At 43.5% G+C, this 71,562-nt stretch overlaps 2 protein-coding genes across 6 annotated transcripts in view; both read right to left on the bottom strand.

Moving 5' to 3' along the window:
• Positions 1 to 4,810, bottom strand: part of RAB29 (RAB29, member RAS oncogene family) — a 13,763-nt gene extending 8,953 nt beyond the window's left edge. Inside the window, exons 1-2 of one of the 4 annotated variants that reach the window (XM_016430124.2) lie at positions 4,565 to 4,807; positions 4,213 to 4,457 (exon numbers count right to left, since the gene is read on the bottom strand). In XM_016430124.2, the coding sequence (XP_016285610.1) occupies positions 4,213 to 4,336 (124 nt within the window). In that variant the 5' untranslated portion in view covers positions 4,337 to 4,457; positions 4,565 to 4,807. Of the gene's footprint in view, positions 1 to 4,212 lie in introns of all 4 variants that reach the window. The other 3 variants (XM_056815819.1, XM_056815820.1, XM_056815821.1) reach the window with 3 other exon arrangements.
• An 8,415-nt stretch (positions 4,811 to 13,225) lies between these two features.
• Positions 13,226 to 54,339, bottom strand: SLC41A1 (solute carrier family 41 member 1). Of its 2 annotated transcripts, none has more exons than XM_001365619.4 (11): positions 53,955 to 54,339; positions 51,431 to 52,496; positions 35,400 to 35,507; positions 33,553 to 33,624; positions 29,743 to 29,887; positions 29,505 to 29,651; positions 27,477 to 27,624; positions 26,981 to 27,060; positions 25,996 to 26,130; positions 25,284 to 25,432; positions 13,226 to 15,802 (listed from the first exon to the last, which is right to left on the bottom strand). In XM_001365619.4, the coding sequence occupies exons 2-11, from the start codon at positions 51,803 to 51,805 to the stop codon at positions 15,617 to 15,619; spliced, it is 1,545 nt and encodes a 514-aa protein (XP_001365656.1). In that variant the 5' UTR covers positions 51,806 to 52,496; positions 53,955 to 54,339; the 3' UTR covers positions 13,226 to 15,616. The 2 variants fall into 2 exon arrangements, with proteins under 2 accessions (XP_001365656.1, XP_056671794.1); XM_056815816.1 differs by having other exon boundaries at positions 51,500 to 52,496; positions 53,955 to 54,274.
• Positions 54,340 to 71,562: the final 17,223 nt, after the last annotated feature.

Consider the following 71,562-nt stretch of genomic DNA (forward strand, 5'->3'; position numbering starts at 1 on the left):
TAAAACCCTTCATAAAATAGCTCCATCTTCTCCTTACAGACTTATTTTATTCCTTAAGTCAATCTGGCTTCCATGCTGCTTCCTGTCCAGGCCATTTTAATCTCCTGACTTAGTGCCGTGGACCAGCCTGTCCCCCATACTGGAATGCTTTTCTTTCTTTGCTCAACCCCTACAAAAGACATTTCCCAATTCGTCAGTGGTCACTGTTCTCCTCCTCCTAAGCCACCAAAAATTACTTTGTATCTACTGAACGGTGAGCAGAAGCTCCAGGGGGGCAGGACTGTACTTTTTTTTTTTTGTAACTCCAGGACGTAGTAGGTGCCTACTTTGCTTATTGAATAGAATTGCTGAATAAGGGCAATACAGGAGCGTGGAAAGAGAGCCAGATTTGGAGTCAGAAGACCTGGGTTTGAATACCAAACTTCTGTTACCCATGTTTTCTATGCCCTTAGGTAAATTAACCGCTCCTTTCCTGGCCTCAGTTTCCTCATCTGAAAATGAAAGGCTTTGTACTAAATGGCCTCTGAGGTCTCTTCCAGCTCCATTTCCTGATTGAGGAAAAATTGGGAGCAACCCCTAATTATTATTATTATCATCTGTACTCTTCAATCAAGAGCAGGGGCTCTAACTGCAAAGGAAAGCGATCACTAACCATCAACTTTGTCCACTGGTTTGCTTTCTCCTTGCCCTCTCTTTAAAGCAGACACTTCAGATACACATAACTTCTGATTGATCAAAACGAAAATTCTTTTTTCTAACCTTAACATTGTCTTATAGAATTGATATTAAATGTTGGTTCCAAGGCTAAGAGTGGTAAGAGTTAGGCAATTGGGGCTCAGTGACTTGCCCAGGGTCACACAGCTGGGAAGTGTCTGAGGCCAGATTTAAATCCAGGACGTCTCACCTTCAGGCCTGGCTCTCTATCCAATGAGCTGCCCCAAAACTAAAATACTTATGAAATTTGTATTAGAAATATATCATTTGGGAGTTAAGGGTTTAAAAAAGGAAAGGAAAGGTAAAAAATCATTTAAATGAGATTGGCAGAACCAGAATCCTGTACACACTGATGGCAACATATATGGACATGGCATCATGAAATAGGTGACAAAAAGCTTGTCTTCCCTGGCTTCCCTGGCAGGTCAAGTCCTGTTTTTGATACAGACTGGCTCAACCTTTTAGTGCCCCGGGAAACCCTCTGTAAATGACAGGTAAGAATGTCAGCTCTTTGTAAGTAGGGATTATTTCATCTTTTGTAGGGGGGGTCTTGGGAGTAAAAATATCAATAGTTGTTTTATTTGTATTCAGTCTAATTTATTTAACAAAGCATGACAAATTATGGTATATTCTTATAATTAAATAATACTTTAAAATGTGTGTTTATTGGGCGCAGCTGGGTAGCTCAGTGGATTGAGAGCCAGGTCTAGAGAGGGGAGATCCTAGGTTCAAATCTGGCCTCAGACACTTCCCAGCTGTGTGACCCTGGGCAAGTCACTTAACCCCCATTGCCTAGCCCTTACCACTCTAATGACTTGGAGCCAATATGTAGTATTGATTCCAAAATGGAAGGTAAAGGTTTAAAAAATAAAATAAAATAAAAATACTATGAAGCATAATAATATAGAAAGATGTGGAAAGATCAAGAGAATGATGACTGGATATACATTGTCTTTAAAACTCAAGATGAAAATAATTACCAAACATTGGTTAATTGCTAATCCCTGTTCTTCTTTGTAATTGTTAATCCCTTGCTCTTACAAAGAGATTTATTCCTTATTTTGTATATTTTAGCATCTTTCATGGTTAAAATTATAACCAAAAAAGTTTTCTTAAGAATGAGAAAATTGTCTCAGATATGTCCTAGCTGTGTGAACCAGGGCAAGTCACTTAACCCAAATTGCCTAGCCTTTGCCACTTAGAATTGATACTGAGTCAGAATGTAAGCTTTTTTTAAAATGTAAATTTTTTAAGATATATTTTTTATTTTTAAGTCAATATGCAGCCCATAGGCTCAGTTTCTATTTGAGTTTGACATCACTGGTGTAGAGGATAGAGAGCTGGACTCAAATCCAGAAAGATCTGGGTTCAAGTTAATTTCTGACATACAGGCTAGGTCACCTTGGGCAGGTCACTTAACTTCCCAGTGCTCTGGGCAGCTCTAGAGGAGAACAGGCCAGCCAGCATTGGTTGAAGGAGTTTCTCATTTGGAAATTCTCTATCCCAGTGAAATCACAGGTCTGTTTCCCATTTCAAGTAATAATCTGTGGTCACTCCAATTTTACTTGATAACTATCTGTTTATCTTCAGACTGGTATTCTCATCAGTTTAGGGAACTCACAGACACTCTCAATAAGGAAACTCCTTCAATGATGTATGTCACACATTAAGTCAATGTTTAATAAAAAAAGTTAAGGGCAGCTAGATGGTACAGTGGATAGAGTGCTGGGCTTGGAATCAAGAAGACCGATCTGATCTCAGACACTGCCTGGGCAAGCCACTTAACCCTGCTTGTCTCAGTTTCCTAATCTGTAAAATGTGCTGGAGAAGGAAATGGCAAACTGCTCTAGTATTTTTGCCAAGAAAACCCCACAAGGGGTCATGAAAGTTAGCCATGACTGAACAACAAAAACAAAGCTAAGAGGATCTTAAGTAAACTATCTAGAAAGAGGCACACTCAGCATGAATGCAAATGCAAATTTCTTTGCTGCTTGGCCAGTTTCTTTGGTTCTATTATAATAAGCATAAAGGGGTCCACCAAGATTTTAGGTAGAATAATTACATTTATAATTTTTTAAAATTAGGATAAAAATGACACAAGTAAGACCCAGTGGAATTGTGGGTGGGCTGCTGAGGCAGGAGGGAAAGAACATGAATCATGTAACCATGGAAAAATATTCTAAATTAATTAATTAAAAATTTTCAATTCAAAAAATAAAATTAGGATAAAAATAGTCCCTCAACAGGGGCAATTTTCTAAGAAATATACCCCCTCTTTTGCTTGCTGCACCCATACATATTTTCCCATTAAATAAAAAACATCTATAGACAGACATCAGTACCAAAACTCTGGTTGAGTCCATAGACCACGGGAGAGAAAGAAATTAAGTAGTTAAAAACAAACAAACCCTTATTTTCTTCAGTAGTAATAACTCTAAGACAGAAGGACAAGAGCTAGGCAAAGAGGGTTAAATGACTTGCCTAGGATCACACAGCTAGAAAGTATCTGAGGGCAGATCTGAACCCAGGTCCTCCCTACTCCAGGTCTATCTATCTACTCTATCTACTGTGCCACGCAGCTGCCTTGAAATTAATAAACTGTTGGTGAGTGCTCACTCTATTCCTGTCTTCCTACTCCTCTGTATCTCTCTGAAACCTCTTCAAACAAGTCCTATTTTATATCCTGGCAATACTTGGCTAATCCCCACAGGAGTGTTGTCTCTGATAAGCATCCTGACAAACTGTGATGGCAGAGTCAGGAACTTCGTGGGGGGGGGGGGGGGGGAGGGGGAGAGACTGATCCTCATAGCAAAGCCACAAGATTCTCCACCTCTCTGAAAGCCCTTTTAGGCATCACAAACATCCAGCTCCAGCTCCATGATTCACCCAAGTTCTCTAACCCTCCTCGTTTCTGAGAGACTCTCCCTGATGATGCAGGGTCTGACAGCAGCCCCGGCTTGGAAAAGGCATCGTGGGGAAGTGGAAAAAAATAGATTGTCTTTGGAATGAGAGGTTTAATCCCAATTTTGTGGAAACAGACGAGTCATTTGACCGCTGGCTCCCTTGGGTGTAAAATGGGGATAATTAGTATTTGTGTTGCCTCCTTCCCAGACGAGTTATAACGAAAGTGCTATGGAAAAGTCTGCTGCTCTTATTAAGAGTTTGCCTGCGCCCTTCCCAACGCGGCTCAGCTACCCTGGACACTCCCTGCATGGAACGTTAAAAATACGTCCGGCTCTGGACGTCTGAGAGGCCCCCAGGAGGAGGCTTGGGGCTGGAGGCGAAGTCAGAGGGCGACAACGGAGACATTATTCTGGGCCACCTCCCCAGCCTGCCGCAGCCCCTCTCTCCCCTCGGGGATTCATCTTCACCAGCTGGGTCAAATCACTCTATTCCAGTCCGCAGCTCAACCACAGGCTGCCTCGCTCGCCTCCCTCCCGCTCCAAGCCCCCATCCCTTCCCCTCTTCCCCAGCCCGGGGCAGAGGACGGGCTCTCACCTCCCACGGTGGACTTGTAGTGTCTGCTGAAGCTGTCCTGGCAGTACCTCTGGACCAGGGACGTCTTGCCCACGGCGGCGTCTCCCACCACCAGCACCTTGAACAGGTAGTCTCGGCTGCCCATGACGCGGAGTGAGGGAAGTGGACGAGACGGGAAATCGGGAGGGGGGAGGACGTGGAGGGCAAGTCAGCAAGTGACGGTGTCGGCGTTAACTTCTCGGGCGCTTACTTCGGTGGGGCTTAGGCTGATGAGAAAGCAGAAAAGGGAAACTTTGCCGGCGCTTCCTGGGTGGGGCGTGGAGGGCTGACCTCCCTCTCCACACCACCCTCCACTTTTCTTCCCCCTCCCGACCTAGCCTCGTGGGCTAGATGCCGCCTGGCCTCCCGGGGCTTCCCCTGAGTCCCTCGAGTCAAGGACTAAGTTCCGGCTAACTTCGGTCCACCCACGGAGGCCCGGGTGCAGACTTCCCCTCGCACGCCCTGGATCCGAGCGGGGAAGAGCGGTGGCTACAACTCCCAGGAACCCAAGTCCAAGCCCGGGCTCTGCTCAACCCTCTCTCATGCCCAACCCCTGCCATCACGTGTAGGAGAGCTCCCGAAACTACATTTTCCAGCATGCCCGCCCGGTGGCAAAGAAAGCGCAGGGCCCCTGGGAAATGTAGTTACTGTGTTAAAGGCTTCACGGGGCCGCCGGTCGCTAAATTCCTTGACGGCACTTCTTTGGGAACTCCAGCGTTGGTTTTAAACTGAATTCTAAGGGCAGCCAGGTGGCCTAGGGGATGGAGAGCCAGGTGTGGAGATGACAGGTCCTGGGCTCGTATGTGACCTCAGGCACTTCCTAGCTGCGTGGCCCTGGTCAAGTCACTTCATGCCCCTTTATCTAGCCCTTACCACAATTCTTAAACAGTATTGATTCTAAGACGGAAGTATTGGGGGGGTGGGGGGGGAGGAAGTGTGTAATGATACTTGTGCCGTTCACCAGCTGGGCAAGTATTCAGCAAAGTGAATAAAGTGCTGGCCTGGAGACAGGAAGACCTAAGTTCAAACCTGGCCCCAGACGCTTCCTAGCTGTGTCACCCTGGGTAAGTCAGTTGACCCAGCTGCTTAGTCCTTACCACTCTGCTGCCTTGGAAGTGATCATTAGGTATGATTTTAAGACAGAAGGCAAGGGGTGGGTTTAAAAACGAATAAATAAAAAGAGAATACGTTGTAGAGTGTTTGGACTAGAAGGGCCGGGGGGATGGATTTGAAGGCAGAAAGTGAAGGCTTCAAAAGTAGAAAGAGCTATATTGGGGTCCTGTTTGAGCTCTGGGTGAGAAATGAGTCAGTGACCCTGGATAAGTCCCATAACTTCTCTGGGCTCTGTCTAGTAAGAGGCAATTGACTAAGACACATGTTCTTAACTAGGAGGAAACATGATGTCTTCATTTTCTCTGAACTCAACCAAAATGGACCATTTCCTTCCATTATGAACATCAGCCACAGATATTCTGAGAGGGGGTCTCAGCCTTCCTCCCCTGGTCCCTGACGCAGAAATGTGGGAGCCCTTGTCTGAGACTACACATTGCAGGCAGGCCAGCCCTGGTGGAGGGAGTTTCTTCACTTCCAGCCACCCTGTTCTCCAAGTTCTCTATTCTATGGAAACCACAGGTCCGTCTCTTTCTCTGTCTTGGGACTGGAAAGTGCTTGGACAGGCCTTCTCATGGTCAGGACCAGACACACTTCTGCCCATACCAGACATCTGAGAACCTCTTTTTTAAACCCTTACCTTCCATTTTGGAGTCAATACTGTGTATTGGCTCCAAGGCAGAAGAGCAGTAATGGCTAGGAAGTGAGGGTTTAAGTGACTTGCCCAAGGTCACACAGCTGGGAAGTGTCTGAGGCCAGATTTGAACCTAGGACCTCCCATCTCTAGGCCTGGCTCTCAATCCACCGAAGCTACCCAGCTGCCCCCGTGAGACCCTCTTTAACAGACAGCCAGAGTGGGAAAAGCACTGAACCAGGACTGGAAAAGCCCTAGTTGAAGGGTTGGCTGTGCCAATCACCAATCAGGGTCACCTGACCTCCTGAGCCTTGATTTCCTCAGCTCTTAAATGGGACTATGATACTGGTACTAAGAAGCAGTTAGAGAGTCTGTTCTCTTGGCTGGTCCTCAAGTCAGGAAGACCTAGTTGGATGAGTGGCCAAGACAAACTTCTAAACTAAGACTATAAGGTGCAGACAAAAGTCTTCATTGAATTGAATTGTATTCTGCTACCACTCTATTAGGAAGTCTTTAAATTTAATCCCCTGGTGAGGAGGGAGGGGAAGCTTACCCTGGGATCTCAGGGTAAGCTCTTAGCCCTTGAATGGACTAGCCCAGAAGACGCAAGGCATCCCAAGACAGACCAATGGCAGATGGTGTTTGCTCTGTTCTCACTTGGATAATCACTGTTCAATGACACCACTTTCATCTGTCATGTACTTTATTATTTTTATTTTCATATTTTTCAATTTTGTAAGCAAATAATCTTATAAAAAAACCAAAACCTCAACTACCCAAATAAACAAGTGATAAATCACATGCTTTCATCTGCATTCCGACTCCATCAGTTCTTTCTTTAGAGATGGATAGCATTCTTTGTCATAAATCCCTCAGAACTGTCTTGGATCACTGTATTGCTGAGAGTAGCAAAGTCTATCGCATTTGATCGTCCCACAGAATTTCAGTTACTGTGTCCAGGGTTCTCTCGGTTCTGCTTGTTTCACTCTGCATCAGTTCGTGCAGGTCTTTCCAGCTCTTTCTGAAACCCTCCACTTCCTCATTCCTGACAGCATAGTATTCCGTTACCGTCATATACTTCGATTTGTTCAGCCATTCCATAATGGAGGGACATTCCTTTAGTTTCCAATTCTTTGCTACCCCAAAAAGAGATGCTAGAAATATTTTCGTACAAACAAATCCTTTCCCATCTGACCACACCACTTTCTGAAGAAACTCAGATAACCAACATGGATTAAATCATTTGTGTCAGGCACTGTGCTAAGTGCTGGTGGCACAAAGAGAGACAAATAGTCCCTGCCCTTGAAGAGCTCATAGTCTAATGGAAGAAAGAAGATGTACATAACTAGGTCTATGCAAGATAAATACAAAGTAGGTGGAAGGAAATCCACAAACAGGAGGCATCAGAAGCGGGGAGTGGGGTTGTGGTGCCCATACTGGTCATTAATCATGATACTCTACTCTCATTTGCAAGACCAATATATTTCTTTTATCAGCCAACAGAAGCTTGTGACAACCTTTCCCTACTGCCAGGATAGGTATTCATCCATTCCTGTGTCCCCAAAGGAAACCGGACATTTGTTCGGTAGCGTGGGAAATAATCTGTTCTTTTTATGCATTTTCCAGAGGAGAAAAGAGGAGTAGCACCGCCATGGAAACTCTGCGTGGTCTATAAGAAATCTGTCCTTTCTGCTTGTAGACGTGAGCCCCAAAGCCATGGTTATACTAACTCTAAAGATAATCATTGTTTTCTACTGCCTTCTTGGCCTAAATGACTATTTACCCTGGGTAAGTCTGCCCTGAGTCAACTATCTAAATTAGACCATTGATCTCATCCATGCCCCTTCAATGGTTTTTTCAGAGCTCTCATTCCCCTTGACCTTTCCTGGATATTTGATAGGGTAGACCGTCCACCCCTGGAAACCTTTTCCTCTTTCCTTCCATGACATGAATACTGTCTTCATTTTAATTGTTCCCCTTTCTCATTTCCTCTTGCTTTTCCTGCCTCCTAACTCTGGGCATCCCCATAGTCCCATGACCCCAACTTTCTCTCTGCACATTCTTTCCCTTAGTGAACTGATGGTTTCGGTGGTCACCTTTGTGTGAATTGTTTTTGTTGTTGAGTTGCCCTGTGGCCTCGGTGACAGAGTAGTGCCAGGAAGCTTTCGACTCAAATGGAACCCCTGATTTTTGCTATCTACGTGAACATGAACGCGTCTTTTAATCTCTCTGAGTCTCAGACTAGAAACTCTCCAAGACTAAGTTATGAATTGGGTTGTGATCATCAGAGGAAGGAGTTCCCGCAACTGTGGTTCTTGAGATAGTCTTTTTATTATTAAATATAAATCTCCAAGTCCTGTATCTCTTGGATATCTCCATTTGAATATTCTACCATAAGCTTAAACTCAGCACGTTCCCAAACAATTTTATTTTCATCTAACTCTTGTTACTCTGGAGTAGAAATAGGCTTCTTTTAGGTTTGAACAGTTGAGGATCATAAAATATAGGGACAGTAAAATGTAAAGATGGGGTGGTTTCCTTAAAAATCTTATTTTTTCAATTCTTTCAGAACTTACCTTCATTTTTATTTTATTTTATTTTTTTAAACCCTTATCTTCCATCTTGGAGTCAATACTGTGCATTGGCTCCAAGGCGGAAGAGTGGTAAGGGCTAGGCAATGGGGGTCAAGTGACTTGCCCAGGGTCACACAGCTGGGAAGTGTCTGAGGCTAGATTTGAACCTAGGACCTCCCCTCTCTAGGCCTGGCTCTCAATCCACGGAGCTACCCAGCTTCCCCCTTTACCTTTATTTTTAGAAGTGATACCAAGTAACAATTCCAAGTCAGAAGAGTGGTGAGGGCTGGGCAATTGGGGTTAAGTCACTTGCCCAGGGTCACACAGCTAGGAAGTGTCTAAGGTTAAATTTGAACCCGGGACCTCCAGCCTAAATTGAGCCACTTAGCTTCCCCTCTATTAATTTTTTATATGGTAATAATCATATTTGTTAGTGTTTGTCAACTTCAGAACAACTTTTTTTAATTAGTGGGAAAAAGAAATGTTAGTATGATGCCTTCCAAGTAGAAATCAAACTTGTGCATCTGAGGTTTTGAATGGCTCACTTGTATAAGAAAAGGGGGAGAGGGACACTAAACTTGTTTGCTCTTGCCCCATTTATTTATATAAGACTGGACAAGAGTCTGGGAAATGTTCTGGATTGAGCACTATAAGTTAGATGAGTTCCCTCACCAAGTGCACCTAGCTGTGAATCAGAAAGAACTGTCAAGAATATGAGAGGATGTCTAGCTCCTACCCTCTGCCTGGGAGGTGACAAACATCAGAGCTCAAGGGAGCAGAACTGGAAAGTCTTCTTATAATTCTGTACAAAGAATTTCTGGTGGCAAATAGGTGGCCGAGTGGATAGAGCACCAGACCTGGAGATGGGAGGTCCTGAGTTCAGATCTTGGCCCCAGACACTTCCTAGCTATGTGGCCCTGGGCAAGTCATTTAACTCCCATTTACCAACATTTACTGCTCTTCTGTCTTGGAACCATTTTAGTATCAATTCTAAGACAGAAGGTAAGAAGAGTTAAAAAAAATAAATATGAAAAACCCATAAAAAAGAATTTCTGCCCTTTTAAAAAGAATATAATAGCATTCCAGCTGAGCCTGAGGTTGGATGAGTTGGATAATGTAAGATTTAAATTAATATCAATTACTCCAGGTATTATTTTCATAAAGTTTATGAATAATCACTTGAAATAGAAGAAATTTAAAAAATAGAAGTTCAAAGCCTAATTTCTAACTAAAGTATGAGCACGTGTGTAAATTCTCCTGCCTGGCTGAAAGCCACCTTCAGCAGCAGCATTCAGGGAAAGAGAGAGAGCAGGTCAGGGTCACACCAAAACTTTATCCTCTGTACATTCACGCAGCATTCACACACAAATGGAAGGCTGGGCAAACGAGTCCTGGGGAACAAATTTTATCCATACAATCATATAGCTCTCCATCAAAGAGTGAATCTCTGGAATCCAGGGAATCAGTCTACCATTGATGCCACACCATGTAAAGAGACAGCCCAGGAACAGAGAGATCTTTTTGGCTCAGCCCAGCAGCAGACAGACTCATCTTGCAGAGATGCTGTGCCCTGGGAGGAACAGGCTAAGATGAGTCACCTGCCCCTCTCCCGCACCAAGAAAACCCACATCCTTGGACGGGGAGGTCCAGGGTCCAAATCTGGCCTCAGACATGCCCTAGCTGGGCAACTCAGCCCCCATTGCCTAGTCTTTACAGCTTCTTCTACCTTGGAATTGATACACAATATTGATTCTAAGACAGAAATTAAGGATTTTTTTTAAGAGTATGAAAGTATCAAGTGTAACCACACACAGAGTTATCACTGGAACCTGAGTGGTAGCTGCCCTTTTGGAAGCTCATCTTGCAGGGCAAGAGAGGGTTGAAGGAGTGAGTATTGGGTTGGTGTTATTCTTCTGTGAACCCATAATTTAATTAGTGTGAATACACCTTTCACTGGTCCAAAATGAAGTCCTTGGGGCTCCTTGTGCACAAATCTTGCTCTGCCTTTCAGTAAATCCATCAGAGAATGCATTCAATGTGTTGGAGATCTTCCTCTTCTTTTCCTAGAGGCGTCACATGAGGTGGTACATCAGATTGAATGATGGAGTCTTTTGAGACAGAAAGGCCCGAGCTCAAAACCAAGCCAAAATCCTAGCTCTGTAACCCTGGGCAAGTTATCTATTGTGCCAAGGAGGGGAATTGAGGTCTGGGGAACCACAGAAATAGTATGGGGAGAACCATAGGGCAGTCAGTTGAGAGATCCTTTCCAGAACTGATGGTTGGTTGTAATGCTTGGATGATGATTCCTAGAGCAAGAGGTAGAAGAGGGTAAAGGGCAGTTGCACCTGATAGGGCAGATGTCCTGGGCCAATGGGATGGTCAACAGTTAAATCTAAAAATTTAGGTGAATGTGTACTCAATCACCATAGCCAGCTTCTTGCTTGTCTCATTATCTGTCTTGATTCGTCATATCCAGTCCAGATAAATGTTTGGGTAGAGATCTAAACTGAGTGTATTAACCCTCCTAGGGAGTGTAAAATTAAAATTAATATACAATAATTTCAAATATTATATTTGATAAGATTTACTGATAATCACCAGCAGTAACAAAATAAAAAGGTAACAAAATAAAACCATGTACCCAAGGCTAATCTACCTGCTCAAACAGCCCGCTCCACCAATGTCCCCACCCAGGAAGGAAAGGGAGCTACAGGGAAGACCACCCTATTTATTTTCTCTCTACATCAGCACGTAATGATAGGAAGTGAGTGGGCTTCTGGGAAATGTAGTTCAAAGGCACAAGATTTCCAATTGCACCGGAGGAGAGCATAGTTTCAGGAATCTCATACCTTTCACACTCCTTTAATGGAATCCTGAATGCAAAAAACAAACCCTTTTTGAAATGATTGACAAGGAGCCCAGTGGCTCTCCAACAGTTGGCTCTGCAGCTTGGACAGGGGTAGGGGCAATGAGTGGGGGCACTGTCACAGAACCAGGTTGACTCAGGCCCTCCCAGCTGCTGGTACAACGGCTCTGGAACATGTGAGGTTTTTATAAAATTTATTTTGTGGAGGGGAAGGCAGCTTAGGAACGTAATCAGGGGCCTGGTTGAACAACCTTCCTGAGAGGGAGGTTTGCATGATCTCATAGGGCTTTTTGCTAGACGTCTCTCCTGACTAATGTGATGGGAAAACAACAACAACAAAAAACCCCAGGAATGGACTTAGGCCTGTAGTTGAACCTGATAGCCCTTAGGCCAAGGCTAGCCTGTGTACTTTACTGCTGGTGGTCAGTGTGGAGATAGGGTTAGCCTAGTGCAAAACATCCATCACTAAAGAATCACAGCATCTTAGCATGAGGAGGGACGTTACAGGTTGTTTACTCTAGAGCCTTAATATTGTGTGATAAGGGATTACTTTCCTTGGGAGAGTTAAGGTGGAGGTGGCAGAAAAATATCCTGCGTACAAATATGCCTCTGCTTCATCAAGCACATCTTGAGGATGGGGTTTAGGGTACGCAACTTGGCATTCTTACTTCAGGCCCCCAATAAGCCATCTGTGCCTTTGTCTTCTTGTTTGCCCTTTTTCAAAGAGGGCCAATAAGATCACCATGGAGTGATGTCTTCACTTGCTTGTGAATTGGATTTAAGCGAAGCAGAGGTGCTCAAAGTCTCTCTCTTTGTCCAGTCTAAGTCCAATGACGAGACAAAGTCAAGACAACTAGGGAGGGCGGGCCCAGGATGCAGTGGATGACTGTGGCATCTTCAGGGTCTGACCAAACTCCAAGTGCTCCACGGGGCTTGCTTCAGCCACCTTTGTGTCTGCTGGAATGAATGATTCTCATCTACCCTTTCTGTTGGAGGTCCCTATAGGCCACAAATTCACTTGGTTTTAAAATAAGATATTATCTATGTTTTACCATATTTTTGGTTTAGAAAATATTTCCCAATCATATTTTAATCTGGTTTGGCCAGCACTTAGCAGAGTCAGGGGCTGCAGCAGTCTTCACATGCTTGGGGTGGATAATCCAACTCACTGATGAGTTGGAGGCCTGTTGGTCACCCTCAACGTGGTTTAGCCTGTCTACCAAGATGGTTTTACTGGGGTGTGGCCATCGTGCATGCTCCAGCTTCTTGGAGCCCCAGCTGAGAATGGAGCGATAGGTGGACCCCAAAGGTGGATGAGAAGCCCTGAAAATGGCTCTGCACACCCTCCCACCAGAGGCACTGGGACCAGCCTGGCTCCATTTGACTATAGTGGGCCTCACAGACACAGATTTGGGGCTCAGGTTATCTTGTTGGGCACAGTGGATGTCCTGCCTCAATTACATCATGAGCCTTGGGAGGATAAGGATCATATCTCACATTTCTTTGAATCACTAGTGCCCTTTGAACATCAGGGAGTTCTACTGATTTACATGAGAAAGAGCATCACACTTGGGAGTCTGAAGACTTGAGTTCAAATTTTAACCCCAACATTTTAAAATGTGTGATCGTAAGCAAGACACTAAACTTCTCTGGATATTTCCCCTCATTTGTAAAATGGAGACTACGATTCCTCCTTATTATCTGTGTTAGCAGCGCAGGCTTCCATTGAATGTACTCAATGCTTTTGGCTTTGCTCTTTCCCAGTCAGAACAGAAGCCCTTTCTATCCAGATGCAAGGAATCACTCACAACCTAAATAAATGTCCTCTTTATTTTACCAAATATAATTTATCAGTTAAGTTGACATTTGTCAATTCAGTTATAGCAACTATAAATAATTCTCTTAAGACACAGTTCTGGAACTTTTTAAGAATACAAGAGTAAACCAACATTGCTCCTTACAGCCAGGTCTAACATACATGCACAGTTGGGGAAAGAAACCTTGGATGCATTTGCACTTTCAGTGATTTGTTCTCTCACTCCACAGTTCCTCTTTTTGACCCTCTCATCAGAGACCACATACAAAGGACCTGAGGGTGGGGGTGGGGGTGGGGGTGGCATCCTAGCCTCCTTACCAGGTCCCCTGGTCTACTCACTGGCCCAAATAGGACTCTGTGGATGAGAGAAAGATGATTTGGATAAACTGGCCAAACTGGGAAGCTGGAAGAGGGATGACCTCTGGAGGGGGTTTTTGTTTTGCTCTTTGGGTAGAGGAGATAGAGAGGATAGTAGTGGAGTGAGGGATCAGGCAGAGGTAAGGGGCAGAGAAGACAAGTCCAAGTAGTGATGAATTAGCTTTGCTGGACATAGCCCAAGGTAGATGGAGGATATGAACATCACTTTCAACTAGGATTCTGATTCTAGGATGGATTGGGAATAATGGGAGATTTGCTCCAGAAAATTCAGTTGGAGGGTCCCAATGATGAGTGGTATCTTGCCTAAGCGGTCCCTAGGAGGACAATTTGGGAGGTGGGGGTAGAAGCTGGGTGTGGAGGTGAGAATGGTATCTTTTACCCACAATCTTGTTGGGTAGGAAGGTTTTGTGGGGAGCCCTCAGAGCAAAGAAGCTGAGCAACCTGCATCCAAATGCCCAAATCCATACATGCATGAATATATGTATTCAGTTTTCCCCAGATTCCCAATCTGGTCCAGAACAATACATGGTGGAGATACTGAGAACCCCAGTTTTCTTCCAGTTCTCTTGTATCAGGCAGAGAAAAACAGCAGCAACTGGGTGGGGTCCAGACTAATGATTCTAGACCCACTTGGGTGCCCAGTGGATAGGATCCTAGTAGTTGAGGGATGGGGAGTGTGGGAAGGAGCAGTTAGGCTCTTGCTGGATGTAGCTGTCATCAACTTGGGAGAAAAGCCAAGAACCCTGATAGAGGAAGCAGGTTGGGCACCTTGGTGGTGGTCAGGCCTGGGCAGAGGTGAGAACCAAAACACAGAAAAAAAAAAGGGAAGCCTAAGTTTGGTGAAGCTCAGGTTCAAGAAACCCGCCCTCACTGCTAAGTTCAAAGGCAGGTTCTGTCTGTAAGACCAAAGGAAATGGAGAGGCAAGGCTTTAGATATGGAAGAGATGATGATGTAGGAAAAAAAATCAGCTTCCTGGGGGACTGGTGTGGGAGAAGACTGTTCTTCCAGGCTTTGTACATAATGAGTACTCAATAAATATTTGTTGGATAAATGAATAGATGAATGAAGGAACACTGAGACAGAAGCTGAGGGGAAGGAAAGTGATGGAGTGTGGGGGGATGCTTGCTTAGGAAGCCCCCAAGTCTTAGTTGATTCCATGCAATTTTAAGCACAGAAGGGGAAGTAGAACTTTCTCCGAAACTTCTAAGCAAAGAACCAGCTCCTGACTCAGCTCCTTGGCTCATTCGGGGGGGAGGTGTGCTCAAACAGGGCCAAAAAACAGGTCGAATGGCTGGGGAGTCAAGACAGAGGAAGAATCATGCAGCCTGTTGTTTGAACCCTGAGAGGATGTGGGTATCTGAATTTGAATGAATAGAAGAATTGGTGGCTGGCAAAGGGTGCCCAAGCCACTGTCTGCTTCTTCCAAGGAGTGTTAGGCATTTGGAGAAGAGTGGGATAGATTATTGGTGGTACTTAAAGTTAAGGGGGGAGGGACATACCAGGGTGAGAATAGTTAACCCACCTCCCTCTCTCTAGGGGTGGAGGTGCTGATTTCAAGCAGCAGAAAAGAGTGAGGAGCAATTGTTCCCTGCCCAGCTCCTTTCTTTTACTCATTTTCAAGGAAGTAAGGGGATGATTTTATTATCCTCACAGGCAACCAAAAATGCCAGAGCGCACCCACAAAAGGCTCCCCGGTTAGTCAAACATGGAGGTTGCTGAGGTTGGACTCGGGGTCCCTATGTCCCAGAAAGATGTCCCCTGCCCTGCTTGGAGGCACCCACCATGAAATTGCACTTGGTGATTGTCTCAAAATTGACTCATGCTGTTTGTCCCAGTCAATCTAGCCTTCCTAAATGCTCACTGTACAAACTCTGCTCAACATATTAAAAATTCCCATTGAAAATAATGAGAATTCAGTATCAAAGTGAAGTCTTAGAAAGCAGGATGGGGAGAAAACCAAAAAAGAAATAAAATCAAATATGAGGAGATGGGGATGGATGGGTGGAGGCTAGTCCCCAACGTCTGTGTCTCGGTCCCCGATGAGCCAGAGAACATGGAAGCTGAGAGCCAGGAGTCCAGTGCCGAGCAGGTCACCCAAGGCTGTCAAGTATGGGATGGAAAAGTTGTCTGGGTCCAGCCCCCGGCCCCACATCCAGTGCACCATCCAGTCTGCGATGTATAAGAGAATCAATACCTGGGAAGAGAAAGGGAGTCCAGCTGCATCAGACCTCACACTGGGAGCGAGGGGAACAAAGGCCACCACATCTGGTAAAGGTGGCCACACCTCAGAGCATCAAAATCTTTAGCTACACATCATCTCGACCAATCTTTGCCTCCCTCCCCCACTCCACTCCCATTTCCTAACACCACAAATACCGTCCTGGACAGAAGGTATCAGTACCACTCTGGAACTAGTCTAGAACAGAAAGGACAAGGTTTTCGTTTATTTAAGTGCTGGGGAGTAACAGTTGTCTTAAGTCACTATCCCAAAGGAGGATGGATAAGAGATCCTAGTACTAGGACCCAGCTGTCATGGAAGAAAATAACAGATGCTGATCAATGAATGGGACTCTTGCTTAAATAATCACCCTCACAACCATCCCCTCCCCTTTCCCAACGTACAAGCATGCCCAAATCTACCCTTGCCTTAGAGAATTCTCATTAGCTAATATCATTTTCTCAAACAATCATCCTTCATCCTTCCTCAGCCAAACTCTTATAAAAAAATGGTCTACACATATTGCCTACACATTCTCTCCTCATCCTTTTGCAGTATGGCTTTTGGCTTCATCACTCAACTCAAACTGCTCTTTCCAAAGTTTCTCAATGATCCCTGAATTGCTAAATCTATTGGCCCCTTGCCCATCCTCATCTTACATTCTCTGTAGCATCTGACATGGCTGATCATTTTCCTCTAGATCCTTCCAAGGCTCTCATGACACCAGTCTCTACTGGTTTTCTTCCTATCTGCCTGCCCATTCTTCAGTCTCCTTGACCAGATCATCATTAATTAAATGCCCCTTGACAGCTGGTATACTCAAAAGCTTGGCCCTAGGCCCTCTACTCTTCTCATTCTATACTCTCTCATCACCGTCCATGCACTTAATGATCATTTCCAGATCTCTAAGCTCTAGACCTACATCACCAACTATGAACTGGATATCCTATAAGCATCTCAAAATCAACCTTTCTGAAACAGAACACATTATTTTTCTATCCAAACTTCACCATCTTTCTAGTTACTTAGGTTCATAACCTTGGTATTAGATTCCAAACAGTTGCCAAATCTTATAATTTCTACTTCTAAAATAACTTTTTTTATTCAGTTTTCTATGGTACAGCTTTAGTTTTGTTTTTAAACCCTTAGTTTCTGTCTTAGAATCAATATTAAATAAGGGTTCCAAGGCAGAAGAGCAGTAAGGGATAGTTGGGGTTAAGTGATTTGCCCAGGGTCACACAGTTAGGAAGTGTGTGAGGCCAAATTTGAACTCAGGGCTTCCCATTTTTGGCCCTGACTCTCTATCCAATGAACCACCTACCTGCCTCCAGATTCAGTTTTTATAAATTTAAATTGCTTATAGCACACAGCCCATCAGCAGCATTCTCGGGCAATTTAGGATAAATCAGTAGCATCTTTCATAGCAGAAAGAGGTACAGAGAAAGGGAGAATCATACAAGGGAGAAAAGGAAGGACTTCTGGGGGAGTATTTGCCATGCAGCTGGCAGGGTTTGTCTCTGGAACGAAAAGATATTCTTGTCCAAGGGCAGGAGGTAAGAGGAGGTGACCAAATACTTTTACAATTATGAAAGAAGACCCTTCAGACAAAACTTCAGGGTTGAGGTAATAATAACAATCCAATAATAGCTAACATTTATGTAGCTTACTTATTACTAGGCACTCTGCTAAATGCTTTACAATTATGATCTCATTTGACTCTCCCAACAACCCTGGGAAGTAAGGGCTATTATTATCACAAAACAAAATTCTGGCCATCTTTCAAGAAATAGCTCAGATGTTACCTACTTCAAGGTCCTTTCCCTGATGACCTCAGCTGAAAAGAAAACTGGCCTTACTTTGTACTCCAATAATGGAATTCACTCCACTTTGGAACACTTCTAATACACTGCCCTGGATTGTAGATATCTGTATTTGTTGCTTATCTCTTCCACTGGGCTAGAAATAACTAGACAGTAGGAGCTGTGTCTCATGCAAATGAAAATGCTCTTTTTCTCCTCAAACTTCTTATAGCATTTTGCCTAAACCTTTGAAACAAAGCCATTAGCATACATTCCTTTATCCCCAGCACTCACCACAGTGTCTTGCTACATTTGTTGATTAATAAATATCTGTAGAGATGAATAAAATATCTGCTCAATTGAATTGTGAGCACTTGCAATTTAACATTCATCACAATTACAAATTTCTGACTAGAATGAATTTGCTGATGCTTAGTAAGCTGGGAGCTCTGACTGAAGCACATTCCTGACACACAATCTCTCCTCAGTGTGAGTTCTGAGTTGTCAAAGAAGCAATGAGCTCTGGTTCTCTCCCATGTGAATTTCTGATGTTGAATAAAGGATGGGCATAGACTCAAAGATTTCTCACAGTCTTGACATCCACAGTTTCCCCCCTCGTATGAATTCTCCTATGTTCAATAAACTGGGGGTTACAACTGAAGTCTTCTTCCACATGCTACATTTATAGGGTCTTTTTCCAGTACGGGTTCTTTGATGCCCAATAAGGTTTGAGCTTTAAGGAAAGATGAAGACTTTCCCACATTCATTATATTCAAAGAGTTTTTCTCCAGTAAGGATTCTCTGATGCTGAGTAGTAGTGAAGCCCTCCTCACATTCATTACACTTAGGTTTCTCTCCAGTATGAGTTCTCTGGTGTTAGAGAAGTAGTGAATGGCATAGAAAGCTTTTCCCACATTCATTTCTTATATGGTTTTTCACTAATGTGAGTTCTCTGATGATCAATATGAATTTCATTGAGGAGTTTGGGGCGTGGATAGCATGCTTATGGAATCTTTACTCTTTGATATGTGACAGGACATGAGGTCACACCTAAGTTTGTCCTATATTTAATCCTATATTTACTATATTCCTAGTCTCTTTTTCCTGCAGTAGTTTTTTTTTAATTTTTGTGGGTCACAGTCACTTGCTTAGAATGTTTCGTTTAGGAAGGGAATTTCTTCAAAATCACTGTTTTGGGCTTTCTCTGATAACTCTTTTTCTTTCATATACATAAGCTCCTCTAAAACCAGGGATCTGAGAAACATTCTTTAAGAATATTTCTGAAGTTGCTTCATATAAGTATGTATTTTATGAAGTGGCCACTTTTTCATAGGAATGCTTTGTCTTCAGTTCATACTCTGGGATCTGAGTGGCAGCTTCTTCAGCACTCTTTCTTTCCAGTTGCCTGCAAATCTAGGATCCATAGCTCCTTCTCTTGCTCCAGCTGGGAGATCAGGTTTAGAGTTGGACGATCCATAGAGACCAAGGTCCCATAATTTTTCAGCATCATATCTCTGTAGAGATCCCTTTGAGAAGAATCCAAATGTTTCCATTCTTTCTTTGTGAAGTACACAGCCACATGCTGGAATGTCACCAAACCCCAGGCGGGTTGAGTAGTGAGACTCCCCAAGGTTCTCTTCAAACAGGCATTAGGAGGGTTAGTCTGCTCTCCATACCACAGACACACTTGTGCTCCCCAGCAGAGAAGGGGGAGCCCAGAGCCCCCTCTAGTCCTTACCTTACCTTTCAAATAGACCTCTTCTATACACTCACAAAGCCATGACCCTAGTTTAGGTCCGCACAGCCTCTCAAGTCATCTCTCCACTTCTAATCTCTCTTCTCCAATCTATATCCTTCCTATCACCACCAACATAATTTTCCTCAAGTGCTGCCCTGACCATATCGCTTCTCTAATCAATAAACTCTAGTGGCACCTTATTACTCTCCCCTGTTCGCATCTACAGCTTCTCACAACCTGGCTTCACCTTTCCAGTTGTATTCTTTATTAATTACTCTCTCCTGGACTTGATGGTCCAGGTATCCTGGTCTTCTCACTGGTTTTCATAATGAGCCTCCATCTCTAAAGGCTTATCTTTGCACAAACCATCTATCGCCACTGCCCAGAAGGCACTTCCTCTTTAGTGTCCTGGTTTCCTTTAAGACTCAGTTCAACTTCCACCTTTTATGAGGCCTTTTCTGATTCTCTCCAGATGCTGGTGAATTCCTCCTTGAAAACTGCCAATTAGTCATTTATTCTGCAAATACCTATATAAATTCAGATGTGCTTTGCTGACAGAAGGGAAACTCCTTGAAGGCAAGGATGATTTCATTTTGGGTTTTGGATCCCCAGTGCCTGGGACAGGGTAGATACCTAATTAATACCTGTGGAAGGTTAAGCACTTTCTCTTTTTCTCTCCTAGGTATGGGGACCTCCAGAGTTCACATTCAGTAAAAGGCTCCGTCGTGTTGTTACTCTGGGGTTGACAAAGGTGGTAGACAAGAAGCTTTAAGAAATAGGATTAAAAAGCCCCCAAACCTATGCTTTCCGTGGGGTCCCTGGTCCTGAGACCACAGGGATCCTAGGGCTTTTAAATGGCCTCATCCACTTTAAGGATGGCCAATTCAACAAACGCCTACTATATACCAAGCACCGTGCCAGGAATGGATGATACAAAGAGAGATGCCCCAAAGATCTAGCTTCTCAAGAAGTCTCCTAAGAGAAAATGTGGGGCAGCTAGATGGTGCAGTAGCTAGTCCCAGGCCTGGAGTCAGGAAGACCAGAGTTCAAATGTGACCTCAGATATTAGCTGTGTGACTCTGGGCAAATCATTTGAATTTATTTGCCTCAGTTTCTTCCTCTGTAAAATGAGCTGGAGAAGGAATGTCAAACCACACCAGTATCTTTGCTAAGAACACTCCAAATGGATCACGAAGAGTCAGACATGACTGAACAACATCAAGGGAAAATGTTTATACAAAAAAGCTGACACAAACCACAGTGGAAATAAATGCAAAGGAGAAATCAAGGCAAAGAGTTATGAGAAATCTGAGGAGGAACAGGAAACTTTCATTCAAGGGAGTCAAGGAAGGTCTCATAGATAGCAGAAAAAACAGCAGACTTGGGATGGGAAGACTTGGGTCTTAGGTCTTGGGTCTCACATCAGCTTGGACAAAGCATTTTCCACGCTGGGCCTCCCCAGTAATATGATAGTCCACAGAGGCAGGGTGGCAGAGTGGAAAGAGCATTGGAATTGGAACTGGGAAGAGTCTTCTGAAACTTCTCCCATGAGAGTCTAGGCTTACAGACTTGGAGCTGAAAGGGGCCTCCAAAGTCTGCTAGTCCAACCCTTTACTTCACAGATGAAGAGACTAACACTGGAATTCCTGATCTGAAGTTCTAGTGGTGAGAAGTGGCAGATCTCAAATTCTGAGCCCCAGTTCTCCAATTCTACCTGCTAGTGACCTGCTAGCTACCTCAAGATCTCCAGGGTCCCTGCCAGCATTCTGGGACAGGCTCGGGGAAGCTCAGATACTTTGTTTTGGGGGCTTAAAAGTCAAAAAGCAGGATTGGGGTGAGGGGAGACCGTAGCAAGGAAGCCACTGAGTTCAGTAATAAGGCAATAACCTCTTCTATATGCCAGGGAGAATGACAGAGAGGAAACACTCGAGCCCCCAGACGGGAGATGGGAGGAAGAAGGAACAGGGAACGCCAGGCATAGGTTTTTAAGAGGGCGTAGAGGAGACACAGGGAGAAAATGCACATTCCTTCTCCCATAGGTGGTTGAGGATGGAATTATCCTTCTACAATGACTTGTGAACCTAATCTCTGATTGCTTTTATTTTCATTATCAGATGAGATACTATGTAAAGTGATCGCACGTCTTCAGGAGCTATAGAAAGGTTCGCCATGACAATTATTTTTTTCTCTCCGAAGAAAAAGTTACACAAGGTGGTTTAGGTAGAAGACTGGACTTGAAGTCCTGAGTGTAAATACTGCCTCAGACACTTCCTAGACAGAAGACCCAGAGTGGGTCACTTAATCTCCACTGGCCTCAGTTTTCTCAAATATAAAATGGACATAATATCATCTAGAAGGCTCAAATGAGATACTATTTGTAAAATCCCTAGCATAGTGCCAAGACTAACAAGATTGTTATTATTCAGTTGCATCTGACTCTTCATGTCCCCATTTGAGGTTTTCTTGGCAAAGATCTGAGTCTGATTTGCCACTTCCTTTTCCAGCTCATTTTACAGATGAGGAAACTGAGGCAGAGTTAAATGATTTGCCTAGGGTCATAGAGCTAATAAGTGTAAGAATCTGAATTTGAACTCCGGGATTCTTGACTCAGACCCTGTGCTCCTAGTCGGTGCTTAATAAATGTTTGCACCCTTTCCTGTAGCTAGGTGGCACAGTGGATGACAAAATGGATAATGATGCTGGTCTTAGTGGGGTCTGAAAGACCTGAGTTCAAATATTACCTCCCTTACTAATTGTGTCACCTGGGGCAAGACACTTAATCCCTTTGTGCCTCAGGCTCCTCATCTGTAAAATGGGGACAAGAACAGAACCTGTCCTCCCAGGGTTACTGTGAAGAGAAAATGAGATAGTATTTGTAAAGTGTTTTTGCAAACTCTTAAAGACCTATATGGGGGCAGCTGGTGGCTCAGTGGATTAAGAGTCAGGTGTAGAGGTAAGAGTTCCTGGGTTCAAATCCGGCCTCAGACACTTCCCAGTTGTGTGACCCTGGGCAAGTCACTTAACTCCCATTGCCTAGCCCTTACCACTCTTCTGTCTTGGAACCAATACACAGTATTGATTCTAAGATGGAAGGTAAGGATTTCAAATAAAAAAAACCCTATATAAATGCTAGCTAATTATTCTGATTAAGACTGTGATCCAAGAGAATTCCAAAGGACACATGCCAAAAAATGCTATCTACTTCCACAGAGAGAACTGATAAAACTCTGAATGCAGATGGAAGTATCCTTTTTTCACTTTATTTTTTGTGTGTATGTGTGTGTGTGTGTGTGTTTTCTTTTGCAATGACTAATATGAAAATCTGTTTTGCATGACTTCACATGTATCATCAACATTACATTGGTTGCCTCCTCAAGAAAGAGGGAGGGAGAGAATTTGGAACTCAAAATGTAAAAAAAAAGAATTTAAAAAATGTTTAAAATATAATTGGAGAATATTTAACAAAATAAAAACATTAAAAAATAAATGCTAGCCAAAAAGAGAGGCAGCTAGATGGCAGTACCAGGCTAGACAGGCTCAGAGTCAGGAGGACCTTCTAAAAAATTTAGCTGTGTGTCCCTGAGCAAGTCACCTAAACTCCATTTGCCAAGCCCTTGGCCTTCTGTTGGAGAATTGTTGCTAGGCTGAATATAAGGATGAAAAGAAATAATAAATATTATTTATCACTTCTGCCAGATCCTCATATAATAAATTTATAATCCAGGGGTGTAGTAAAATATTGAGTCAAAGTGGGCATCAGTGAAGTGCTTCATGTAGGGCTCAGATGGCAGGGAATTTCAGGTAAAGGACTGTTTCCTGCTGTGCCAGGTCTGAGACCCTACTCACTAGGGGGGCCATCTCCTAAATGCAGTCTCACCAAAATCTCACACAACCACTGGATTTAAATCCCTTGGTGGTGGTGGTAGCGAATCACTTCATGTTCTGGGCCTGAAGTTCCTTATCTGTAAAATGAGAGGTTGGATGAGATAAACTGGAAAGTCCCTTCCAGTTTTAAATATCTGATTCTAACTTTAAATCCTTCTGGCTGGGATAGCTAGATGGTTCAAAGGACAGAATACCAGGTCTGGAGTCAAGAGGACCTGGATCCAAATCTGGCCTCAGAAATGTCCCAGCTGTATGACCCCGGGCAAGTCACTTAACTCCACCATTGTCTAACCCTTGCCCTTAGTTGTTATGAGGGCAGAAAGTAAAGATTAAAAAAAAAAAAACCCATCTGGCTGCAATTCCTAGATTTGTTTTTTCTTTTCTTTTTTTAAAGCCCTTACCTTCGGTCTTCGACTCAATACTATGTATTGGCTCCAGGGCAGAAAATCAGTAAGGGATAGGCAATGGGGGTTAAGTGACTTGCCCAGGGTCACTCAGCTAGGAAATGTCTGAGGCCCCATTTAAACCCAGGATCTCCCTTCTCTAGGCCTGGCTCTCAATCCAACTGCCCCAGATTTGTCATTTCTAGGGGGAGAGAGGCCCTTCTCGGGGTGGTTCCTGCCATTCCTTTCCTCGATGAGCTCCCTAGGATCCCGAGAGGGAGAGAGCGAAGGGAGTCACCAACCTCTAAGAGGCTCACTAGCAACACTGGGAGAATTCCTATTTACAAAGCTGCTGCCTTTACTCCTCATGGCCAGGGACATCTGATGAGTCCAAGTTTCCTTCCTTCATGCAGTCAGCGTGGGCTCAGGAAATAAGAACTTATTTTTAACCTTTGATGTAGCAAAATAGGATTAGGAAGTGAGGAAGGCACAAAAATATTGGCCTGCCGGGTGAAAAAAAGCAAGTTTGGGGGGTTATTTGCCACTCTGGCTTGTCCAGATTTCTCTTTGGTCTTCCCCCCTTCTCCAGCTCGGTTGTCTTCTCTCTGAGGGGGGCGGGCCAGCTGGTCTTGGAGGTCCCTTCTGGGGCAGAGCCCATGATCAGTCCCTGCCTCCCCCACCTCCTCTCCCTCAGCGGCCGGCCATGCGCCCCTTGCAGACTCTGGACGCTGCCTAACGTCGGGGCCCTCTATAGAGCGTGAGAACTAAGCGGGTTTGGGCTCAAAACCAGCCACGTTGTAAATACTGTGGCATGAAAAGGGCATCTCCGGGGCCCTCCGAGGAAGGAGCTGGACGTCGGAGCGGGGCCCTGCCTCCTGCCCCTGGCCCCGAGGAGCCCCCATCGAGCACCCTTCTCACCCAGGGAGCAGCCTGGCTGCGGTGAACAGACCTCTGTGCTGTCCCTGGCCGGCCACCAGTAACCTCACACCCTTCTTGGCAGCGGCAGAGGAAGCCATATAAAGAGTGATTGAAAAGCTGGAGGGCGATGTCCGGGAGAAGGGAATGCAGCTGTTCCCACATTCCAGCCAGGGAACTCATGGCGGCTCACGAGCAGAGGGCCAGTGGCCAGAAGGAACCTTCCGTGACGACAAGGCCTCGAGGGTTCCTGGGAGGGAGCACCCTCTTCTGACTCCCTTTGGTGGCTGGGTCCCACTCCCCGTGACCCTGTGGACTTTCTATTCATGGGGTTTTCTTGGCAAAGATACTGGAGCGATGTGCCATTTCCTTCTCCAGGCTGTCCCCATTTTACAGTGGAGGCTAAGGCAAATAGAGGTGAAGTGACTTGCCCAGGGTCACACAGCTCGTCGCGGAGGCTGGATGGGAACCTGGGTCTTCCTGATTCTAAGCCCGGTCCTCTATCCACCGTGCCACTTGGCTGCCCACCTCCCTAGTGAGGCACAGACAGATCGGTCTCTTCACGATGGCTCTACGGGGCCACGGGCAGTTCTAGTTCAGGTCAAAGGAAGTGGTGAACGTGTTGCGTGGTGGGGAGGAGGACAGGAAGTGCAACTGAGGAGGTGCTCTGGCATGCTTCCCCGCCCCCCCGAAGGCATCGGAGCAGCAGGAGAGGCCCGTGAGCCCCCTCTACATACCTGGAGCAGTGCAGCCGTCATGTAGAAGATGATGAAGATCAGGGTCAGGGTGGTGTGCCCACCCTGCATGCAGCTGATGGTGTAGAGGAACACCAGGTGTCCGGGCACCACGAGGAGGAAGAGAACCCGGGCTGAGCGCGAGTTCACGTCTGGGGAACAAGAGGGAACAAGAGCTAGAGAATCCAGAAGCCTCCCTGGGGGCCCCTCCATGAAAGAAGGGGATGTCTGAGGTCCAGGGGACCGAGCCCACTCGTCCTTCCTCGGCGGCGGCATCAGATAACTGGAGCCTTTTTTTTTTACACTCCACCAAGCTCAGGGCTTCAGGATCCTAGAGTGGTGAGAGGAATCTCACCTGCCCCAACAGATGGTGGCTCCTGACCATCTGGGCACCTTGGTAGCACCTGGCTCCCAAGGGAGAGTCAAAGCTTCTAGCATCAAACAGATTCCCTTCTCAGGACTGATCACTGGTCTTGTCATAAGGAAAAACTTCCAAACATAGAAAGAAGTATCAATATAGAACGGGCTGCTTTTGGGGTGGTGAGTTCCCTGGCACTGGAGGGAAGGAGCACTTGGTGGGGATACAAGTTAATAGGGTTCATTGTTTGGGTAAAGGCTAGACTCATGGAGCTCTTATTTGGATGCCGTCTATGAATCAATGATTTGTCTCTGTCTTAAGTCTAGGAAATACCCAAGAATCCAGAAAAGGCTTTACCAGGGCTGAAGAAGGTGGTGCAAGGGCTGGGGCAGCGACGGGGGGCTGGCTCTGAGCTTTCCCCTGGCATCCCGTTCATGTGCAAGTAGGTGGAGATTCGGCTGGCTTGGACGGCCACCAAATTGCCTCCAACGCCTGCAGAGACAAAGAGAGGTTTGGGGGTGACAGAAGCAAAGGGGACGCGATGACCTTAGTTCTCATCATCCAATACTATGGACATCCTTTGTACTGTGCCTGTGGGTACCATTCTATGCCAGCTTCTAGAGAATAAGGTACTGAGAAGAAAGAAAATCATCAAAAGGTATGGCCGCCTTGTCTCTCATGTCCAGGAAGACTTAAGGCTGAGCACCCCCAAACTAAGCCCACCCCCACCTCTCTGGGCAAACACTCGCTCTGCACGCTTATGCATCCTAGTGCAGGCAGACAGGCTTCCAAAGGAAACAGACCCACTTCAGATTTCAAACACCTTTCTTTCTCCTCTGTTAGTGCCAGCTGCCTATCAGTCTTAAGACACACGAATAGGTTCTGTAAGATCTTAGAGCTGTGCCTTTGATCTTCTGGAGCTTGAGAGAAGTATAAAAATAGGAATACCAGAAATAAGTGTCCTGGGAGATATCAGGCACCGAGCAAGGTCCTAGGTCTAGGCCTTAACCCAGGAGTCAGCAAACGAACGGCTCCAGGGCCAAATCATCTGGCCACTGTGCACTAAGAATGGTTTTGACATTTTAAAATAAAATAACATTTTAATTTAAATTGTAAACACCATTTTTAGGTCGAGACATATGAAAACAAATGGATGACCCTAATTTGCCCACTCCTGGCCCCAGCCCATGTGCCTGGGTCTAAGTCTTATAATCTCAGAGCATCCAGTCTGAAATCTAGACCTGAGAACTAAGGATCTCTTCTAGGAAACGAACCCCAATAAGGAAATCTAAATCATCCTCCCATCACTTGGTCTTTTCTCTCAAAAATGCTAAGCGCTCACCATTAATCACTGGAGTGAAGACAGCCATGCCAGCAAAGTTGGGGTCAGAGACAGTCTTGTCTAGGATGAGGCCTCCAACACTGTGGGGACATACGATTTAAGCAGGGACATTAGACACGCTTGCTCTGGGCTCTGGGAGATAGTCCCTTGGCCTCAGAAGAGAACAGACCTCATGGTGCCCTAGGGTCCCAATGCCCATCGTGCCAGAACACAGGGCCATAGCTTCATGGCTCTGGAGCTGGACTGGGCTTTAGGTGCTTCTGGCCAGGCTCTTATGGATCTAGTTTCATCATGGCACCTGAGGAATAGGCCAGCCACTTCTTCCACCCTCAATTTCTCCACCACTCCCATCTCCCTCACCAGCCTTAGGGGAGAGAGGGCGCCCCCCCAGAAGTACCAATGACTATTAACCTTAGTCTTTTGTCCTTACCCCCACCTTCTAGTGCCTAAACAGGAAGATTCTGGTGGGGCCACAGACTGAAGGAACAGACCCTACCTGCTGATGGCCATGGCAATGATGACCGGCTCCCAGCCCGAGTACAAGACCTCCCGCGTGGCGGGGCTCCTCTTGGCTAGTACCACCCAGACAGGCAACAAGGCCACAAAGAAGGCACACACCAGAGGGTTGATATACGGCCGGCCCTCTGGGAAGAGGCAGAAAGAGGGTCGTGAGTACGGTCCATCCTGGCCCCACAGTCACCTTCACTCAGGGTCACACATCCTTCCACTGGGAGAATGGAGGTTCTACAGCTAAAGTTGCTATCCTTCTAGCAGACTCACAGATGCAGAATAAGAGCAGTTTTGGGAAATGGCTCAAAGCCATTTCAGAAAACTGATGAATGATGCCAGCTTAGCTTGGGTTTATTTTTTAGTTTGAATTCAACTGTCATCACCTCAATGGGCTTCTTCAAATGAAAAATAATAATAATAACAACAATCATAATACTCTAAGTGTATATGGGCTTTTTAACTCTTACCTTCTGCCCTAATTATCAATTCTAAGACAGAAGAGGTCAGGGGTTGGCAATCAGGGTAAAATGACTTGCCCAAGCACACAGATAGGAAGTGTCTTGAGGCCACACTTGAACCCAGGTCCTCACAACTCTATCCACTGAGCCACCTAGCTGCTCCTCGATATACTTTCAAGTAAGTTATCTCATTTGATTCTTATTATCGTCACATTTCATATTTATACAGTATAGTGCTTTAAGGTTTACATATGTTACCTCATTTGACCAAGACCTCTATGAGATAGGTAGCATGAACCCCATTTTATAAAAAAACAAACCATGATGGGGGTGTCCAATCTGTGGGCTCCCAGAGCCTGTGTACTATCAAGGCCCTGCTCCTCCTCCTTGGTCTGAGAACATCCTCTTTTGGTTCCTCTGTTCAAGGACAGTGATCAACTTCCTTATTTTATCCCTGCTCGGGGTCAGATCTAAACCTTCTAAGCCCACAGAAAGTTCATAGATTGAGGGACCTAAAGGGAACGGAGGGGCCCTTTCCCACCCTAGACCTTCCTTCCACCTTACATGTGGAAACTGAGACCTGCCCAAAGTCACACAGTCACACAGGTTCTTAATCCAACATCTCAGTGTGCCATCTCCCTGCCAATGCTCAGAGGGATCTGGAGGCCTTTCTAGTTGCCTTACTCTTTACATATCGCTCCTCTCCAAGAACTCTAGCCATATAGCCCTTCCATCTGTTGCCCACAAGTCACATTCCATCTCTCCTTTGCACTGGCTCTGGTCTCCTCTGTCTGAAAAGCATTTCTTCCTTAACTCTGCCTTTCATAAGCTCAGGTTTCCTTTAAGAGTCAGCTCTAGTGGGGCAGCGAGGTAGTAGAGTGGATATAGAGTGCCAGTCCTGGAGTCAGGAGGAGCTGGCCTCAAATCTGACCATCAACACGTCCTAGCTGTGTGACTTTGGGCAAGTCACTTATCCCCAATTGCCTAGCCCTCACCACACTTCTTAGAATTCACACCGAGACAGAAGGTAGGAGTTATTTAAAGAAGGTAAAAACACCTCAGCTCAAGTGCTCCCGTCTGTATGAGACCATTCCTGGTCCCCTTCATGGCTAGGGTCTTTTCTTCATCCCCCCACAGACTACCAGGTTATCTCACAGATCTCTTTTGTGCATGCTTCCATGTAGATGTATCTGTATCGTTTCCTCTGTTTGAACATAAGCTCCTTGCATAAAAGAACTCTTCACCTTTGCCTTTGTCTTCCCAGTATCTAGAATGGTATGTGGCACATGGTATGTGCTTTAAAATAATGCTCACTGATTAATTGGTTGATTTTTTTTAGGTTTATAGACATTAAAACTGCTTTCAAATTGAGCTTTTGAAAACACAAGAGAACTACGTGCGCATTTCTAGAACTCCTGGCACAGCTCCCATCTCTAGCTCAGGAAGCTTAGTCAACTGGCACATCATACACATGTTTAGACACAGCCTTGATGCTTCAGAACGTCAATCCTAACTCTTTCCTACTCCCCGATATTTCCCTGAAAGCAGACTCTCACCCAGTTCCAGGTACAGCCCCCAGCTGATGCCCGAGAGCAGCGCCAACGTGATGAGGTCTCCCAGGCTGGCTGCGATGGGCGTAGCCACATTGTCAGGGTTGATGCCAATCTTCCTGGAGCCAATGATGACTCCGATCATAATCATGCCTAGTTGGAGCAGGAGAGGTGTCACAGTCAGGCTGCCATAGGGGAATGGTGAGGGATGAGGGCTAGTCAGTTCTGCTGGTTGGTTTCTTACCCAGGACCAGGGAAGCAATGAAGGCGGTAGACACGCTGCTGGCGCACAGCAACACGGCGTGGCTAATGCTGAAGTGACCGTCGGGGATCCAGCCAAAGATGACTGCTGCAATGGAGGCCAGGAAGCCCACTACAGTGGCCTGCACCTGGGGCAAGGGGTGGACAGGGGAATTATCAGGAGCGTGTGAATCCAGGAAGAAGAGAAATAGTTTCTCTTAAGAGTTTCCCATTACTATCTCTTCAGAGGATCTCGAACTTCTTATCTCCCAACAGTCTGAGGAGATAGAATGGTGTCAGAGTCCCATTTTTATCAGATCCCTGAGCTGTTCCTCACAGTAACTATTCTATTTCTTTGCTTCCTGGCTCAGGCCTCCGAGCCCCTTCTTACAGAAGAGTTAGCCTCTCACTTCATGAGATTTAGGTAATTTGATGTAAGCATCTCCTGTCCCCTCTTCTTCTTTCAACTCCTTCCTCACACTCTCCTCCTTCCCCACTTACGGAAGCACCCTTACCCCTCAACAGGGCTAAGGTCTCTACCCATGCCCAAGATGCCATTCCCTTTTGCTTCCTCTAGGACCTCCATCCAGAAATCATGTCCTCTCCATTGTCGATGCCTTTCCACTGGTGCATAGCATTCCCTCCCTCCTTACCTCCACCTCATAGAATCCCTCCCTTTCTTCATGACAGCACAAGCATGACCTTCTAGTGAGGTCCCTTCCTGAGCCCTCTGACTGCTAGAATCCTCTTTAACTTCTTGGTATTTATTCATGATACACATGTACTTTTATGAAAACACACACATAACAGTTATGCTTGTATCCACACACATTTATAGGTGTTTGTATAAAAACAAAAGAGGAACTATGATGGGAGTGCATAGAGGGGTGGCACTGGAGCCAGAAAGACCCAAGTCCAAGTTCTGCCTCTGAAATATATTAGTTGGCTAACTTTGGGAAAGTCACTGACTTATTCTAAAAAACTTTTTTTTTTTAAAGACCCATATCTTCTGTCTTAGAATCAATATTAAGTATTGTGCCTTTCCACTGATGCATAGAATTTTCTCTCTCCTTTCAGTCTCCCAGGGAGGTTACAATTCTGTCTTCAAATCAAGTTTTGATTCTAAGGCAGAAGAATAGTGAGGGCTAGGCAACTGGGGTTAAGTGACTTGCTCAGGATCACACAGGTAGAAGTATCTGAGGCCACATTTGAACCTAGGACCCCCTGATTCGCTTGGTCTATATATCTATTGTGCTATCTTATTGCTCCTCTATGCAACTTTTTAGGCAAAGGCTCTTCACCAGGGGATACAATGATATCTTTATTTCACTATAATTGGTGTTCCTTGTAATTCTATAGATTTTATCTTATATACATTTAAAAGTATTATTCTGAGAAGAGATCCATGGGATACAAATTAAAAACCCATCTAAGATGAAGTTGCAGAGGAGCAGCTAGGTCGTTTAGGGGATAGAAAGTCAGGATCAAAGACAGGAGGTCCTAGGTTCACATCTGGCCTCAGATGCTTCCTAGATGTGTGACCCTAGACAAGTCACTTAACTTCAGTTCCTTAGCCCTTACTGCTCTTCTGCCTTGGAACCAACAGCTGGTGTCAATTCTAAGACAGAAGGTAAGGGTTTGAAAAAAAAAAGACTAAGTTGCAGAGAAGGTATCAAACTACATCAATAGTTTCCTTATGCCAGAGTTCCCTATAATCACAAATTTAGGCCCTATTCCTGTTCTTAAATAGATGTAGGTTGTCTTCTGGAAGAATGGAAGCTCATACCATTTTTCTGTTGCTATACTCCTAGCACAACAATTGGCACCTTGTACATACTTAAGAACTAATGGCTGATTCATTGGCTCCTTCTCATGTGCTTACAGACATGCCCAGAATGTCTCAGCCTTCCCCAAACCAAAAGCTGTCTCTCCATCTTTTCATTCTAAGCCAGTGATTGTTCTCTCTCCTCCTCCTTCCCTCGTAAACCTCTTGAAAAAGTTGTCTACACCTGGTGCCTCAATGTCTTCAGCACCCTCTTTCTCCCCACCTGCACATCACAAGCTGGCTTCTACCCTGACTTTGCCAGAACTCCTCTCTTGAATGCCATTGATGACTTAGTACCACATTCAGTGACCTATTCCAAGTCCTCACCCTTCCTGACTTCTCAGAAACAGCTAATGTTGTGCATCCTGGCACCTCCAATTCATCCTATCTGAGACAGTTTAGCTACTTCCCCCTACACCCCTCCCCGACTTCACTGTTTCTGTCACTGCTGCTACCCTTCACCTTCTATCTGAAACCTTGAAGTTATTTCTCACCACTGCTCTCCCTCAACTCTCGTATTCAATCAGTTCCAAGTCCCAAGACCTGTGGGATTCTACTTTTGTAACACCATCTTGTAACCACCTCCTTCCCTCCATTACCTCAACTGCTTCCCCAGGCCATGACTCATCATCACTCCCTCGGGCTTTTGCCGCAGCCCCCTAACAGGTCTTGCCACCTCCAAATCTCTCCCCCCTCCATTATGCCTCTATTTCACAAAACCCTCAGAATCCTTTTCTTTACACATCCAGTTGGTCATATCACTCCTGCTCAAAAATCTCCCAGGGTTCTCTGCTCCCCACTGACTAAAGCAAAAACTTCTTTCAAGGTCTCCTAGCGTGTGGTGTCGTTCTCACTCTCCAACCTGACTTCTTACTCACCGCTGTATGCTCTAGACCCTCAACAAATGGGGGAAGAAAGGAGCTTACATTTTCCCGACTACTTCTGATCACGTTGTGCCCTTCTCTCTGAATGTCCTCCTCTTCTCCCTCCTTCTATTCCTCCTCCCCCTAGCCTTTAAAGCTTAACTCAACTGCTGTTTCCTCAAGAAAGTGCCCCCTGATCCCCTGCTGGTACCAACAGCTCATTCACATAGTGGCTTGCTTGGTAGCCCTCTGATGCAATTCTGTAATTCTCATTACAGTTTTCTGTGTTTGAATTGTAACCTCTCTAGGAGACCAAAAGCTTCATGAGGGCAGGGAAGGGGTCTCTGCTATACTCTGGTTATCTCTCACTCCTTTCTGTAGTGCTCTGCTAACAAGAGGTGCAGAAAGGTTTAATAGATTGAACTGAACTAGTGCCTCATAGGGAGGGTTTGTGCCTTTGAAAAATTAGTTCCCTGCTGGCTCCTCTCAGCAGATGCCTAGGATCCTGGCCTTGGCCCTTTCCTTTTGGTCTTCTATGTTAATGTGGGGATTGTGCTAGATGATCACTAAGGTCCTTTCTATAGAGCTGTAGGTCCATATTACTGACTAATGGAATCTTTCTAGTGGGGTGAGTTGAAGCCAGCTGAGGGCGATTTGGGCTGGGCACTTAAGTATGTAGACTCCCGTCCCCAAATCTGCAAAGCCTTGGGTGGCATTGGGGTGAGAGAAGCAGAGGGCACCTGAGCATTCCCAATCTCTCTTCTGTAGTTCCTTCATGTTCTCAAACTGTCCTTGTACCCTCAGGAAAGCCCTGGGGCACAGATACCACTGGGGAAGATGAGGGGATCCCTGAGGCTCTCCTGCTTTGGCTGTTTTCCCGAGTAACCTGGTTACCATCCAGTGATGTTCTGGGTGAAAGCCAGCTCATCGAGGCCATGGAAATCACTTCAGGAACTACATCCTACTCTAGAGACCCTAGATTATGTCGAAGCCCCTTTGTTCTGGGCTGAGACACTTTGCCCCAAAGGGCTCAGCATTTCACAGGGATTTCTTCCTCTCTGCTCTGTGGGGCTTAGCTCTGCCTGCTCTCATCGCCCTTCTCTCCCACCACCCTCCTCACACTCACCTGGATAAGGGCCATGTTTCCTGTGATCATCTTCCAAAGCTCCTTTGGAGTGTCCATGTGCCCGATATTGGCCTGGCAGGAGAAAGGGCAGAATGTTCAAAGTGGGGAACAGAGATGGGGCATCTCAGATAGGCAACTCCAAGGTTCAGTGGTTCTGTAAGAAGCCCTTTAGTTCCTGGCCAAAGGGCAGTGAGCAGAGGAGAATCTTTGCCACAGGTTCCTGAGCGTCAGGGAGAGGCACAGGAATTTTCTTCAATAAAGAGAGCCGGAGCCTGAACAAGAGGTAGAATTGTGCAAAGAGCACCAGGCTTGGAGTCAGGTCCTTTGCCCCTACCCACTTATTACGACATGACCCTGGGCAAGTAACTGCCTCTGGCTGAACCTCAGCTTTGGGATCTATTAACTGGGGACAATAATATCTGAATGACCTACCTCACTGGGTTGTTGTAAGATTTAAAAAGCTTTATCAGTGAAGTCAATAAATATTTCTTAAACACCTATGACATGCCAGCTATTATGCTATAATGGTAAATTATAATTTAAGAGCTATCATATGTAAATGGGTAAGCTATAAATATAGGCTATTATTTTCGGTATTGTCATAGCAAAAAATGCTTAGGGTTTTAAGGCCAATAACCTCAAAAGGGCTGTTAGAATATAGGTCCAAATGAGACAGCAGATTTCAAATGCTTTTTAAGTGAAGTTGACAACTACTTTTTAAGCCCTAGCAAAGTGCCATATACCTTGCTAACTCTATAGGATATGCATGGTAAATTTTGATGATAATATGTTGTATATTAATAGCAAATATAGAAGTATAGGCTACTATTTTCAATAGTATCACTCAAGTGCTTAGGGTGTTCAGGGGAGGGAATTTCCATCTCCCCTGGAGACCCAGTGAACAGATGAGATGACTCACCTTCTGAGGCTCTGGCTTTGAGCAGTGTTCCCAGACTAGGTCAGGATGGCCTTGATATCTGGCTTTGAAGTTTACCCCCCTCTGAATCCCCGATAAGAGGAGGCTAGGCATCTGTAGTCCAGTAGGAGGTGAGTTCCCACTGTACTGGCAGAGCGCCTAATAGGGGTAACCTTGGGCCAGAAGCAGAGATGGGGTCTGGGTAAGATTTAGCATGGGGCCAACCTAGTTTCTCTCTTTCCTTTTATGCAGAAGGGACAGGGTCCCTTTGATGAGCTAGGAGCCCAGGGCAGTCATTCCTGTCCACCACCCCTCATCCCATGGACTTCACAGTCTAGTTCCTGTCCCCTGAGGCCATTTAAGGGGCTTTCTGTCCCAGAGTCTCAATGCAGATGAATTGGGAGCCTCCTTCCTTCCCCCAGGCCACCTTTGTTCCCCTGCCTGTCTTGAATAAGTCAGACGAACTCATTCAGGGGAAGGGGAGGGAAGGAGATGGGAGCTGGAGGTAGGGCTGGACCGTCCTGGCTTTACTCCAGTCCCAGCTGCAGAGTGGGGCTGGAGATCAGAGGAGGCCCCCATCTGTGCAGGGCAGGCGGGGGAAAAGGGGGGAATCAGCATGGTGCCATCCAGTCAAAGCTGCACAAACAGTCGTAAGGTGGCCCCAGAGAGGAGGGAGGGGGAGACACAGGAGCAGAATTTGACTGGGCTCTCTGAAGGCAGGGTCTGGGAGATACTTGGAAGCAGGAGCTCCCAACTGGAAAGAAATCCAACTTGAGATCTCCTCCCGCCAGCTAGGATGCCTCTCTTCCATCTCTTTCCTAGAGCCCCAGCCTAGACCAATCTGATCCTAGATCAGAGCCTTCCTGAAGCCTTAAATAGAATCTGATGTTCCCATGGATATTGGCGAGCACCCCCACTCCTGAATACTCACAGCTGTCGACAGTCTTGAGGCTAGGGTCATTTCCAGGTTCCCCTTGAGTCCCAGCAGTGCAGGTACCAGGATGAAGACTTCAGTGACATCCTTGAAGACTTCCCAGTGCTGTAAGACAGGAAGAGGGTCCAGGGATAAGAGCAAGGCAGGAGATGAGTCTTGGGGGGAGGGTCAGCATGGGAGTGAGCACCTTCCCCCCACAATCCCAACACCAAACTAAGTCAATGGCATACATCTCAGCTCCACAACTGGGCCAATATTCAGTCTGAGGACCCCTTACTTCTGTCTCCCACCTCCAAAAATCATCCCGAGCTCGATTTAATTCAGTTCACATTAAGTGCTTACTTTGTACCAGCCACCATGCTATAAAGACAAAAATGAAAAATCAGATCCCTGAGCTCAAAGGAGCCTGGGCCGCTGTGGCACGTGCTGGATAAGTAAATACAAAGTACAAAAGAGAGATATACAAAGTAATTTCAAAAAGACGACAACTTTGGAAAGGGCTCTGGGTGAAAGAAATACTTCTTCACAACTCTTTGAAGGAAGGTAGGAATTCTAGGCGCTCAGTGGATAGAAAGCCCAAGCCTAGAGATGGGAGGGCCTGGGTGTGACCTTGGGTAAGTCATTTAACCCCATTTGACTAGTCCTTCCAGCTCTTCTCTCTTGGAAAGGAAACTTAGAACAGCAATTCTAACTCCAATGTCTCTGCATGAGAGATCCCTCATCTCATTCCCCACTCCCTATCTTTTTTTTTTTTTTAACCCTAAGAACTTCTGTCTTAGAATTGATATGAGCATTGGGTCCAAGGCAGAAGAGCAATAAGGGCTAGGCAATGGGGGCTACGTGACCTGCCCAGGATCACATGGCCAGAAAGTGTTTGAGGGCACATCTGAACCCAGGACATCTCAATGTCCAGATCTGGCACTCTGATCCACAGAGCCACTTAGCTGCCCCCTAGTGTACTTTCTTTTTAGGCCTGTCACTTAGAATCTCTGACTCATCTCCAAATTCTTTTCCTGTGAGCCACCTGCCTCAGCTCCTCACCTTCCCTCATCTGTGTACAAGTTGGGTGTATTCTGGTCCCCTCTCTTCCAGGGCAGGGACTCTGCTATGCCTACTCGTACTATAGGACTAGCATTAGAAATATCTGTTGGATTCATTCGGGTTGAACATCTTCAGCTTGATCCCCTGCAAATCATCAACCTGCCCCCCCCAATGCCCTGATTCGCCTTTAGCTCCATTTCTCTGTAGCCCCGTCCCTGAGCATTATTGATTCAGCTGTTTTATGCTGGGCTCTTCAGGGCTGGCGCTGAGCAGATTAGAGGGTTTGTTTGATTTCTTTCTCCAAGGGCTTTGCTGTTCTGTTGCAGAAACACCCCTTCAGGACTGCCTGCCCTCCCCCAGGCTCAACCTGGCTCTGAATCAGGGTTAAAGCCTCAAGACCACCAAGGACCCATCTTTCCTAGGTCCATCCTCGCCCTCCTCCTTCTGCTGTGACTAGGAAAGGTGGTAGGATATAGGAGAAAGAACACTGGATTTGGGAATGAGGAAACCTGGTTTCATAGGGTTTAAGAGTCCATCCCTGATGTTACAGATGAGGACACAGTTCAGAGGTGACTTGACCAAGGCCAAACGAGTAGAAGAGCTACGATTGTGACTTTGATGTTGAGTCATTTCAGGCATGTCCGAGTAGGCCACATCTGGGGTTTTCTCAGCAAAGATCCTGGAGTTGTTTGCCTTTTCTTTTTACAGCTCATTTTATAGATGAGGAAATTGAGGCAAACAGAATTAAGTGACTTGCCTAGGGTCATACTGCAAATATGTGTCTGAGGCCAGATTTGAACTCATGAAGACGAGTCTTCTTGATTCCAAGCCTAGTGCCCCCTAGGATCTGCACTAGGGATCTACAAGTCTCATGCTCTTGCTATTACCAATGTTATCTTTGGATTGCTAGATTCCCTTCCCTCTCCCCTCACTGGGCCCTCGTCAGCCCTCATCCTCTTGACCATTTCCCTCAAGAGGGCAGGGTGTGGATTAGAGTGAGGAAGTCACTAGATTCCAGGGAGAGAGGTGGTTCACTGGTTTAGAGTTACCTGAGCTGGGACTGACGGTGAATGAATGCACATTGGCCCAGAGCCAAAGCCACCCACTCCCTTGTCCCTGGTGAGGAAAGGTGGCTATGGTGTCTGAGGTTTCTTATTTAGTATCTCAAATGGCCAGACCCTGGGGTTGAGGGCTGGGCTGGGCGGTCAGGATGAGTAACCGAGGTGGAGTGGCAAATAGCACTAGGAATACAACCTGGATTCTAGATTTAGCTTGGCCACTAACCAGCTGTGTGCCCTTCTGCACAGTTTCCTTTCCTGTATCTTAACTTCATCATCTGTAAAAAGGGGAAGACAGGATTAGACAGCAATATAGGCCTCTTTCCTCTATGGATGGGTTCTAATGACTTCCATAAACCTCCCTTCTTGAGTTAAGGACAAGAATCGGGATGAGGAAGAGAGCCTGAGTGAGAATCATGCAAGTTGTGGGAGAAGCAGATGCACATTCCTCCTTCCTATTTTGGGGCAGCCTCTTCTCCTACAGGAAAACACCACCAAGAACTCAAGAGTCTAAAGGGGGCTGGGACTAATTTCATTAGTGTTAGATCTCCCCCATTTCCTGGTTACCCTTAGCACAGATATAAGGACTTTCTCAGGGGCATTCACACTCCTCGAGCTCTCCAGCCCCAATGCCAGATACCCCAGTATCCATTCTCACAGCACCCTAATTTGGATAGCTTCCCCAAAGTGGAGAAACACAAATCCCTCTTTAGCCTGAAGAACTGTGTCAAAGAGAGGAAAAGGGTTAATGATAGTCTGCCTCAGTTGGAGAGGCTGCACCACCTGCCTAGGAGGGAATGAACAGGGACTATTGCTCTTGGACACAATCAGTACATACCATTGGTGTTCCAGTTTCCTGCCAGTGGGCCTCTAGTTCCCCTCCTCCTCCGTCTCCCAAAGTGGATAAGCAGTTGTTGGGGCTAGGGGAAAAATCCTCCCATCATTCTGTCCCATTCTATTCATGCCCCCCGCCCCCCCGCATGGTGTCAGCCTCACATTCCCATAGTGAACCTCCTCTTGACAGTGGGAACAACTAATCTTCAGATCACAGATGTAAAACTGGAAGGGAAATGATAAGAGCCCATCTGCTTGAACCTCCCTATTTTAAAGAGAAGGAAACAGAGACCGAGAGAAAGGAAATGACTTGCTGAAGGTCATATAGACCGTAAGTGACATCGTTGTAATTCAAACCCAATTCCTCTAAGTTTAGCACTTTCCCCACCATAAACTTTCTAGGTTCAAAATTTTCCTTTACCCCGGAGCTCTTCTCATTCTAGATCTATCCTCTTTTCTATAAGCAAATTCTTTTCCATTTCTCTCCTGCTGCCAAAAACAGTCACCACGGATGGTCAGATGAGACCTTCTGCCCCACACCTTGTGTAGCTGCTGGGGGATAGTACAGTAGCAAGGGGAAGTACGCACAGGAGAAAGGCCCACATTTACTCAGAGGGAATTTCTTGCTTTGGCACTCAAGGCCCTGGTCCCAGTCTTCCTTCTCAGCTTCTCTTATTTGGATCCCCTGTGCTCTAGCTAACCTGAGCTCTTTAAACAAGTCCCTATGCCTTTCTAGATCCCAGATTTGCTTATACTATTTCCTATTCCTTAAATGTTCTCACTCCTTTCTTCTCCATCTGTTGAAACACTTTATTATCCTGCAAGTTTTAACACAAATTATATATCTATCAGCTTTTCCCAATTCCTCCAACTAGAAATAAGTTTTTCCTTCTTTGAACTCTCATTATGGTGGACTAGAAATAACAAGCCTTTGAATCAGGAAAGACCTGTGTTTGTACCCCACTTCTGACTTAACTGTGACTCTGAGAAGTCACTTTACCTCAATCTGCCTTAGTTTCCTCATCTGCAAAAGTGTTTATAATAGCACCTCCCTTCTAGTGTTGTTTTGAGGACAAAAGGAGATATTAGACATCAAGTGTTTTGCAGACTTTAGGTGCCATTTATATATTAGCTGTTATTATAGGGTTATTGTAAGATTCATAATGTATGCATACAGCTTTGCAAACCTCAAAGCACTGTATATAAGTCAGCTATTGTGTATCTCTTGTGTACATAACATACTTTTAAAATATAAGCTATTTGCCCACCGATACCTTATCTTCAATATTATTATTTAGTATCAATCACAGTGATTATAATCTCATTTGATCCTCAAAACAATTGCATGATATCAGAAACATACCATTTTACAGATGAAGAAACCGAGGTTCATTGCTGTGGTCACAGATCAAATAAGTACCCATGGCAGGATTTAAACCTGTTTTTTCATGACTAATAGTCCTTGTTCTTTCTGTTGTCCAAATAATTATCTTAACTAATGGACCCAAGCTCAGACCTTTGGGTCAGAATAGGCATGTTTCCCTGGCAGCCCCTGATTCTTTGGAAACCTCCTAGCCCCAAGGGAAGAGGAACCCTTTTATTCTCTCCACCTCCATACAGAACAATCTTTTCAACATAGGAAGTCTATTCCTCCTCCCACTCTAAGTACATATTTATCTCCCAAATACCAATCTTCTTCCTCTATCCCAAGTTTGGCAGTTCATAAAGCAGTCACCCTGGGCCAAAAAGCTTCAGCGTGTTTGGGAAATGGGGGGGGGGGGGAATGGGGAACTGAGAGCTAGAAGTGGCAAGTCCCTAGTGCCAAGGAGTGGGCTGGAAAATTGCAAAAGTCAGATAGTGGCTCCTCTTTCCCCTCATCTAGTTCAGACCCACCCTGCTCAGCTAGAAAAAAACACTGGTTTAAATGCCAGTGGCTGCCCATGAATTGGAGCCAGGAAGCCAAGTCACCCCCCACATCTTCCTGCTCTTTCTATAGATGGAAAAGTGTAAATTCTAAGAAGGTCTGCTCTCTTCCTGGAACATGGACACCCATGTGCTGTTTCTGTCTTACATGTCTGAAGGGTCCTTTTCATCCACATGGATAATGTACATGTATTCTCATCCCTCTTTGAAAACCTCTTGAGCCCCCAAACCTCTGAGCTCCTTAGAGATGGGAGGTAAGATGTAGTCTTCTCTTTGGGAGATTCCTTCACTTCTTACCCCAACTTTCTTTGTTCCAGCTATACTCTCTGTCTTTTCCCAAATCCCCCTTTCTCCACCATGGTCACCGAAAAATCCTCTTGACTCTGAGCTTTCCTAACATCTAAGCACTCCACTACTCTAAGAGGGGGGCCCAGAGAGGAAGAGGAAGAAGAGCAACTTAGTCATCCATCCAAGGGAGACAAAAAAAGTTCAGAGCCAAGAAAGAAGGGAAGTATATTTATGACAATAAGAGGACCCCAAGTGACACCTCAACTCTTAGCTCAAATGATTGGATTGCCTATTTTCAGCCAAAATGCTTTGAGGACATAGGGAGGAAGTGAGGAGTGGAACCCTGTCTACCCTCCCTCAGGAGGCAGCCGGAGTTTACTCTTGAGATCAGATCGGAGTGTTCTGCTCTTCATCCTGCCCGGAGTTCTCCACCCCCTGAGGAATCCTCTAGGCGCTAGGGTAAGGGGCCAGTCAGCACAAGCGCAGCTTGATCCCCACATCTGAGGGGAGAAGGCAAGAGGTAAGCCCAAGACAAACAAACCCCTTGATGGCAGGCGGGGTCCAAAGAGGGGAGAAGCAGAAGGATGCAGCCAAATTAAACTGAGGCTGAGCCTGTGCTTGAGCTTGGGGGGGGGGGGGCACACAAGAACTTCAGTAGAATTCCACCAATTGGGAGAGGGATGTTTCTTTTCCATACTGCCCTACCTCCTCAAGCCCCATTCCCACCCTTTACCGTGTGTGTGCGCGCGCAATGGTGCAGATTTCCAGGCTATTTCTCCCCTCCGCAATCAAAGTCAGAGACATGGGGATCACCTTGAGGTAGCACTGTGCAGTGAAATGAAGGCTGCATTTGGAACTGGGGCCCTGAATTTGAATCCTGGTTTTGTCATTTCCTGTGTAACTGGCTAAACCATTTAACACTTTTAAGATTTCTTATTTGTAAAATGAGGTGGAAGTTGAATAAGATGCTCTTTAGGGTCTTTTGCAGCTCTAATGGTCCAATGGTCCTATGAATTTCCATTAAGTTGTTTATAAGTAGCATGCTAGGATGAGGATAACTCTAGAGAGTTATAGCTCTCTCACTCTCAATGTGATTCTAATGGCCTTAACCCATTGGGGGAGGCTGACAACAAAGGATGGAAGTAGGCTGAGTAAGGTAGTTTCTATCCTTCTTTGTCACCTCTCTCCACTTTATAGAATACTGAACTTGGAAATCGAGAAGATTCTTGGTTTGAACCCCACTTTCAATATTTAGGAGCTATATGACTAAGGGGAAAATCAATGAGCATCTCAGACTGCTAAATCCCAGACTTTTCCTTGGTTCTCATCTTTCTTGGCCTTTCTGGAGTATTCAGAATTGTTGGCCATGCCCTTCCCTCCTTCTTGAATAATTTCTCCCTGGACTTTTGTGATACTACCCTTTTCTGGTTTTCCTCCCACCACTTTGGCTACTGTTTCTTAGTCTTTTTTGCTGGATCATTTAAGTGTAGCTGTACTCCAAGGGTCAGTTGGGGGCTCACTTGGCTCTTTATTTCTTTCTCTTGGTGACCTCATTGGTTCCCATGAAGTTACCTCTCCTTCCTATAAGATGACTTCTAAATATATACATCCAGTCCTTATCTATCTCCTGAGCTTCCATCCTGTATTACCAACTGGTTACTGTCTATCTCCGACTTGATTTCCCCAAGTCATTTCAGACTTGACATGAATCTGACTTCATTCTCTTTCCCCTCTTCTTAAATTCCATATTTCTGCAAAGGTCACCAGGGGAAGGGGAGATGGAATGTATACTATATGCCAAGGACTGTAGTAAGTACTTTGTACAAATATTATTTCATTTGATCCTTGCAACAAACCTGTGAGGCAGGTGTTATTATGATCCTCATTTTATAATTGAAGAAATTGAGGCAGAGATGAAGTGACTCATCAAGTCATACAGCTAGTAAGTTCATGAGAGTGGATTTGAACCCAGGTCTTCCTAACTCCAGGCCCAGTCCTCTATCCTCTACCCTACCAGCTATTTCACCATCATTTTTATAATCACTTGGTTTCCTAACCATAGTCACTGTTGACTCTTTCTTCTCTCCCATTCCATACATCTAATCAGTTGTCAAATAGTGTTGATTCTAATATCTCTCCCATCCACTCTTTCTTCACTGAAATGGCCATCAACCTAGCTTAGTCAACCCTTGCTTCTTGCTTGAGTTACTATAGAAGCATGCTAATTGTTCCTTTCAATCTACTCTCCTCACAAACTCCAAATTGGTATCTCTATTATGTCTGCGCATGTCCCTCCTCTGCTCAAGAAAGTTCAGTGGCTTCCTCCTACTTCTACGTAAACTCCTTTGTTTGATACCTAAAGCCTTTCAGAATTTGAGTCCAATTTACCTTTCCTAATTTCATTTTCACATTTTCCTCCTTTCACAAATTCTACCCCCTCAACCCTCAAATCGGCTTGACTCTTGTTCTTTATATTTGCACATGATATAAAATGTCCTGTTTCCATGCTTTTGTGCAGATTACCATCCATGCTGGGAATGCTTATTCTTCCTCACCTCCTCACACTTGAGGCATTTCTTGATCTCCACCTCCCCACCCCACCCCAGGCTTCAGGTAGAGAGTCAGTATAGAATTCTGAGCCCGTGACTGATATAACAAAAGAGATATTTAAGGAATATACATCTGGCTTCCCTCCTCTCAGGAGAAATGTGTGTGTGTCTGAGCACTTCAGAGCTTGGGGGAGGGAAAACTATGATGAAGGAACAAGTTGTACAATGCCAGACGCAGAGGTTTGTTTTCATTAACTGTACTTTCTTTGTTAAAGAGCAAGTTCTATTGGGTGAGCAATTATTGGGAATTACCAGTGAAATTTTAAAAAAATACAACAATAAACTTCAAAAATATCAATAAACATTAATACACAAAAAAGTGATCAAATGTGATAGGCTTTAGCTGCTCTCAGCAATACAATGATCCAGGACAATTCTGAGGGACTAAAGACAAAGAATGCCCTCCACCTCCAGAGAAAAAACTGTTGGAGTCTGAATGCAGATCAGAGTGTGTGATTTTTCACTTGTTTATTTGGGTATATGTTTTGCAGTTTGGGTTTTATAAGATTATTAATTTACAAAAATGAACAACATGGAAATGTTTTGTGTGATAATACATGTATAATCCACATCAAATTGCTTGCCAGCCCCAGGAGCAGGGAGGGAAAGGAGGAAGGCAGACAATTTGAATTGTATGACTTTGGAAAACTCATATGGAAATTTATTACATGTAATTGATAACAAAAAATTATTAGAATTTTTAAAAAATGAATTTAATGCCTCCCATCAACAAACAGGCCAGATTGGAGGGAAGAGAGATTTATTAGAGATCTGTGCTACCAGGGTAAAGCGACAATCAAGAAACAAGGCAATGAGGGTAGGGACTCAGTATTTTTTTTTAAATCTTCTCCAAAGCCTGGACTCTGCTCCTAATCAGCACTTGTTAAATGTTGACTGATAGTACATACAAGAGACAATTCAGAGGAAGAAACAGGGGTTGTATATAGTGTTCCTCTCCCCTAGTTACCACGTGTGTACTTTTAATTTTTCTGGGTACCTGTTGTTTCCTGAGGACAAGGCCTTTCCATAGTGCCCAGCACACTGGAATTATTGTAGATGCTGAATAAAATGTTTGCTGAAATGAATCAGGCTCATTCATCTATAAAATGGAGCTAACAGGACCCATAGCACCTATCTTCCCAAAGATGCCCTATCAATACTAAGTATCGTTCCAAGGCAGACAAGCAGGAGGGCTAGGCAATCGGAGTTAGGTGACTTGCCCAGTGTCATATAGCTAGGAAGTATCTGAGGCCAGATTTGGAGTTAAAGGTCTTTTCTAAGTCTCAGACATATATGAAGGTTAGCTAGGGTTACATCAGGACCAGAAAATCTATCACCAAAAGCAGCTAGCTGATTGAGACTGAACTTTTCCAGACTTAGCTGGACTGGACCATCTTCTAGGCCTTTCTAGTATGGTAGCACCTGTCAGAGCTTGTGATCATCTGGCATGTAGCTTTTGAGAGCTTAGGGTAGTTCCTGCAACACTAAGTAAGGCACCGAGGTGGGACTTTATTAGAGAGAGACACAAAATGGGTAGGCATGGATCCGTTGTGATCTGCCTGTTTGGAGAGAGCAGCCATCTAAGCCACTTCCCTTCTTCCTATAAACAAACATCCCCACATCTCCCCCAACCTCTTCTTCCTTCCATCCCTGGTAACTGTCATTTATATCTTGCTTCTGTTTTGTGGCTCAACTTGTTAAGGCCATCTTCAATGCCCATCTCCACTTTTTTCCTTCTCATTTTCTTCTTAAAACTCTGCATCTGGCTTTCAACCCCATCATCCAACTGACACTGCTCTCTTGAAAGTCAGTAATGACACAAAAAAGTCAATAAAGATCTTTTAATTGTCAAATCTAGGGGCAGCCAGGTGGTGTAGTGTATAGAGAGCCAGGTCTAGAGTGGAAGAACTTGGATTCAAATGCTATCCTGGAGTTGTTCCTGGGACAGAAAGTAAGGGTTTTTAAAAAATTGTTAAATCTAATGGTCTTTTCTCAGTTCTCATCTTTCTTGACTCTTCTGCAGAGTTTGACAATCAATCACCCACTTCTCTTTAGTTTTCACTACACTTCTCTCTTGTGGTTCTCCCCTTACTTGTTCAAACACATTCTGGCTCCTTTCCTAGACCTTCATCCAGGTCATACTCAAGTAGCCCTAGGTGTTTCTCAAAGCTTTGTCCTGGAGAAGACTCTCTTTTCTTCTCCCTCTATACTTGTCACTCAGTGATCTCATAAGCTCCCATGGATTCAATTATAATCTGTATGCTGTTGATTCCCAAATCGACTTACCCATTATTTCCTATCCTCTTGATTCAGATCTCCAGCTGCCTACTAAACACCTGAAACTGGATGTTCCACAGTCAGCAGAAACTCAACATGTCCAAAACGGAATTCATTATCTACCCAATGAAATAATAATTGTAAAATGCTCACTATGGTGTTTTTTATGGAATAGGTACTGTTTGGGGGCAGCCAGGCCTACAAATGGGAGGTCCTGGGTTCAAATGTGGATTCAGACACTTCTTAGCTGTGTGACCCTGGGCAAGTCACTTAACCTCCACTGCCTAATCCTTACAGTTCTTCTGCCTTGGAAGTGATACACAGTATTGATATTAGGACAGATGGTATGGATTAAAAAAAAAAAGAATACATATTAGTTCCTTTTTCCTTCCCCCACACAAAATATTTCTTTTTCTGAATTTTCCTATTCCTGGGAGTTCACTACTCTCCTTCCAGTTACTCAAACTAGCAACGTATGATTCATCTTCAATTTTTCACCCTCATATCTAATCTGATGCCAGATCCTGTTGATTCTATCTTGAGGATATCTTAATATGCTTCCCTTCTCACCTCTGACCCAGCTACCTACCACTCTGATGTTTATCAGCTCATGCTTGGACTATGGTGATAGCCTGCTGTTTAGGTTCCCTGTTTCAAGAAAGCTCCACTCCAGTTTTCCCTCTACTCAGCTTGCAAACCAATCTTCCTAAAAAGAGGTTCTGACCACAGTCACCCCACTCACTATTCAAGCAACTCTAGAGGTTCCCTATCACTTCCAGGATCAAGTATTAAAAGCCTCTGTTTGGTGTCAAAGTCCTTCATACCAGGACCCCTCTTGCCTTTCCAGACTTCTTACTCCTACCAGGCACTCCCGAGAGTCAGTGACTCGGTTTCCTTGCTGTTTGTAACACAAGACATCCCATTTCCTCACTCAAGCATTTTCACTAGCTGTCTATGCTTCTCTTCTCTATCGTCTGGCTTCTTTCCAGCCCCAGCTAGAGCCCCACCTTCTTTAACAAGCTTTTCCCAACCTCCCTTAATGCCGATTACTACCTTTGCTCTCTTGATTATCTCCAATTTACCCTGTAATTGTAGTACTAACGGTTAGCATTTATATGATACTTTAAGGTCTGCAAAGTGCTTTACAAATATTTTCTCATTCTATCCTTACCATAACCCTGAGAAGTAGGTACTATTATTATCCACATCTTACAGAGGAGGAAACTGGGGGGAGGGAGGGAGAGGGAGAGGGAGGGGGGGTGACTTGTCCAGTCACACAACTAAGAAGTTTCTGAGGAGGGATTTGAACTCAGATCTTTCTGACTTAGGGTCCAGCACTCTAACAATTGAACCACCTCGTTGCCTGTGACGTGTATCTCTCTCTATATGTGTATCTATATATCTTCACATATATCTATAGGAGACAACATGCAAACAACTATATACAAATATGATGTATCTATGCATATATTTATATATATCAACATGCAACATCTATAATGGCATATGAACTATGTATAACAGATACAAATATATACATAATAAATGTAAGTGATTTAAATAAGGTATTTATGTCCTATTTAAAATATAGATATTATTTATGAACTGTTTACAGTTTTATAAGATATATGCTTATATATGTGATTTATATGATACGTACATAGTTATCTATCTTATTTGTACCTAATGTTTGCATGCTGTCTCCCCCATTTGGACTCTGGTGAACCCTTTGAGAACAGGACTGGTTTTGGTTTTTCCTTTTTCTTTATTACCAGTGTTGAGACTAGTGTCTGGTACAAAGTCATGCTTAATAAATGCTTCCTGACTGATTGACAGATATTGATGAGATCACAGCTCCATCTGAAAAGCAGTTGTAGCAGGGTAGGACCACCTTGGCGGCAGAAGAGGAGAAAGTAGCCTCGGCAGGGTCATTTCCAGGGGAACTGGACTGTGCAGCCAGGGAGTGTTTATGGGATCCAAGGTTTCTCATGAGCCACACAGAATACCTCCCCTACTTCCTGGCTCCCCACAAAACCCCCGGGGTTCAGCCAGCCTTGGCTTCAGTGCTGCCTGCCCCCCCCCCCCAACACCACCTAGCAAGGCTCAGGGCTCTGGGTGTGGGGAGGGCTATAGAGCTCATTTGTTTGCTCCTTCACTTTCTGACAGCCAGCCTCCAGGCCTTATCCTTATCTCACTCCAGCTGCTGGAATTGAGGGGTTGAGTGAAGAGGGTTACAGATAAGAGGGGATTACAAGTGCACCCTTGGCTGGAATACAGGCAGCCTGTTCAGCAGCTTAGAAGGTGAAGCTGTAAAGGGCATGGAATCCCACTGGCAAACCCACCTTTCCCCATCTTCCACCACATCCGACAAATGCCCAGGACCGATTTGGGCTTCTGCTCAGTTGTGCTAAGACCCCAGAGGTACTATTACTAACTTGTCTAGTTCCCCCAGAGATAATTCTTCCATTCTCCAATTTCTTAGACCCAAGATAAACAAAGTGGAGGGTCAGTTCCTCAGAAGGAAGAGGGGGAAAAGAAGAGAGGTCCAAATCAAGAATAAGATTATCTCTTCTCTGCCTCATCAGACTACATCTGAAATTCTATGTTCAGTTCTGGGTATCTTAGTTTAAGAAGGCTATTGATAAGCTGTGAAAGGTAAGAGATTGGTGAAGGATCTTGAGGACTGTCAATGAAGGAATGGATGAAGATACTGGAAATACTTAGTCTGGAGTAGAGAAGCCTTCAGGGAAGGTCAAGAACATGAGAAGGTTTCTTTTTTTTTCTTTTTTTTTTTAAGTATCTGAAAGGCTGTCCTGTGGAAAAGACATTGGATTTGTTTGTCTGGTTCTAAGGGGCAAAACCAGTGGCAATGGGTACTAGCTACAATGAGGCGAATTTGGGCTTCATACGTCAGGAAAAACTTTGTAACAGAGAGCCTCTGGAGTTGCCTCTGGAGAAAAAGCATTCATTTCCCCTTTCAGGAACAGGTTGGATGACCACTTGTCCTTATGAAGATTCGTTCTGGGGGGATATGGACCAAACTAGATAGTCTCAGAAATCCCTTTGAAGAATCTCTCAAATTCTGTGATATGGAGATCCTTAGAAATCTAACCACAGTTCCCACTGCCCTGAATGGAAGTCACAGTGTCCCTTGCCTTCCAAAGGATACTTTCCTATGATATCACTGTGATGTAATGCCTGTTCTCAGCTCAACTGCTGCTATCTGGTTAGGTCAGCTCAGTTTGACTCCCCATATTGGGGCAGGTGGGGAAGAGAGGGCAAGGGACAAGAAACCTCCCTCTGGAGGCAACTGATTCCCTTTTGGAGAACTCTCTTTGTTGCAAAGTTTTTCCGGAACCATTGTCATCCACAGAAAATATATGACAGCCAGCAGAGACATCAAAGTAGAGAAAAGCATATTTTTATAGATATTCATTCATTCTCTAGCAGGGTCTGAAACCCCTCCTTTTCCTACCTCTTGATAGTTCAATTATCTCATTCTCAAGGGCTTTGAAGCTCATGGCAGAGGCTTGGACCAGTTCTAGAATCCTCTGAGTTTGGTGGAAAAGAGGTGCAAAAAGGGCAGGTAAAGTAGAATGAGACTCCTTCGAGAATCCCAGACCACAACATGTAGGTGGCCCTATTCTCCTCCTAAACTTGAAGAACCTATGGTAACTCTTGCTCCTGTCATTTTAAAGTTTCATGGGCTCCATATTTTAGACCACTGGTGTCAAATCCAAATGGGAACAGGAGGCCACTAAACCATACATGGGTCCCTGGTGGCCATATATTGACTTAGAAAACCACATATTCATATTATCTATGTTTTATTGTATTTTGGTTTATCTTATTAAATATTTCTCGTTTGCATTTTACTTTGGCTCACGCTGTATGTTTGGAGCCTCTAGAAAGAACATAAATTGGGAGATTTTCATGCCATTCACCTTGGAGTCTATGACAAAGAAGGCCTCAAAGTAGGATTGTGAATGAGATGGCCAGTCAGGTAAAATTCTAGGGATATGGCAAACAGGAAACATCAACATAAAAAACCCAAAATATAGCTCTCCTACACAATTTCCTTCCTAAAGGTGGTTGTGGACTCAGTGATAGATACTAAACTACAACAGGATACAAATATAATCAGAGAGAAAGCATTATGGCTAGTAATAACCAGTCTTTCAGGAAAAGATGAGAACGAACGAACCAGGACCACTATTTCTTTCTCTGTACTTGTATGCCCTTGCCTAGTATTGTGCCTGGCACTATTGTAGGTGGAAACCCAGATATCAGTTCTTCTACTTTCCAGTTGGCTTTCCCTTTCCGTTAACAAATCCTAGGATGGTGGGGGTAGGGACAACACATGGCTTTCCTTGTAAACACCCAGCCTTGAGGCAGCAGCTGCAGAGTTCCTCATGAAGGACACGAGTCAAGGTGGTCAGGGGGTGGGCATGCTGGCTGGATTTAGCCAGAACTATCTGGAACTGTCAGCTCCATGGTCCCATTGGGTATCAGCCAAAGGAGATGCCTCTGGACATTGCTTGAGAGGCCAGCAATAACCCTGCGGGGAAGCAGGAGCCAGTTTTTTTTTTACTATGTCTTCTGGGGGGCTAACTGGACAAAGGAGGATGCCCTGTTTGCTGTAGATCTATTCCTTCCAAAAACCCCTTCCTCTCTTGGGGATGGCAAGGGATCAAAATCCTATAAACTGGGAGCTCTCCAAGGGTGGGAATCAAGTCTCCATCAGGGTAAGAGTTTCTCCAGAGTGGGGACCATATCTCTCCCTCTCTCAGCCCAAGAGGATTCAGGGGGACAGCTGTTGTCTCCACTATGAGATTGTAAACTTCCAGGGACAGGGCCCAGATTTCTTTGTACTTCCTCAAAGAGCAGGAATCTGATATGTGCTGTTCATTAACTCGGATCTTGGCTCCTTCAAAGAGCTCAGAATGTTTCCTTTGGGGAAACCTAGCACTACCCTCTCCTTGACATGTCCTGTACCACATTATTGTGACCCCCCCCAAAAAGCCCCAAACTTGCTTAGGCTAATTAATAGAATGGACATCAGTTTTGGAGTCAGAGGAGCTGGGTGAGAATCAATCACTGCTCTACCTCTTTCCTTGCCCTCTATGGGACCCTGGACAAAATCATCTAGCCTCTCTGGGTCTCAGTTTCATCATCTACAAAATGAGGAAGTTGTATTACATAACTTCTAAAGACTCCTTCTGCCTGAAATCTGTTAATCAATCTATTCTTGTCCAGTTCCCACCCCACAGTTCACACCACTCTAAGGAAAAGCCACTTGCCTAAGGCAGGTAGGTGTCTTTAGATGTCTTAGTCCTACACAGGTCTGGTCATCTTTTGTCTTCATTTTGCTTCCACATATTTAGCACTCATACTTCTCTTGTTACTGTGTGTGTCCCAGCCTGCATGTGCATAATTTTAAGGAGCTTGTGCCAAGATAACAGGTAGGTAAGAAACCATTTCATGACCCTTCCTTGGCATCCACTGCAAACAAAGTCTCCTCCCCCACCTTGTCAGCCAGCCAAATCCCTGCCCAGCTAGGAGGGTTTAAGACTAAGCACTCCGCTGAGACCCCCTGAAGGCCCAGATGAATGGATAAGAGGGTTGGTAGAGTAGGTCAAACATAACCAGCTGAGTTGGGGCCTGTAAAGGGATCCTGAGGGGCAGCCGCAGCCCCTCGACCTCTTTCCACACCAGGGCCCTAGAGTGTAGCTTAATGCGTGCTAGGCAATTACTACCCTCACCCTGGCTCCACACAGCTACCTCCCTTCCCCCTGAGGCTTCTGAAGAAAATGATTTGGAGGCCAGCAATGGGCCTGAGAGTGAAGGATCCTGTCCAAAGGGGAAACAATCTTCTGGGAAGACGCTGCTTCAGGGTGTAAATGCCCCTGCCATGGAGGCTGGAAGAAAAACTAGAATGGCCAGCTTTTTTCCTCAGAGCACAAGGCAACCAGTCCCTGGTGTCCCCCAACACTCCTACCTGTACAATGTCCAGCACCATGCCTGCAGCAACGGTCCCAAAGCCAGCCAGGAGAAAAGGGAAAAGCACCTGGAGCCCAATGGAGAAGGAGGTCTCCTTGAGAGGAGAGGCCGGCTCTGGGCCACGGTCTGTGCTGACATCGTCACTCTCATTGCTCTGGCTCCCGTTCTCCAGGAGGGCGTCTTCCTCTCGAACCCCTTTGGCATTGGCCCGTGATTCGATGGCGACCACCTCCACTCCTGCCCCATCTGGACCCAGGAACTCTGAGGTGCTTGCTAGTGGCTCCCGTCCAGGGAGATCTGCTGGGCAGGGCAGCTCTGGAGGGCCAGTCCCATTCAGCTGGTGGAGGTCTTTTGGCTCTGGCTTGGAGGACATGACAGGGGAGAGTGGGGCTTTCTGTCTCTCTTTCTCTCTCTTTTAACTCTGGAGAGCCCGAAGTCTCAGGGAGAGCTCAGGCTCATTGGCCGTCTCCCACAGCTCTTTGCTCCCACCAGATGCTGTGAAGATTGTTCCACCAACAGGCAGCCCCATCAAGCACTGAGGCCACAATCGGGAAGGAAAACAAGAAACACACCCCACTGGACTCAGCAGCCAACCACTAGGGGTGTGAATGCCTTATTTCCAAACTGGAAGAGCGGCCCAGTCCCCTCCTTGCCCGGGGGTGGGGGACAACCACTGTTCCTTATCTTCTTTGGTTCTCAGCAGGTGCACTCACCCCACATCACTTGATTCCCTAGAGCCAGGCAGGCATCAGCACAAGGAAAGCCTAACCAAATTTGAGGCTGTCCTGTAAGGGGATCACAGTGGGTACTCTTAGGAAAGCAGCTTGGGTTTGAGTCTTTCGAGACACAGGCTCGGCCTGGGGCCTGGCTCCTCCAAACCTCTTCTTACTGATGGCACATTTGGATTTCTGAAGCTGTTGAAGTTATATTGGTCCCAAGGCAGGATCACAGCTTCCCCCTGGCTCTGTGCCCTCCTCTGGCTGTCCCCTACCTTCCTAGGAAGACCGAGTACCTCTCCAAATCTCTGATTCTTATTTAAAGTCACAGGATCCTATGCGGAACACCTTAAGGGGGAAGGAGAAAGGGAAAAAAACAAAGACAACATTCATGTGGATCCTTCTTTCCAAAGTAGGCTCAGCCACTGTCATTTCCCTCCCTTTGATGACTTAAGTACTCTAATTCTGAACTTCTGCTGAATAGAAATGTGGGGCATTACCTTTCTCATCTCCCACTATTAGTAACCAATTCACCTAATAGGGCCTGCTGGGGACCTGGTTTTGGCCTGTATAACTGTGCTCAGCCTTTGGCTGGGTAGAAAGTTCAGAACCCTCTGAATTGTCTTAGCAACCAGAGGTGGGCAGGAACAAATTCAAGCAGTCCCTCTGATCGCTGACTGGCAATCCGGAGCACGAGAAGTCTTTGCTCTCAAAAGCGATGTGTTTCACATACCCCGTACTACAGGCACCCCTAGGATGGAAAAGGGTCAGCAGTTTCTACCACCCACATGGTAGTGAGGAATAATTAGGCTACCATGAGATATGCAGGACAAAAAGAACAGGAAGACTCCAATAATGGAGGGCATAGTGTTCTTAGGAGTTTCCAAAAGTGACTCTGAGGCCCCCCCTAAGACCCTGGCCACAAAAATAGCAAAGGTTAGAGGAGGCCATGAGAGAAAAGGGCAAAGCTGTCAGTCTGAAAGCTAAGAAACAGAAGCTCTAAGGCCAGGTCCACCTCTACTCACTCTTGTCCTTGAGAATCAACAGAGTTGCAAAGAAAAGAACAGTCAACTCTCCATTAATCGGGTGGTGAAGTTAAGTGGGTGAGATTCTCTTTTGGGTGGATTATCCAAGCTGCCTTCCCACAGCCCTCCCCTTCTTGCTTTCAGACTTTGTAGAGAGAAGAGAAGACTCTTCAGTAGGTCCATGCTGATTCCTAGAAACTGCTCTGGCACAGAAAAATAGACCCCCAACCCTGAAAAAAGCAGCATCTCTTTGTAACTCCAGGAGGTTGTCTATCCCATCTTAGAGGGATATCCCAGGCACAAGTCCTGTTCAATATTTCTCTAGAAAGGCACCAACATAAAATTTTAGTAAGGTCAGTCCTAACTGTCCTTAACAACCCCAAATATAACCCACTCCTCAATTCTAGTCTGCTGGCAGATGGAGCAAACTGAAGTAAATGGGATAAGGGCATTGCTGATGAAATTCTCCCTCAACCCCACTACTCGGCCCTCCAGCACAGGACTACAGGAGGGGGCCCTAGGGCAGGTGACAAAAGGCTAGAAATGGGGGTGGGGTGGCGCAATACCACCGGTCAGGGCCCAAACCCACGAAGAGGGAGGGCAGGGAGAGGTAACTGTAAACTCCCTCCCTCCCCACTACCCCTTAAACTGTCCCGCAAACTGGCTACAATCTTGCAACTCTCCCTCCCCCAAACCCCCCCAAATTCAGGACTTAACAGTACTTATCTGATCCCACCACCGCACCCCCCCCCCCCCGGCCCTGAAAGAAAATGATGGGCACCTGGGGCTGGCGGTCTTGGGGGGGTGCAGGGTACCCCCTCTCCTCATCACTCCTCCTTCTTCGTAGTCGTTGTCCTCCACTGGCCCCCCGCGCCCCCCACTCGCCCGCCAAGGCGAGTGTCCAGCCCCGGCGCCGGGCTCGCTACATCTCGCCCCCGCGTTACACGGAGGCCGCCGCTCCGCTTCCACGCGGGGGAGGAGGAGCAGGCAGGATATACCTCCCCAAGCCGGCCGTGGGGGGGGTGGAGGACCCAGGCTGGAGGGGTGGGAGAGGGGGGCTGAGCTCACCAGCCCCCAATAGCAGCTCCACCCGCAGTCCCGGCCCCGACTGGTTGGCTGCTGGTAGCAAACGTGATCTAGGGCGGCCCGGCCTCCCCCCACCCCCCACCAAAAATAGAATCCGGATGGACAGCTGTAGCAGCCAACCCGAGGCCGGGGAGGGGGCGGAGCGTATGGCTGTCCCGCCCCTCCCACTGCTTTTGTGCTTTACGAGCCGAGGAGGGGAAGAAGGGACGGAGGATGCGGAGAGGCGGAGATGGGAAACCGGGACTTCGTGGCGGATGCACCCTGGGGTCCCGGCGCCCCATCTCCCCGCTTGCACTACGAGGCCTCCCAGCAAATCAGCGTCCTTGCCTACTGCCCTACTGGCTCGGGAACTGAACTTCTCTCGGCCTTGCCCCTCCGGAATTTCACCGGAATGGTCCCCTTCCGCTAAGCTGCCTTTTTATTAGTCTGTGGACCAAACCAAGCCCCTCGAGCGATCCCTGAGGAGAGGGATCAGTTCTAGTTTCTCCCAATATCCTATCAACCCCCAAGAGCCAAAGAAGATACCTGGTCCCAGGGCTCTTCCCTCTGACGGTCATCTTCAGCTTTTGTTCCTGCTGCGTTTCCACCTTTGCTGGAACCCGGGGATCTCGTTGGGCGAGTGGCTCAGAGCTGGTTTGCACCCGCCTTAATAAAGCCTCAGGCTAGAAGGGGATGGGGATGGGCAGGAGGGATGGAGTGGAAGGACCAGGTCAAACTCGTGGCTCTGGTCCCAGACTCAGCACCTGAGTGGGAGAGGAAGGTAACGCCTGCTTGTATATGGCTGGGTCCGCTTTGAAGTCTACTGATCCTGGTGGGAGATGCTTCTATCAGGGGGATACATTTCATGTTACTTTCCCTGACGCACCTTTTGAGTAAGATCAGGGTCCCTGGGGACCTCTTGCTTTTCCCTGGCCCAGTCCCCTCTCTTCCGCCCGCACACCCAAACCCACTCCTGCTTCATTTTTTTTTTTTTGGATATTTTTGACCCACCCTTATTCCCACTCTGCTTCCCATCCCTGGCTCTATTTTCCTCAATGGAACTTCTGATAGGCATTTCCTTCCTTTCTTTTCTTTACTCTTGGGAAGTGGCTCAGGGGGCTACCAGTCATGACGTCATTCCAGTGCTATGGTGTACAGGGCCCAGCTGCCCAGACAAGTATCCATGTACATACTGTGAGAAAAGTAGTCTGGAGTTGGAAAGTGGTCTTGGATAAGGAAGATGATTTAGGCATCTGTGGAACCACCCAAAGAAACAACTACAAAAATTTACATATTGGCTTTGTTTGCAAAACACTTTGCTGATATTCTCTCATGTGATCATATAAGCAGACACGCCCCTGGATTCCAGCATAGCGGCCAGCAATGTCACCTGTGGCTCTTATCCCCAAATATTGTGAATGGAAACGGGAGTATCTCAGCAGAGAAGTGGGAGTGGGGCAGGAGGCAGAGGAGCATCAAGTCTTCTGAAAGAACTAAAGTCAGGAGCTCCACCAAGACTCTCCACTAAATTCTACCACTGCCCCATTTCTCTTATTAATCCATTCTCTGAGCTCCACATTTCCACCCCACCCCCCTCACACTCTATGAAGTCTTTGTGGAAGAGTAAAACGAAATGCTAGACTTGGCATCAGGAGTTGTTCGGTGGGTTTTCAATCTTGACCCTTTGTGATCCCTTTTGGGGTTTTCTTGGCAAAGATATAGGAGTGATTTGCCATTTCCTTCTCCAACTCATTATACCGATGAGGAAACTGAGGCAAACAGGGTTTAGTGACTTGCCCAGGGTCACATAGCACCTGGGCTTAAATCTTGTTTGTAACATTTAATAGATACCCTTTGGTGCAAATTACTCCTCAGAACCTCATTACTTATCTGTAAAATGAGGATAATAACATTTGTACTACTAACCTCAGAGGAAATCCCTATCTAAACATTTAAAGCAGTCTATAAATGGTATCTCTTAATTATTTGTAGGTACTGGGCTAGTTGGTTCTTCCCATTTACCTTTGGGGAAAGTCAAAGCAGTAACCATTTCTGGGCAAAATCTATGAATTGAAGGAGGAATAGGCAAATTAAACTCCTGACACACTGAGATTCACCTGGAGTCAGATGCTGAAAGGGTAACTGGTAAGACTCAGTTTCCTGTTAACCTTAGGAAAGGAAGATTCCATTCTCTCACCCTCCCTGCTTTGCAGAAATAACTCCACTCCAAGGGACAATACCAAGGACTGGAGTGGGAATGGGGTGGTAGAAGGCCATAGATGTAAAGGAGCAAACCAGTAGCAGGTTATATGAGGAATGCGTCTGAAGACGGTTCTGGGCTAGCCTAGGATAGTGTGTGTGTGTGTGTGTGTGTGTGTGTGTGTGTGTGTGTGTGTGTGTGTGTGTTCTCTGGATATCATTGGTGAAATCTGAAGAAACTGGGAATACCAATTAGAGAATGGACGATGAAATCCTCAGGTTGATAGCATTCTTCAAAGCTCAACTAGGCTTTCTACAGAAAGTTTTCATAGCAGCTAGTGTCTTCCCTTCTGAGATGATCTTTCAGTCACTCTGTTTTTGTAGGTACCTTGTTATTCCCACATTAGAAAGTGACCTGCTTGAAGGCAGGGACAGTTTTTGCCTTTCTTTGTAATATCTCCGGTACTCAACTGTGACTGACACATGTGAGGTAAGCACTAGGCTGACATGACCTTGATTCTATACACATACTTAAAGGATTCCAACAGAAAATCATTTCGACTTGGACATGTCTCCTTCTACCTTTCTCCCTCATCAAAAGAGACAGACAAGAGAGACAGAGAGACAGGCAGAGAGATAATGAGATAGAGAGAAACAGAGACAGAGACAGAACAGAGAACTGTTTCAGTATCTTATTCTTTCATTCATCCAAAAAATACTTGAATACCTACTATGTGCTAGGGATCATGCACACACCTTTGTGTGGAAAAGTACTTCATAGTTAACCTAAATCCTTCATGATTGCTTTCCTCTTGCTCTGCCCTTAGTAAAGATGGAGAATAACATGTCACAATCTTCTAAGACTGAAAGATTTTTTTTTTGCCATTCTTGCCTTCAAGCCTCTGGGATGAATAATTCTCATCTTTGTCATTTTTTTCATGTGGGCTGTATGATTCGTCTGAATTTTCCTCCATCACAGTGTTTCTTCTTTGTATCCTTTCATTTTCCCCATTTCACTTCAGAGCCCAAGAATAGGCTCAGAATGTGAATCTGAGGCTGAATTGGGAGGCAAGTTGCCTTCTGGTTCTTGTTGGAGAGTGAGTCCCTTTAGGGCCAAATCCTTACAAAACTCACAGTGGGAGCAGCCACCCTGTCTATACTTCTCCAGAAAGGAAGGGAGATGCAAGGGCCAGATCCTTTAGAATATCTGTCCTGTCAGTGTTTTGCCCTAAGGATTAGCTTGATCTGTCAACCTGTGTAGGTTGACCCACTTTCTAGCTCTTTGTGACCCTCACTGCCTTCTTACATGCCCAGCTGCTATCCAGCAATGTCTATTCTTATGGCTGGTTCATGGGTCCTGAAAGTAAATATAAAAAAAAAACCCCAAAACAAAACCAAATGCTTTGAAAATGAGCTCCTATCCTCTTGACCATCAGGTCATCGTCACGGGATTGGCTTGACACCCGGGGAAATATCCTACCTTTTGTTTATGATGAAGAATGATGTCCCCTCCTATTTTTCCCCTCATAGTGAACCCTCCCCTCCTATCACACTCCCAGAGGTCAACTTCCTTCCTGCTGGTCAGAGGTGAGGGGACATCCTCTCCCTGCTGTGGATGGCTATGATTCATTCCATTTTGGGGAGGGGGGAAGGGAATGTCTATCCTGGTAGTTCTCCCCTCCTCTACTACAGGAACACCAGGCCAGAGGCTACCCTTTCTCTCTCAACACCTGGACCATCCATCCTAGGACCCTTGGGGACAGCAGTTTCCGAAGGGCCATTTCCTGCTTTTCCGGCTGTGGGCATTTCAGATTCTCCAGGTCTGATATTACTTCGACTAGCTGAGAGACTTATCTAGTGAGCAAAAATCAGAAGTGGGAAGGTACTTTTGGGAAAAAAGCTTGGGTCAATCTTGTCTAAGGGTCAGAGTCAGAAAGAGGGTCACCAAATTCTTCAAAGAGGAGTTTGAATCTCAAATCAGATATTTGTTGCTCCCAGAATTCAGTTTAATTCCACATTTTTTTTAGTCCTCTGTTACATATAACATATATAATGCAAGGTCCTGTGTGCAAGAACACAACAGACAGAAAATAGCCTCACCTTCCAGAGTTCACATTTTACTAGAAGTTATACTATGTGCAAAGATCATAGATCATACATTTAGGGCCAGAAGAGATCTCAGAAGTCATTTAGTTCTTTATTTTACAGTTGAGGAAATCCCAAGAGATATAAGAATGTCTATAAAGTAATTTAAAAAGAATTAACAACTAGGGGTGGGGGTAGGGATCTAAGAAAGATCTTATGTAAACTGGTGCCTGCATTGAGCTTTAAAGGATAGTAAGGATCCTAATGGACAGTTAGATGGCTCAGTGGATAGAGTACTAGGCCTGGGGTCAGGGAGACTCATTTCATGAGTTCAAATCTGGCCTCAGACACTTACTAGCTGAATGACCCTGTGCAAGTCACATTACCCTGCTTGCCTCAGTTTCCTTGTCTTTAAAATAAGCTGGAGGAGGAAATGGCAAAGCATTCCAGGGTCTTTGCCTTGAAAACCCCAAAATGAGGTAATGAAGAGTTAGGTGTGAATGAACAAGAAACAACAAAGGATTCTACCAGGTAGTGGATTAGAAGACAAAGTTTCTAGATATGACAAACTACTGAGCAAATGTATGGAGACAGGAGCTAGAATTTCCTGTCTTGGGATCTCCCAGTGGGGAAAGAAGAGTGTGTGAAAAGGAATATTATTAAAGAAGACCAGAAAAGTAGATAGTAATGTTGTAGAAGGCTTTAAATGCCAAAGATTCATGTACATTTCCCCTCCCCCATTACAACTGGGTTCTTTTTAGTGTGAATAATTAATCCTGTAAAGTGGTCTCATTTGAAGTTATGAATATATTTAAAATATGATCATTGGTTCCAACCCCATGGAAATAGATAGTGCTAATCTGAATAATATGATCATTCCACCAAACTCACTATAGACATATTTCCTTCATACCATCCTGAAATTTAGATTTGGAACAGACTTTAGAGATTATGTCATCTCATTTTATAGATAGGGAAACCGAGGTTCAGAAGGTTCAGATGACTTGTTCAGGGTTCTGTAACACAGTTGGAATTTGGATTTAGATTCCCTGGTCCTGAATCTCTTCATCTTCCACTTACAATGCCAACACTGGCAGCAACTACAGGTATCCCTTCCACATTTCCACTTTCTCCATTGTGGTGTTGAGATTTCTTGGATTGACAAAAGAAATTAAATGGGATCATTTGGGGAGTTTTGCAGAAGTCACAGATAACACAGGAAAGCCATCAGGTGATACAGGAAAAGTTTCGAAACTCAGAAAAGTATTCTTAATCCAAAATTTACAATAAGGTACTGTAAACACCTTGTTAAAGAAAAAGGGAAAAAAATCTAGATTTCTATGGGGCAAAGGGATAGTCAAAAAATTTTGCAAAGATTTTCCTTATCATGGAGGTGCAGAACTGTTAACCCCTATGATGTGGTAGGGATATTGTATTTCCTTCATGAAAAAAGAAGATAAAATCATCTTGTGGGGGGGGGGTGGGTGGGTGGGGAGAGCTGGGTGGCTCAATGGATTGAGAGTCAGGCCTGGAGATGGGAGGTCCTGGGTTCAAATCTGGCCTCAGACACTTCCTAGCTATGTGACCTTGGGCAAGTCACCTAATCCCCATCTGCTTTGGAACTAATACATATACACAGTATTAATTCCAAGGCAGAAATTAAGGGTTAAAAACAATAAATAAAATCATCTTGGGGTTGGTTCCCTTTTGCTCTGGGCAATTAGGTTTTAAAAATCTAAAGATCTCCCAGGGCAGGTACATCTAGCTTGGAGGGAGGGAAGTCACCTTGAATATTAAATTCAGAGCTGTGATTTAATGGTAAGTTCAGCATGTCCCAGGCTGAGCTCATCATCCCTCCCAAACAGGTCCCTCTACTCCCAACTTTCCTGTTTCTACCATTAACAGAGGTAGGGAGATACTGTCATAATTATTCAGGCTTGAAACCTTGGAGTCATCAGTCACTTATCCCTCTCATCTTTCTCTATTCTATCTGATGGTTTTCCAGTCCCATTTTTTTTCTTTGAAGTGTCCCTTGTATGTGCTTTCAACCAAGGAATATTTTTTAAGTGACTGTTTTGAGAAGAGTTAATTGTGCCAGGTTTTGGAGGAGATACAAAGTTTAGATAAAATGATGCTTCTAGAGGACCTCTAGAGGACTGATTTTAATCTCTTTCCTTTAATCTGACTTGTTTATTGCTGATATACATGTATGTGCACATATATTCCTTTTTAAAAAAAGTTTTAATGCTTTATAGGTGTTTTAAAGATTTTAAAAAATTGGCAATACATGCCAATAGTTGCTCACCCAGCAGAAACTTCCTTTTTTAACAAAGTTGTAGAATTAAGAAAGATAAAATGTATCTGACACAATGTTTCATTCTGCATTCAGTTTCCTATCTCTTACTGAGAGACGGAAAGTCAGATACCTCATCTTTAAACATCATTTTTGTTTTACAAATCCTTGGTTTAACAATCTACCATGCCTCCCAATCACTTAAAGAATGAAATCTAAATGTCTCTGCACCTTTCCCTCTCTAACATGCCCCCACTTTACCATATTTCAATAGATCTTTGCTTGCATTTGATGTGCTCCATTCACTGGTGCAGGTAGCAATCCATCTCTACTTTTTTGTGTGATTCCTATTCCCTTCCTTCCATAAATCCTTCAGATGGCACCCACCCAGTATGCTAGAGGTCTTCTAAAAAGTGTCCTTATGTCAAAGTTTGTTTGGCCATTTCTCAATAAAAAATACAGTTGTCCATTAATTGACTTCCATTGTTCAGCGTTGAACCAGCACCATAATTCAGATTCATATATAGCACCCCCTCTAGGTTTCTACTGTAACTTGCAGTTTCACTTGTTGGATAAGTCACAGGTTGGGAGGAAACAATGACAATAACAATTATGACTATTACTGCAACTACTATGACTACAAGTAAAATGATTACTACTAACACTCTTCTTCCTTCTCTTCTTTTCAGGTTCTAAGAGGTAACTCCTCATCTCTTTGCTGCTAATACTAGAGCTTGAGCCCCAACCAGTGTGCTTTCCTTTAATAATCAACTAGTATATAATATTTAGTTCTAAGCAAAGGGTTTTACAAACTGCCTTTTGGCATAATGGGGCTGTAGGGGGAGGGGGAACAACAGTAATCAGAAAACATTTCTCCTATTAAACCTATGGAGAATTCTCTAAAAAATAAACATAATGTTCATGGGAAGAGTGGGCTGAAATTTAGAGTACAGTGGTAGTGGTACATGCATTTAGGCAAAGACAGTGAATAAATCCTGGTATTATTGTAGGGGCCCTGAAGTTCTTTCCTTCTTTCTAAAATTTTCATTCAGCTCTCCTTGGGTCCATTGCCTGTGCTGGATGGGTTCCTTAGTTAGGTTTTAGAGTCTGTTTCTCTCAATAACTCTTTTCTCTGATTCTAGGGGTTCTGTTCCCCAAAGTTCCTTCCTCCTGCAAGTGACCTATCTCTCTATATCCTTGTTTGTTTGAAACGTATGTTTTTGTTTCCTCAGTTGTGTCTCAAACTCTGTCAATGAATTCTTTAACTCTTGGAGTGTCTGATTCTATTGTTAAATCCCATGCCCAATGTGAAGAAGATAGGAGAAAAGAATCCCCAAATCCTATTCTCTCCTGCAGGGGGTCTCTTTCATATTGTACTCCAGGAATCTCTTACTTTTGAACCGTGGAATTTATCTAGAGTTAGGTGTTTAAAACCTATAAGGATCACAAGGTACTAAAATTTACTAATCTATTAAAACCTCATCCTTCCTGACTATATAAAATCAGCTAATGTTGGAAATCACATCCCCTATCCTACACACACACACACACACACACACACACACACACACACACCTTTATGTAAAATCCCAATGTTTGAATATGATTATTGAATTTTTAAAACTAAATATGATATCTTTTATTTTTATATCACCTTAATTTTTTGCTGTGCAATTCTTCCTTCTCCTAGAGAGCAATCTTATATAAGATAGAATATTTTTAAAAGAAAAAAAGAGGGAAGAGAAAAAAAATAACAAAAACTATCAACATGCAAAAAAAATCTAAAAAGATATACAATATTTGTCACTGGTAGACCTTTTATTTCTGCAAAGGAGTTGAGGGGAGTGTCTTCTCATATTTTTTCTTTGGTGCTATGCTTTGTAATTTTGAAATTCATTTTAAAACAGTTTATTGCTATTATTCTTTCCATTTACATAGCTTCAGTCATTTAAAAATATTGTTTTCTTCAATCTGCTTACTTTATTCTGAATCAGTTCATGTCTTTCCATGCTTCTCTATTGATCGTATTGATCATTTATTATTGTGGAGTAATATTCCATTACAATAATATATCATAATTTGTTTAGGCATTCCCCAATCAATGAGCATGTTTATTTCCAGTTCTTTGCTACCCAAAAAGTGTTGCTATAAATATTTTGGTGTATATTGAGACTTTTCTTTTTTCTAATGACGTCTGTGGGGAATAGAGTATGGAATTTTCTACTGGGTTCATTAACCTTGACCAAATGAAGAAAAATTTATCATTCCAAGTGGTCTATTAGCAATGCAAATGAAATTATCTATACTAAAAGTGAAAATACTAAAGAAAGCAATGGAAATAGATGATATGATGCATCCAGACCTTTAGAACCTGGTTTTGAACAAGAAAGGGAGAGAAAATTCTCTCTTATTTGGGCATGTTTTTGTTTTTCTTTGTTTCTAAATCTTGTTTATCTAAAGAATGAAAGCTCTTTAGAGAGCAGATTCTTTCTTTGTCTTTGTATCTTTAGTGACTTGAAAACAACATGTACTTAATAAATATTTATTCAATTGAATTGAAGGATGAGCCAAGAATTGCAGTGGTTTTAGATGTTGCTAAAAGCTTCTCTTAATTTAGGAGAATCTTCCAATTTGTACATAGAAGTAACTGTCTTCAAAGGACCAATTTCTGTATATCAAAAGGATATATGCAGTGGTGTGCTGGTAAATGCTTAACGACAGGGGCTGGGAATGTATGCGGGACATGCTTTTAAATTTATTCTTTATTATTAACACTTTTCTAGGTCTAGACAATCAATAAAACAATAAATCCAGTGACCTTGACTTATAATTTGTTAATTTTCAAGGTGTAAATGCCCACACTAAAAATGTAACAATTTTTAGATGATTTCAGCACTCCTCTGAACAGCTTTATATTTTCATAATACTTTTTACTTAAGTACATTATTTCATAGCAAAGTAAAATAGGTATCTACTTTCTATTCCTATTTTTATTGGATGAAAGGATAATTTTCCCCAATAGACACATACCATTCTTTTGTTAAGGATATGTGAGTAACTGTGCTCCCTTGCTAGAAGATCCCAAGGTCCATATTTTTACTGGATGATTTTTCTTAAGCAGACACTCTTGAACTAATAAATAATTATCCTAACTATAAATAGAATCCTAAATAATGAACTTGATAATAACAGACCTATGTTTGTAGGTTTGATATACTATATGGGGAAGTTATTATGTAGTGTTTATGTGACTTTGAATTGTTAATATAAGTTTTTCACTAAACAAAAATAATTTTACACCCTTTTTATCTCATTCAAGTAATGTTGAGTATAAATAAGGAAATTTATTATAGAGAAAGAAATTACATTTTAGTGTCAACAAGATCTCAACTTTTTTTTTTGTCCAGATTTGAAACTGTATTGGAAATACTTTTCTTTCATTGGAATCTGGCCTATTGGGAGTTTCAAGTTGATTGTCCCATAGAGATTGTCAAAACTCATTCTCTTTTTCTCCAAATCTCTCTTCTAACCTTCCTTATTTCTGCTCAAGACACTATCATCCTAGTGTCCACATTCATTGTTACATAAATAACAGTGTACATATAAGATATACAAAGAGCAGATGGAAGGTAACCTTAGATGGGAGAAGGGGAGGGGGGACCAGTAATGATCTTTGAGAAAGACAGCATTTGAGCTGAATCTTGGAGGAAGTAAAATTCTAGAAAGTCATAGTGAAGGGCTTGATGGATATCCCAGGTAAACACACAGAAATGGGAGATGGATTATCAGAAAGGACAAAACAGCAGATCGCAAGTATGGATAGATCAAAGAGTACAAGGAAGAAAGTGCAAGAAGACTGGAAAGGGAAGGAAGGTGTCAAGCTGTGAAGAACTTTCAATACTAAACAAACTCGTTAATATTTGATCTTGGAGGTGATAGGGAGCCTTGAGATCCCCGAATGAGGAGATTGTGTGGAGCCATCATCAGATCTACATGTTAGGAAAATTGGAAGAGGAATTGGAAGAGACTGAGAGACTATTTAGAAATTTACTGCAGGTAAGAGGAGATGAGGGTCTGAAATAGCGTGGCTGTGGGAGTGGAAAGAAGAGGATGTATCCAACAACTGGTGTAGAGGTTGAATGACAATATTGGGTAATTGACTGGATATTTACGGTGAGAGGAATCAAGAACAACATCAAGGCTGTGAGCCTGGGTGATTGGGAGGAGGGCGATGCTCAGCAGTACAAAGGAAGTTCAGAAGAGGGAGGGATTTGGGGGGGAAATGAGCTCTATTTTGCACTCACTGAGTTGGAGATGCCTAAAGGGCATCCCTTTCCAATGTCTATTTCAAGTTTGAGTACTGAAAGAAACCAGAGATCCTGAGAAGCAGGGGTGAAAAGAGAATGTATTCCAGGAGTGGTGGACAGCTTCTGTGAAAAAGTAAAGAGATGGGATAGATGTGTAAGGACCAGCATGAGGGCCAATTTGACTGGACTATAGAATGCATGGGAGAGGGGAGAGTAATAGATCAAACAAATGACTTGATATTTAATCCTTACCGAGCTCCTGCCCTGTCTTAACAGGGGTCTAATTTTCTGCCTGTTGTATTCATAGATTCAGAAAGTTAGCATGCTATCTTCATATCATTTGTTATATGTAGAATAACATTTTTTTAAAAATGAGTCCAAATTTTCCTGCATATAGACATCTACCTTCAGCTATCTACTAGACTTCTTGCTTTCCCAAATCTTCAGAGGTGGTTAGGTAGATGGGATGAGTATTTTGAGTACACTTATCCTTTAAGAGAAAATGATGTTCATTTGCTTATAAATAAAAATAATCTAAATTATTATTATTATGATGGTATAGTGAATAGAGCACTGGGGCTTGGAATCATCTTCATGAGGACAAGTCTGGTCTCAGACATTTACTAGCTGTGTGACCCTGGTCAAGTCACATAACTCTGCATCAGTTCCTCATCTGTAAAATGAGCCAGAGAAGGAAATGGCAAGCCATTCCAGGATCTTTGCCAAGAAAACTCCAAAATGGAGTCACAAGGAGTCAGAAATGACTGAAAGATAACGGAATAACATTTATTCATTTGGTTAAATACTTCTTAATTACATGTAAAAAAAGTTTTAAACAATAATTAAATAAAATTTTTGAGTTTCAAATTCTTTGTATTACTCCCTCCTGCCTCTCTCCCCTCCTCGAGAAGGCAAACAAATTGATATGAATTACCCATGTGAAGTCACACAAAACATATTTCCATATTAGCCATGTTGCACATAAATAAAACAATATATTCTCAGTGATGACCTGGGACAATCCTGAAAGATTTATGATGGGGAATGTCATCCAACATTAGAGAAAGAACTGTTGGAATCAGATGGATGCAGACCAAAGCACACCATCTTTTACATCAGTATATGTTTTTTTTTGGGGGGGGGGTTGGTTGTGTGTGAGTGTGCCTTTACAATGACCAATATGAAAGTGTGTTTTGCATGATAATACATTTTTTAAAAATGAGGATAATAAATAAAACAAGACAATAAAAAGAGTAAAAAGATATGCTTCTATCTGTATTCAAAGTTCATCAGTTTTCTCTCTGAAGGTGGATAGCTTTTTTTAACAGGGGTCCTTTGGGATTATCTTGGGTCATTGTTTTGATAAGAAAAGCTAAATTTGATCACAGTTGGTCACGCACTATACAGTATTACTGTTACTATGTAGCATGTTCTGGTTCTGCTCACTTTGACAGTGAATCAGTTCATTCATTTAAGTCTTCTTAGGTTTTTCTGAAACCATCCTATTCTTTGCCACCACAAAAAGAACTGCTAAAAATATTATTATGCATATAGGTCCTTTTCTCTTTCTTTGATATCTTTGAGATACAGACCTAATAGTAGTATTTCTGGTAAAAGTTTTATAACCCATTGGGTGTGGTTCCAAACTGGTTGAATTAGTTAAAAACTCCACTAACTGCATTAGTGTTCCAACTTTTCCACATCCCCTCCAGTATTTCTCATTTTCTTTTTCTGTCGTGTTAGCCAATCTAATAGGTCTGAGGTGGTATCTCAGAGTTGTGTTAGTGTGCATTTCTCTAAATCAGTAGTGGTTTAGAACATTTTTTTTAATGTGACTTTGATTTCTTTTGATAGAACTGAGTCCTTTTGAAAACTGTCTTCTTAAATCTTTTGATCATTTATCAACCTGGGATTGGCTTTTATTTATTTATTAGACACAGTTACCTATATATTTGAGAAAAGAGGCCTTTATCAAAAAATTTGCTGTAAAAATTTTCCCACCAGTTTTTTTTCTTTCTGTTTTTGGCTGTTACTTTTATTTGTGCAAAATCTTTTAAAGTTCATGTAATCAAAAATTTCCATTAGATTCTATGATGCTCTCTGTCTTTTATTTGGTCATAAATTCTTTCCTTATCCATAGATATAATGGGTACATTTTTCCATATTATACTTTATGTCTAAATCATTTATCCATTTTGATTTTATTTTGATATACAGCCATGAGATACTGTCTAGCTTCTGCTAAAATGCTTTCCAGTTTTCCAAGAAATTTTTATCAAATGCTGAATTCTTCCCCCAAAGTTTGGATATTTGTGTTTACCAAATGACAGATTACAATGATCATTTACTACTGTGTATTGTATACCTAAACTTAATTTTATTGATCCACCACCACTTGTTTCTTAGCCATGTTTAGCTAAGAAGGTTAAGAAACAGAGTAATGGATCAGTAGTAAATGGCCTTGGGCAAATTACTTAACTCTTTTTGCCTCAGTTTCTCCATTTATAAAATGATCTAGAGAAGGAAAAGGCAAACCACTCCAGTATTTTTGCCAAGAAAATCCCCAAATAGTCACAAAGACTTGGACACAATTGAAAATGACTAAAGAAAAAATGGCTTGTCTTGGTGATTACTACTTTTTAATATATTTTGAAATCTTGGACTCCTAAGCTGCCTTCCTTCATGTTTAAGGTTTTCTTGATATTCTTGACTTTTTGTTCTCCCAGATGAATTTTGTTACTATTTTTTTTAGGTCTATAAAATATTTCTTTGATAGTTTGATTGGTATGGCACTGAATAAGTAAATTAACTTAGATAAAATTGTAATTTTTGTTATATTGGCTGGGCCTATCCACAAGCAATTATCCAAATGTTTAGTTCTGTATTTCTGTAAAAAGTGTTTGCAGTTATGTTCATATAATTCGTGGGTTTATCCTGGTAGGTAGACTCCAAGTATTTTATATTGTCTGTTATTTTAAATTGAATTTCTCTTTTTATCTCTTTCTGCTGGAATATGTTGGTAATATATAGAAACACTAATGATTTATATGAGTTTATTTTACATTCTGCAACTTTGCTGATTCGATGAATATTTAGCTAATTTTCTATGGTTCTCTAAGTTTATCATCATATGTTTCCTTATTTATTGCCTATTTTTATTCCTTCATTTTTTTTTCTTATCTAGTATTTCTGGGACAATATTGAAGAATAGTGGTGATAATGGATAGCTTTGCTTCTTTCCTGACCTTATTGGCAAGGGTTCAAGTTTATCTCCACTAAAGATAGAGCTTGCTCTTGGTTTTAGATAGATACTGCTTTTTATTTTAAGAAATGCTCCCATTGATTTCTCTGCTTTTCCAATATATTTATTGATGTAATAATATGATTTTTAAGGGTTTTGTTGTTATTATGGTCAATTGTATGGATAGTTTTCCTAATATTGGACCACCCCTGCATTCCTGGCATAAATCCTACCTGGTCATAGTTTATGACCTTTGTGATATATTGATGTAATCTCCTTGCTATTTATTAAAAAATTTCACACAGATATTCATTAAGGAAATCCATCTATACTTTTCTTTCTGTCTTTGTTATCCCTGGTTTAGGTATCAAAATAATATTTCTGTCATAAATTTGGTGGGACTCCATCTTTGCCTATTTTATCAAGTAGTTTTTATAGTATTGGAGTTGTTCTTTAAACTTTTGGTAGAATTCACTTATAAATCCATTTGGTCTTGGGATTTTTCCTTAGATAACTTGTTGATGGCTTGTTCAATTTTTTTTTCTAATATAAGTTTAAGTATTCTGTTTCTTCTGTTAATCTGGATAGTTTATATTTTTGTAACTACTTATCCATTTCACTTAGATTGTCAGATTTACTATCATTGCTTTAATTTTATTTTCATTGTTGGTACATTTGTCCTTTTTTATTTTTGATGTTTATAATTTAGTTTTTTTCTTTTTAAAAATCTGATTAATCAATTATTTCTCTAATTTATTCTTTTCCTCCCCACATAAAAACAGCTTCTAGCTTTTTTTTTTTATTAGTTCAATGTTTTAACTCTCAGTTTTGTTAACCCCTCCTTTGATTTTCAGGATTTCCATTTTGGTGTTTAATTGGAGATAAAATTTTTTTTCTAGGTTTTTTAAAACTAAAATTGATCTGCTTTTTTATACAAAATTTTAAACTCCATTTTTAATTTATTTTAAACATCCTTTCCTTTTTAAATTTTGAGTTCCAAATTTTCTTGCTCCCATACCCACCCCCACTAAGAAGGCCAAAAAGAAAAATCAATTATGATGTGAAATCATGCAAAACATATTTCCATATTAGCTATTTAAAAAAAGAAAGTGTGAAAATTATACTAAAAATTGCGCTCAAATTTCATCAGGACATCTCCCTTGAGATGGATAGCATTTTTTCATCATGAGTGAAATTGTCTTAGATTATTATATTGATAAAAGTAGCCATGTCTTTCAGTTGATCATCATTATAATATCGATGGTACTGTGCACAGTGATCTCCTCCTGGTCCTGCCATGGCTTTCTGAGACCATTTTCCTAATTATTTCTTATAGAATAAGAGTACTCCAATACAATCGTATGTCATAATTTGTTTGCCATTTCCCGATTGATAAGCATCTCTTTGATTTCTAATTCTTTGCTGCCACAAAAAGAGCTAATATGAATATTTTTGTACATATAGTCCCTTCTTTTTCTTTTATCTCTTTGGGATATAGACTTAGTAGTGGTATTGCTAGGTCAAAAGGCATACACAATTTTATAATCCTTTGGGCATAAACCCAAATTGTTTTCCAGAATGGTTGGACCAGTTTACAACTCCACCAACAGTTCATGAGCATTTTTTCCTCATTCCCTCTAACATTTGTCATGTCTGATATAGGTGACCTGGTTTCTTAGAGTTGTTTTAATTTACATTTTTCTAATCAATAGTGATGTAGAGCATTTTTCATATGACTATAGATAGTTTTGATTTCTTCTTCTGAAAGTGATTTGTTCATATAATTTGTCCATTTATCAATTGGGGAATGGCTCTTATATTTATAAATTTGACTCAGTTCCATACTCAGTATATATTTGAGAAATGAGATCTTGGTCAGAAAAACTTGCTTTAAAATATTTGATATTACTTCATTTTGTCTATGGTATCTTTTTAGCAAAGTGTAGTTTCTCTGATGATCTCTTTTAATTAGGTCTGTTTTTGCTTTTGTTTTGTTCAAGATCAGGACTACTACCCCTACCTTTTTTTCCTTCAGCTGAAGAATATTAGATACTACTCCAGCTCTTTATTTTAACTCTGGTGTGACTTTCTGTTTTGTATGTCACTTGTAAATGACCTATTGTTACATTCTGGTTTCTAATCCATTCAGTGATCTGCTTCTCATTTATGTGTGAATTCATCCCATTCACATTCACAATTATTATTACTATGTATTTCCCTTTATTCATTTTTTTTCTTCACCCCCCCTTCAAAAGATTATCTTTGAGTCTGTCAATACATCCTCCTCTTTTATCATCTCCCTTCCCATTCTTTTATTCTCTTTCCTTCCTATTTCTTTATTGGATAAGTTATATTTCCATGCACAACTGAGCTTAAATGTATTCTTTCTTTGAACCAAATCTTATGAGAGTGGGGTTCAAGTATTGCCTTCCATCTCCTCCCCCATTTCCCCATTTCCTCTACCATTGTAAAAGCTCTTCCTTTATACCTTCTTAAAGGAAAGAATAGGGGATGAATTTCTACTCCCCATTTTATGATTCAGACAAAAACAAGGGAAATTAGAGAATACAATGAGGGAAATCCAGTTACCTCATTTCAATAGTTTAACAGGACTCAAAATATCAGGAAGTAGAATTCCAGGTAATTCTGGATCTTTACTTCTTCCGGTTTCTGATCATTATCCTTGCTCAAGAATTAGAGGAAATGATGGACTTTGGCTGCCTTGTTTTCAGGGCACTTTATCTTTTGGCTTGTCTAGGTTGAACTGTTAGAGCTTTTCCATGTACTCTAGTCACTTCCCTGTCTGACAGTAGCAGCTATAGTAAATGCTAACCAGATTGCTCCCATCTTCCAAATGGCTAGTCCATGGAAGTATGATAGGAAGTGATCAGTGGATGCAATCACATATAGATGTTGTCCACTCCATCCTATTGTATGTCTTCCTGCCCTACAGTATACTGGAGCTGAGCTGGACAGGCTATCTTCTCTCTGTCCAGTAATGAGTCAGGGGTTCTCACTGCCTTTTTATTTTCCTCCCAACTTTATTTATTTATTAAAAAACCCTTATTTTCTGTCCTAGTATCAATTCTAAGACAGAAAAGTGGCAAAGAGTAGGCAATCCAGTCAAGTCATTTGCCTAGGGTCATACAGCTAGAAAGGATCTGAGGTTAGATTTAATAAAAAGAGTTGATATAAACAT

Source organism: Monodelphis domestica, chromosome 2 (genome assembly GCF_027887165.1).
Source record: "Monodelphis domestica isolate mMonDom1 chromosome 2, mMonDom1.pri, whole genome shotgun sequence".
Lineage (NCBI taxonomy): Eukaryota > Metazoa > Chordata > Mammalia > Didelphimorphia > Didelphidae > Monodelphis > Monodelphis domestica.

Coding starts and splice junctions, on each gene's coding strand:
- SLC41A1 (XM_001365619.4), bottom strand. CDS start 51,805: ATGTCCTCCAAGCCAGAGCCAAAAGACCTCCACCAGCTGAATGGGACT. Junction 35,508..51,430: donor TGGTGCTGGACATTGTACAG/GTAGGAGTGTTG, acceptor CCTGTCTTACAG/CACTGGGAAGTCTTCAAGGA. Junction 29,888..33,552: donor GAAACATGGCCCTTATCCAG/GTGAGTGTGAGG, acceptor CCCTTGCCCCAG/GTGCAGGCCACTGTAGTGGG.